Source organism: Macrosteles quadrilineatus, unplaced genomic scaffold (genome assembly GCF_028750875.1).
Source record: "Macrosteles quadrilineatus isolate MER2022 unplaced genomic scaffold, UCM_ALF_1.0 Scaffold_2__2_contigs__length_208266976, whole genome shotgun sequence".
Classification (NCBI taxonomy): domain Eukaryota; kingdom Metazoa; phylum Arthropoda; class Insecta; order Hemiptera; family Cicadellidae; genus Macrosteles; species Macrosteles quadrilineatus.
Window position 1 is genome coordinate 144,443,203 of NW_026542595.1, and position 72,089 is coordinate 144,515,291.

Here is a 72,089-nt window from a genome sequence, read left to right on the forward strand (position 1 = left end):
CCATACTATTCACGTATGGTCAAAAAACACTTTTTACCTTCCCCGTAGCAGCAAACCTAAGCACTTGTTAAACCTAATGTTATTTAAATAGGGAATAAATATGTCTTATTTATGGAAATATTTGAGTAAAAATGTAATCAGACAAGTTGAAATTCGCCTAGTCTGCAGGTTTGCTGCGGCGGGGGTATGTTTTTTTATTACATTGATCGCATTCTAATATAATACATATATAAATGCGGTTGAGAAATTGAAAGACAAAAAAAGAAAGAATAACCAATAACATATGACAAACGTCTGATTTGTGATCCCAACAAATCCTACGATACAAAACGAATTCTCCGTGGGTTTCGGTTGGGTATTCCTTCTAACATTAAAGCTGCACTGATTAAACTGTTTTATACATAAACAAAGTAAGCATGACCTTAATTGCTTTTGGTATCATCGATGAATTCATAATAAAATTAAAAAAAATCAAGACGAATTAGAAACTGTTCTATGTTACTGCTTCATTCTTGACTATAAAATAACCTCTGCAACGTTAACTTTTACAATGATCAATTATGAAGAGTTTAATTTTAGCCGAAATGATTGCTTTTTTATTTATTTGGTTTCCGTAATGCGAATAGTTTTTAAGATATCAAAATTGTTCGCACCTTTCAATAATATATTTACTAAATCGTTTGCACCTTTCAAAAATATATTTACTAAATGCTTAACAACTATTGTTGTAAATAGAAATTTTAAACGGCTTATTCCTTTTAATCGTTTTTGTTGTTGCTAAATAGTTGGATAATATTTTTGTGAATTTTGTACCTTATTTTATTATTATTGAAAAGAGAATTAAACTATATGGGTACAACAACTTAAACTCATGGAGTAGAAGAAATAAATGAGACGCTCAAGAGTATGGAATCACAATTAACGTAATTGTATATTATCTTAAATAATAACATTCACAATAGTCATTTGTTTTTAATATTGCTATGTGTTTCGAAAACAAATCCCTGCTATTGGCTATTGATTTTACTCCGTTATAAAAATTATCAAAAATATCATCGAATTTGGGACACAGTTATTGAAAGAAATGAAATCGTAGTTTATCAAGATAACACACAACATATGAATATAATACTAAAATATTACCGGATGAATCTCTTTGATGGTGGAATATAATACTGCTCTTTGTCACTCACTGCGTCTTTTATACCTTTCAGAGTATTAATTTTTTTTTTATTCATGCAGTTTTATTAATCCTGGCTTATTGTTGTTTGATATACATTATTGAGACTTCATACGTATGATATTTCTGATATCTTGGAAATTTTTCAATGAATACGAAGATATAAACGCATTTGGGTAGGTTTTATTGTATGCCAAACAATATGTATACTGTAAATATATTAGATAAAAAATATTTTTTTCTTACAAGTGTAGATAAGTAAAGTACGTATTTTTCTTTTAGCTAATATTGTACAGTAATTCATATTAGTCTAGCTATTTATTACTACAACTTCATTCTTAAAATATTTAGTAAAATACTTTGGTTAATTTCATTTTACAAAAGTCCCTAAGGCACCAAGTGGTTTAAACTTATAAGATGCAGCTAAGCGTGCAAACAAAATTAATTTAAACAAATAAATCAAAAGACAGATTACTCTCTGTCCTTCTGAGCCACAAGTAACCATTTAGGTTTTCAAAAATGCATTTAAATATAACTTTAGTTAAAAAATTAAACATGTCCTTGTAATGCCATAAAAAACACGACCGCACCAATATGACTTGTATTGTTAGGTCTGTCAGTTGTCAAATTGCAGCTTGACACAATGAGGATGTCAGAGTACAATAGACCACAAATGTTAATGATGTAGATGTCTATCAACGGATTGTTTTAGGAAGCAATGAGGCATCAGCGATCCTGTCAAGTAGCGGAGACTCCAGTAATTTGCTGTTTTTTACCTTCAAAAACAAAAAAGTAATAGCATCACAAAAAATATTGCTTCAAAAATTAATTAATTATTTTTCAATTGCTCAAATCCTCATGGTATGCGTGTGACTAGTGAAATATGAACGATTTTTTGAAATATTACTATTTTTTTGAACTCCTATTTCCTATTTATTTGATACTATTTTTGGTCGGTTTTATGGGAAATGCAAGTCAAATCATATAAAAAAAAAACACTGTAAATTTATATACGATTGGGTACTAATCTAATCACCTTATCATCACCTCAAATACTTTTTCTAGTTGGGAATAATTTAAATATATAAAATAATTATGCAACTATTAACTTACTAAATTAAATCAGTTAGGCATGTGTATATTTTAAAATATTTGTAAACATGTTATATGTAAAAAAAACAATCATCTTACAAAAAACTACAAATTTAATGTCTTTCAAAAAAAAAATTAATTGTTAATATTTAAAGGTGAAAATCACACTTTAAACCTACAATATTATAATGTTTAAAATATGTTATTGTGCTTTTTGTAAGTCTAGTTATCTGCTATCATCATTTCTTTAAATTCTTAATCAAATAAATAAAATTTAATAAAATAAGATGAAAGTGAGGTCTTATGCGCAGTTAGGTTATTTTATTGGTCTTATGATCCCCGATCATAAAGATCTGCGAATGATCATTGAAGCCATCAGGACAGATCTGCCGCCAAATTGCTCCCTTTCTTTCATTACCACCAATCAGAAATTTCCCGAGGTTTTGTTCCAAGATATTGCTTGGTAAGCTCTCTAGGTTGAAAACTAAAATAAACAGAAAATCAAGGTCATAGCTAGGATAGCTAAAGATCTCTTGTAGCGTATCATTAAAAAGACGGAAAAATATGTAAGTTATATGTATTGTGTTGTACTAACTTAACACAAAGTCCGTTTCCTTCTACGTTTTCGGGTTGAACTGAATTGTTTAGCTACTTGAATTGCTTAGCTAAAAAGTAGCAGCTCACATTATTACTTATAAAATTTAATTTGCTTGGGTAAGAAATTATAATCTTCTGGGAAACGTAGCATAAACACTGCATCGGATCAGAATCACACTGTCAAGTGCTTTATTGATATTTTTCATGATTGATCAAGCTTTATGACAGTTTTTCTTTTTCTTATCGTCTTTTAAAGTGGACAAAGCATACTCTAGTGCTAAGTGAAAGTATTAAAAGAATATGAGTGAATTTACTACTAGATTTTATTTATTAAGTTGGAGCCTTTAGCAAATATTTTTTTTTTTCAATTTTGGCATAGAACAAAATGTTACAGTTAAAAGGATAAAAGCTTTTTACTGAAAAAAGTAATGGTTCGGTAAATTGCTTATAAAGACTCATTGGATAGATTCGTCAAAAAAGTTGAAAAAAGTAATTTTTCTAATTCTGTTCCTGGTAGTAAAAGAAGTTTGGTGTTAATTCTTAGAGCCCAAGTTCAATCAATCCCCACAAGCCCTACATGCTAGATTGCTCTATATGCTTAAAACCAGTTTTAATTCATGCTGTTTAACAAAGACAGATAATAAAAAGGTGGGGCCTGGCAAAACCTGTTTTGAAACTATCCTACATTTAAGATAAAATGGACTTTTTCGCTTTAAACAATGGAAGTAGCTTATACAAATAATTAAACAAGGCAAGCCACTTAAAACCTTTTAAACACATATAGTATCCTTAGTACAATAAACCACAGTACAATAAAGGAAAATAAACCAAAATAAAACTATAAGTTGGGTGTTTGATTGATAAAGATAAGCCCTTCCGAAGGCCTCACAATATTACTATGCAACTGTAGAATCGAGGGCAATATATTCAAGCAAACACTGAATAGGCGGTTTTATCTTTCATTCATGTATTTGGTTGGTTCATTAATCTTTCATTGTTTGTGGCTACTTCCAAACGTTGCATCGGAATATTGAATTTTTTAAACTAATTTTGGAATATCGCTTTTCAGAATAGTGGGTGGAGATAATCAATACTATGCACGTATTTTGTATACTTTACCATGATTTATCTTGTATATATGTCAACTTTTGTATCGTGAAAAACCACAGCAAACTACATGATGTGATCTCAACCACAAAATTCTAGTAAACATTATTGTATAATAGCACAACAACCCTATAGAACCCATGGTTATTCTACATTTATTGCGCATTTGCGTATTTATTATTAATCGTATTTAAATGTTATCGGTTTGTCGACTAGTGCATGGTTATAAGGAGGTATATAGGTTTATGAAGTTGAATTACATTTTAAGCTTACCTTAAAGACCTCACATGTTTATTTAACCAATAAATAATACAAATAAGTTTTCATAATGATTAATAAGACTGTCATAGTTGAATTGTATTCAAAAGAACACTCTTGAGACTATCACTATAAACGGAAGAAAAGGAGTGTTTATTTACCTTACACCAAACAATAACTTTTGAATTAAATTCTACAATTGTTATAGTCAGTCAAATTACTTCTTAATAAGGATACAATTCAAGTACAAAATAAACAAGACATAAATCCATTTTGTATTTAGTAACACTTGACCATTATTGTACAATTTGTTCTGTTGTACTGTTTATTACTTTCCTGATTGCATTAGTATTTTATGGTGTTTATACAGATAAACGCCATGGAGAAAATTAAAAGATATAAAGTAACAACATGATGTTGAAGCTGACCTACATTGCTGAGAGGCTGACGGTCCAATATCTTTGGAGACAAACAATATCATGTAAACAGTTTGCTTAAAAACACATTCTGCGATACAAATAGTTCATCAAAGACAACACCCAAGCCGCTCTATGAAAAATAAAATCTTAGGAAAATTTGTAGAAATGGTGGCTGTAAAAGTAAAGGGAAGCTGCATATTCGATGATAAAAAACATTAAACGTAGTCCAACATATTTAGTTTAATATTTAGGACATCGAGTCCTAAACATTATTCGGATAAGGAACTATACAACACCTTTCAGAGTAAAAGTACTAACACAAATTTAATAAATACGTTATAATTTATAGGAGTTAGAGCTAAATGAAATATTAGATTGAATTAGATTCGGGCAACGACATCCCTATCTCACAATATAAATTGGTATGCATTATAAAATACGAAATAAGGAGAAACTTTAGAGTTTCTACTAAAATAACTTTTAAATCACCTCAAAGCATTTTGCAGTATTGAAAGATTTTGACATGATCATTTAATTTTCAACCTAAAAATTAATGTACGTACAACTCAACAGTCATGTGAGAATAATCGTTCTGAGCCAAATTTAGAGAACAAATTGTAATGTGACGTATGTAGTAGGACCATTCGATGAATTTAGCTAGTAAAAAATCAAGTCAGTATAAATGAAGTGTTTTAACAGAGGACCGTCTAGACTAATTAAGTCTATTCCTGCAGTACAGTATGTGGTGTACAGCCTAATGTTACAACACCTATAATGATGCGTTTCATGAGAAACATGAAATTGTGCTGAGTAATACGAAGGTAATACCACAAAAACGTGTTTAATGTAGAATACTTAAAAACATTGATAATACAATCAATGGTAAGGCTAGTTTTAACATTCCTTCTACAATAGTTGTTAAAGTAATGTTATCGAACAATATTACAAAATGCATTTTAATTTAGCTAGTCATTTTTGTAATGATACAAATCCAAATTTTCCAAACCACATGAAATAAATTAAAGTAATGAAAGTAAATATATATTTTACTTATTAGTTTTTAATTACTTTATGTTTCTTCCTCTCCTTACTATAAATCTATATAACTATAGCTTAGGGTCTTAAACATTTAATTGGTTTGGTATCACTATATTACGAATTTAATTTACACTAATTATGACTACTAGAATAATTGTTGGTAGTTTAATGACCACCCATTTTTCTTCACTATGGAATCTGTTCTATGGAACTCCTCTTCCGAAAATATAAATTATGACTAATGAGAGACATAAACTGCACAATTAGGTCTAACCCTCTCCTTACCTACTTAATTATTAAACCTTCTTTCAAAAGGAAGTCCCATAAAATCAGGTAAATCACCATTTGTGTTCTGTTGTTAGAAACTTTGATTTTGTGGAAGTTGAACTATCCTCCAGAAGGTAGACCCTCCTGATAGATGACCTTGCATCAGGCTTTATATGAAATAAACCGTAAAAAACAACACTCAGAAATTTAAAGAAATAGGTTTTAATTATGCTACATCAGATATAAGATGTATATAGTTTTATATACTGTTTTTAACATACAAATTTAAATTAAATATTGATTTGTATTGTAATTCATATTACGGTTTCTGTATCTCAGAGTAACCCTCAATGAACAACAGGTTGATCTGATGTTCGCATGTTGCATTGCATGTAACGGGAATGATGCCAAGTTCTTTAGTAACCTACAATGGTGACTTGCTTCTGTTTGTCTTTGCATACTTACCATATTTAAATTATTGTAATTTTACGCATATTTATACGGAGTACCTCAAATCATAATTCGAATATAAGTTCATAAACATGGTTCAGCAACTAATATATGCATCTGTCTAGTTGTATATAATTGATCCTATATGTTAATTTACTAAATTAACATTTAATGTTAGAGAATAAACTGTTTAGTGGTTTCTTTTGTTTTAGCTAAATAACAAAGAACGATTGCGTTAACCCTATTTCCGCGAGTTGCGTACACTAGTTTACCTACGACAGTGTTTTAATTACTAAAAATCACTACTCATAACTTCTAGAGAGGTTATGTTTTCGTTTATAACCTCTCACTGCCAATGACAGTGATGCAACGAAACATTCACTAATTGCACCACTCAACAATTCAATCGGCCTAAACAGCTCATTAGTTGAAGTTCGATTCATTACAAATTTACTTCTTCTCTCTCAATCCTTGGACCTCATTGGTACATTACCCGTGCTTTATGAGTAAAACTATGCTGTTATGAGAGTAAATGATGATGTTATGTGAAACCTTTCAATTCTAAGAACAGAACTGAAACGGCTACTTAAAAAATGCCGTAGGTAAAATTATTTAAACTACGAAAAAGTTTTGGAAAGTTGCAAGACGTTAATACCAATAACTCTAACACTGCTTATCGAGCAGGAATACAAGTCGTAACAATCAAGTAAACGGTGCCCTGGAGTCCTTCCATTCTGAGCTGTTCCTTGCTTCCTTAGCACAGAATATCAGTGAGTAATGGTATATTATCAAGAGAAAAGCTATAACGATTTTCACTGACAAATATATAACTTTGTACTAATAATATTTTATTATTAAAAGTCACGAGTTCAAAAAGAAAATGAGTAGTCTATTAATGATCATTAAAATATAACTTTTGTTATAATACCAGAATAATTATACTGTAACACTTTCTTCGTGGTGAATTCTAAGCCTTTGGTAAATGGGACATTGTTTCCCATTATCTCGTTGCTCTCCCACTGACCTATTCAAAAGGTCTTTATGAGTTAAAACTCATACGTTGGTCCGCTTGTTTCTCTTATAAAAGTATACAATTGAATTACTGGTACATTAGCGTGTAAGGTAAGGAATTAATTTTGAATTCAATGACAACAGAGCAATTGAACTATGTTATTTGTCTCTAATAGCACCAATGATGTATGGTTGCACCCAATGTCTACGGCAGATATCAGTATGGTTACTAACCATATAATACTCGCCTGCGGCTAGTGCGTAAACATTGCTCTCGTGTGCAGCAAAGTGCCACTTTGCTCACTAGTTACACAAATAACTATTTATTTTAATATATTTTATTGAACTGCATTTTTTTGTGGAATTAAATATTTTATAACCGATAGTTTTTATAATACAGCTCACTTTATGGGAACACTTTATTTTTAAACACAACATTATTCTAAACCTGAATGTATTGTGCCCCATTGGAAGCAATTCGTGAATATGATAAACATGTAGTGCCAATTAATATAACCATTAACAACTCTTTAGTATTTTTATTATTTTTATTTACGCTAAAGTTAAATGAGATATTCGTAGTACTTATAACACTAAGAAGGAAATTGTAATTTATGATATAAGTTCATGATACATGATGAAACAGGGACAAAACCCTTCTTATGAAAATATGATGAAACAAAACATCTAAGCCCATCTTAGTGGTCTTCAGCCAGGTAAAGAGAGAACGCAAGTTGTGAGCTTCTCTGAGATTGCACCTGAGACTTAAGCCTTATCTACCTGCTTGGAAAAGTTTGTTAACGTTTGGAAGCAAAACTTCAGAAAAAGTCTTTTTCAGATTTTATGAGTATTTAATATAAATATATTATATATATTTTCATTTCGAGATGCCCTATACACTTTTCAAGAATATAGACCCTAACTTTACATACCTTGTTATGTTAAGTGGTATATTTTTTTATACACTATTTTAATATCAATTAATCCAATTATCCCTGGTGAATTTCATGTATTCTAAAGAGGAAGGAATGTTTTTATAGTTATAATATCATTTAGTTATAAAAACAACAAAAAATGGGTTTTCGTTTCCCGCCAATCAATTTGTAAATATTATGTTAAGCCCAAATTAAGATTGAAATACATTTTTTTAATTAAGTGCAATGACGTATCGATATAACCATGACATAAGTCTAATCCTGCCTTTATGTTACTCATAATATCTAGAAATTCGGTTTCTCTTTCCATTTTAAATAAATTACTATACAAATATACAAATTACAGATCAAACAATAAATATCAACATTAAAGTGAAATAAACTCTTCTGATTACAAGAAACTCAGTAATCACACACCTATTACACAATATCTACAGCTTCGCGCGCAAGTTCTCAGTAAGTTTGGTAGTTAAACTTGTCAACCTAAATCTGATTTATGTTATCAAATTGTTCGCCGCTAATTCAACTCGGATGGATTTAATTGGAGTTTCTTGCTCATATGGTTGAACAAAGGACATATTTCAGCAAATAAAAAAAAAAAAACTCATGCAGTTTAATATTACTTTTCTCAAACCGATATACTATTTTGAATATCTATGTGTATACATATATGTTATGTATTGATGTTTAGATGTAATGTGTTGTGTATGTAATTGCATCCTCTTGAGAAGGGCTCTTTTGAAATGCAGTGTAGTTATGCAATTCAGTATACAATAGACCTAATAGCAAAGAATAATTCAAACATAAAAAAACACAAACATGAAAATATAAATGATCTGTAAATATATGGCTATTCCCCTTAAGATTAATAGTTCGATTATTTAACTTTTAACTATGTACTTTGAATGACGTTTTTATGTTTTTAGGGTTTTTTCAGATAACATTACTCTTACCTTATCCTTTCTTCTTATCTTTCTATCAAAATAACATTATGAGCATTTGAACTAAGTTTGTTTATCTTATACTGAAAATCGCTTACACATTTGAAAAACTACTGTAGTAAATATATTGCATATTTTTTTCGAAATTTGTCTCATTACAAACGTATAATATTAAATTTAACTTAAAATAACTCATACTAATGAAAAAAGTAGCCTTTTAACTGAATAACATTTACACATTTATTGGGGTAGAGAACAATTTTGAAAAACTATTTTACCTTACATTTGATATTTTATTGCATTATAAGAAGTAATACAAATCAAGCTTTTAATATAAAATAATCAATGATATCAATATTTTTGGAATACTTTTACAATGGTAACAGATTAATATTTTGAATAAGTTGATATTCAGCATATAAATGTGCATTTATATGCTATAAATACACATATAGCATATATATAGTTATATAGCACATATAGCATATAGTTATATGCATTTGTATGTCTTACATTTTCAACAGGTAAAATTTATTGTTTTTCAGTGTAACAGTGTAAGTTTTTTGTCACATTTGTGTATAAAAGAAAACAATACAGAGGAAACATCTAAAAACTTTTAACTGAAAGCACTAAAAATTGCGTTATCTATTACATGAAAATCATAGACAAAAAATACAACTCTTGACAATTCTATTACTAGAAGTGCTGAAACACATTTTAACGAATGCACTACTACAAATAAACAGCCAACTTCCTCTCGAGCACTCACATACAAAGTCAAAGGTTCTCAGAATCTATAATCTCTTAAGCTCTACTCTAAATCCGTTTTGATCGTGTTTCCGATTTATTCGCAGTGGGATTTCACAAAGGAAACTTAAACGACTAATTATTATTTTAACTACTTTTTTAGAAGCCATGCCAGCTTTTGTACAGCAAAATACAGGGTGGCTAACAAGTAGCAAGCAACCCGCCCTCCTTAACGTTTCAACTAAATACTTAATTGAATACCTCTAATAACATAATCGCAGGTGAAAATTACTTTTAATAGCCAACGCCTTGAACATTATTAGCTGCCTTTTTGTTAAAAGTGGTCCGATTTTTATTTTCTGTATGTAAATTGTTTAGTTTCGTCAATACCTATTAAATTATGTCAAAGTCGACTATACTTCCCATTTGAAAATTTTGAGCTACCCCCACCTACCTTTAAGTCGAAAATTTTCAAAATTAACCATCATTATTGTAGCTCCTTATATCTAGAAAGGTTGCCACAAACCAATTTCAAATATCTCAAATGGTTGAATAGGTGAGGGGGGGGGGGTGCAAGTTATCTTTCCGCCATCCTGTATATTTTGTCAATGCATAAAAGGTTAAATATTTTATTAGTTATCCAATTGTCGTTTTGTTTTCTTATCACAGCACACATATTTTGCTATGTCGTTTTTACTGATACTATGCAATATAACCGTTATAAAATAGCGTTGTGACTTGTAAATTATTTAAATTACAGATAAACACAACCTTTTGTGCACATTGGTATGCAAAGTAAAAATTGTGCAGGATTACCCAAATATAACCCTTACTTTTTTGTTAATACTCGTATAAATAATTTAATAATATTTTAAATATACCATGATTTTTTCTTTATAATTTAACAATAATAATAATAATAATAATAAATATAAATGTAGGTCATTTTACATATAGTTGTTCTTTATTAGCACAACTAATTTCTACTGAACATAGCTTAGATTCACGGCAAGTTACTAATATAATAAAACTTATATGATGTTTTTAAAGTGAATTATCATTTCTATTATAGTTGCATGTTTTTAAAGTTTTATGAAAATAATTTTCTTTTTTACAATTTCTTGTATCGTCACCTTTAATTTCATATTTTAGAAAATACACCATAGTCGTATTTGAAGTAAACCTCTTAAATAGTTTAGAAGAGAGGGACGAGCAAGGGAAAACAATATCTCATTTACTAAAACGCTTTTATTATTCATGAGGGAAGTCTTACAGTAAATCTAGTTTTGTATCATCTTATAAATTATTATTAAACTTTCATATACCAAGGACAAATTTCAATCCATTAGTATGGCAGTTACCTGTCAATTATTTACACCACACATGTTATTCATATGCTGTTTGCATGTATTTTATAAACATAATACATTCTTATTTTCTCCAAATTGTATTTTGTTAAATAAAGAACGCGCCAATACTTACTTGCTTTATACTAAAGAAAAAAGAAAGGATTCTGATTGGAATGACTCTAGGGTACACTGTTTAGTTGATTGTTATAAGTTGTTTTCTGCAAAAAAGTGTAAAGTTCTTGGCACTTAAATCTTGCAATATTTCAAAACTACTTCGTAGTCGAACTCATTTTAACATGAAAAGATTCAGAACTAGAATAGTACATTTAAGCTTGATTTAGTTATAGATTTAACCTCTATAAAAAAAGAAAATTTAAAGTTTTACACTTTTAATATTAATATATGTTGTAAGTAAAATTTTAAATGTCTGTTTAATTGTTGTTTAATTTAACTTATAAGCTAAAAATACAACTCACAATACAAATAAAAAAATCTTTGTTATGTTTTTTTTTAATTTAATTTTAAACATAATATAAAAATGTAGAGAAGAATTAAAATAGATGGATAAATCAAAGTTGTTTGTGTATTAGTTAATAAAGTTAAAATAAATATCAATATAAATTGCACAAAATTCAATGATGTCAAACTGTTAAATGCCGAACTAAGGCACATCACCCTTGTTCTAAAAACCTTGGCATAATTTCCGTTACATGCAACATGCGAGCATCAGATCAACCTGTTGTTCACTCTAAGTGTGTCTGTGACCTAAAATTAATAATTATTATTTTAAAAACTATTATTGTAATTGTAAAGTGATTTCCTCTATGGTAGTTTAAAGACCACCTATTGATGCTTGAATTGAAAAGAGAACAACTTAAAAAATATCCGAACCAAATTCTTTGTTTACTAACTGGGAATTAAGAAGATAACCAGTATTTGAGATACAGATGCAAATTATTTTAAATATTTCTTTCTAATCTTTTGCTATGTTTCAAAAGACAAAATTTCCAAAAAAATACTTGTTTATAAATAAAATTATAATTTAGTGAAAGACCTCGTTAGTCTACATTAAAAGAACTAAGCCAAATTCTATAAATTATTTTTGTCGAGTCACATCTTCCAGGAAAGTCTATGGCCAAGGAAAGATTCCCTGAATACATTCCCAATGAAAAGCAAGTTTATATGAGTAGTTCCATAATGGCAAATGCCAGACTTTAAGGACTATCTTCAATAAGGATTGTTATAATTCAGTAGCTGAGGTTATAGGAAATTACCGCAATATTTCATCGTCTTATTATACATTGTGTAGGTCTTTAAGTAGGAGCTATAGGTTTAGCACAGATATGGTTATTAATAACATTTGTGACCCTATTTGGTGTAGTTAAAATTTGTGAAATCGCTGTAGCAACTAACATTAAATTTACGAGTATGTAATAATGACAAATGTAAACTCAAATTAATAAAAATAAAACTTAGTTTAACTTGATATAATTTCGTTTGTAGATGTTTGAAAACTCTCTAGTTGATCACCTACAATTGTTCAGAAAAACGAGGTCATACTTAGATAATAAAATAAATTGCATTATATTTATCCTAATTTTGTCTAAATCTTTGAAGAAACACTAGACAACAAATGCTAAAACTAGATCGAACATGAATTGTCATTAGTCTACAAAAGTTCCCAAATGTTCTACGTTAAACTTTGTAGTGGAATTAAAGGGAAATATTTAAACTCAATTTCATGTTTCTTGTATAACGCATCATTGTAGGCCTTGTGACATGCCATAGGAGCTGTACACCACATATTTTACTTCAAGGGCCATACAAATTGGTGTCTAGACTGTCCTTTGTTACAAATCTTAATTTATAATGACCAAAAACTTCAAAGCAAAACATGAGTATACTTTACACAAAGATTACACCCTACGAATCACATAGGACAATTATTTTCAAAATTCTTACGTTTGTAATTATTTTCAGTTTTGGTAGATAATTTATTAGACGATATTAGGATTTTAAAAAGCATACCGATGTTTTATTGAATATTAGAAAAATATTTGAATTTCAAAAGTTCTCTAAATTTAATCAATTGGCTCTTTCTTAGAAAGGTTTTATGAAACCTTTAGTATAGAATAAATTGGGTCAATCATGAACAAGTTATTTCATTTGGAATAAATTTCTTTTGTGCATGATTTAGTGAATAAAGCTTTGAAATATTTTGATTATAATGAAACATCTTACGTATTTATTACTATATTGACTATAATAATGTTTAACCAAGCAGTTAAAAAAACTATCTCAATATGTCAATGCTCATAGAACTGTTTTTTTTAATTTATTCAGCATTGCCTCCAGGATTGATTTAAGACAATATAAAATAGGTTACGTACCTTTACGTCGTCAATCCTAGGTTAGTCTTTTTAGCAGCGACTAGTTTCGAAACTGACGTTTCATTTTCAAGCCTTGTCAAACATAAAATTACTTGAACATAATGTCGTCGTCAAAGTACACAAATATAACATTTAACACGCACAAATACATTAAGATACAGAAAGACGCGCGGCCGGCCATTAACTTCAAAACTTCAAAAACTTCAAATCTTCAGCCTGCAAAACTTCAAATAAACTAGAAAGCCGCCTAAATCCACGTACTTCGAAATCTACAGTTTCCAATAGCCTAGAGGACACTGGAGTGTACAAATTAACCTGCAGCGACTGTCCAAAAATGTATATCGGACAAACAGGTCGTTCTTTCAAAAAAAGGTTTAATGAACATCTACCCAAGCCTAAACTGCGAACACAACATTCTAAGTTCGCTGAACACCTGATGAATGACAACCACAACGTAAGCAGCTGTAGTGATAACCTGGGTATTTTACATGAATGCACCAAAGGCTCCTTAATGAATGTCCTTGAAAGCTATGAAATCTACAAAGCAACAAAAAGGTTTCCCCACGACATCCTGAATGAAAAGCTAAATTTTGGTCGTAACACAATATTTGATAGGATCGAGGACATTGACAACAAAGGCGCTCATAATCAGCTGTTTCACCCCCTCCAAGGTCAATGTCACCAGACCAATGGCAGTCGGTAGTTGAGTCGCGTCCGTCATGCGTGTAATGGCCGGCCGCGCGTCTTTCTGTATCTTATTGTATTTGTGCGTGTTAAATGTTATATTTGTGTACTTTGACGACGACATTATGTTCAAGTAATTTTATGTTTGACAAGGCTTGAAAATGAAACGTCAGTTTCGAAACTAGTCGCTGCTAAAAAGACTAACCTAGGATTGACGACGTAAAGGTACGTAACTTATTTTATATTGTTTTTTTAATTTAAAAATGTTTACATAATGTTGCTTTTCTCTGAGCATATTGGAACGTCAGCCTCCCCAACAATGTAGGTCAGTTTCAACATCATGTTGTTACTTTATATCTTTTAATTTTCTCCCAGTTTTTATTTGTATGAATACCATAAACTACTAACAGTAACAGTAGCTTGGTAAATTCATAAATATATATCTTATTTGGCTTTTAAACCATTTCCTTACTAAACTGCAAATTTCTTACCACAACTAGATAGGCTCTTTAACTTTAAGTTGATTGTTTAATTTTACAGAGTACATTTAGTGGATTTGATTTTTCTTCTAACCCCTCTGTGATCTTCAAGAAGTGTTTGGAAACATAATTTAACAATTTAACTATGCTAGTCTTAATACATATTGCACAATGTGACATGAAACGACTCGTATTTAATCCAATTTATTTATATTTTTTATTGAAACTATTTAGGTCCGGTACAAAAATATTAAAACTCTGTATTATCTTGTGAATTTCGTTTGGATGTAGATTAATACGTGTTTGCAAATCTACTCAACAATGCATTTCAAGTGATGAACATGCAACACACGTAGCATCACCTGGTCTCTAACTGAATTATTTTAAATAATTAAATAATAAAACTATACTTATATAGCTACCATTTTGGGTCACGGAAAATCGCTATCTTTACATGAAAGGCTTAATCATAGTTAAAAGATATTCAAAATTCGTTTGTATATTTTTTCTTTACAATATGACTGAATGTTGTAATAAATTCACAATCCTGACCCAACGTTTGGAGGTAGCCACAAACAATGAAAGATTAATGAACCGACCAAACACATGAATGAAAGATAAAACCGCCTATTCAGTGTTTGCTTGAATATATTGCCCTCGATTCTGCAGTTCCAATATACAGTGGCATCCAATGGTCTTTGAGAGGCTTCTTGGTTTGATAAAAGATATCCTAAGATAGTAAATATAGATTTTTTTCTTTTATATTAAATCCATGTAATATGCATTTCCAGTTTGCCGATTCCTTGTTCAATTTCAAAAACTTAAGCTTGTGTTAAAATGAGTCGTTTTAGGTTCTAGTGGTGATTTGTACTATTTCATACCAATGTTTAAACATGTTTTTTATTGAAATATTCTAGGCTAAACTGTTTTATAAAACAATTAATTTCTAGAGACTTGTGTGCTTGGATTTTATTTATTTATTAGAAATCAAAAATATGCCACGGATAAATCTACAAGATGCGTCTTGTAAATATAAAGTAATAAAAACTTGAAGAATCTGAGCTGTTGTTAAATACAGACTCAACCACCCTATTGGTATTGTCAAATATAGACTCTACATGTAAAAAAAAACTGTTGTTAAAAAAATATTCATACTATTAAACTTGTAGTTTAGTTCTGTCATCCGAAAATGAACCACGATTTACAAAGCTTTACTCAATAGGTACACATTTATTTCACCGTTGAAAAGTTTACAAAGGACAAGGGTGGGGAAACAGCTACTAAATTTATAAAAACCAGAGTGAGGACGATAATATTTTAACCGAATATCCAAATAAAACCAACATTCACACATGTGGTGCTGTTTCAGTATTGTGTTTATGTTATTTCCGTTTTATCCGTAAAGAAAACCAACATCGAATACAGAATAATAAACCATCCAATGTGATAAACCAGTAAAGTTGATATTTACTAGCCGTGTTGTTTTCCGTTGTTTGAAATAGAGCTACATTGCACGTCTAAGTAAAATCCTGCCAATGTTTTATCAATGTGAGCTGTTATTTTATTTTTAGCTATTTAAACTATACAAAACTTAATCCTGACTATGAGAAAATGTATTAAGTATTTGTCAAGAGAAATATGTAGCACACAAACATTTAAGTCATTCTGAGTATGAAATCTTGTTAAATGCTACCTTAGTAATGCTTTTTAGCAATTACAGTATAATTCTTAATTTTGTATTTTTTAAACTGTGAAACTGAAGATATCCGAGAAATAGACCCTCACAAAACCTCGGAAATCAATTATTGGTGGTGATGAAAGCGAGGGAGCAATTTGGCGGCGTTTCTGCCCTAATGACTTCAATGATCATTCGCAGATCTTCATGATCATTGATCAGGTGGCAAATATGTTTACAAAATTAACTTTTTTAACATATTTGTTTTTGCTTCACAACTAATCAATTGTTCATTTAAGATTTTTATAAAAAAGCTAACTACTAAACATATAACTGACTGAATTTTACAGGATTAATGATGACCGACGTAATGATTATGTAAATTTGGTTTGTTTTAGCATAGAACTAGAATAATAAGATGTAAAAAGAAGATTGAAAAAAGCTCTTACATTTTTTGACTAAATTCCTAAGGCTCTTTTATCTCATTTTATTCTTTTTTTTTACCAATAAACGTATTTTAGTAAAATTATGTGATAGGGTAATTGTTTTGACTAATGGTTTAACTATTTTTACAGTGTTGATTGGCATTTATTTTTCCCATTCTGTAAAGTGAGTTTGTAGTAGTTCAAGATTTAACATAATAATTAATTGTTTTAATACAGAAGGCAACAGGTGCCAACTGGGCGAGGCACGCACAGGTACACAACACTAAAGCCGCATTCCCACTACAGTATGCCGAATGGAACAGATTGGCAATGCCATGCGGCAAGTAAGTAGCCTACACGTGCCGTTTGGCAATGCCGTTTGCCGATTCCGAATCGACTGGTTTTCGGTACGGATGTAATATGTCCAATCAGCAAAATAACTTTTTAATAGTTTTTTTTTTTTTGGAGTTGTGGCTTGGATGTCACCCGTCGCGGCCGGTGAACCTACAATAATGTCGTCCTTCTGTAAATACCGGTATTATTCGTTATATGTGTTCGTGTGCGTGTTTGTGCTGTATGTTGTAAACTGTTATTTGTTTTAACCCAACGACGTCCATTGGACTGAAGACTCAAAACTGGCCCGCCTGATGATGGTACAACTTCGTGCCGAAACCTAGGTCGCAATAGCCGACTAATTTGAACTGGTGACTGAAGGTATTTAAAACCATTATATTAGTTACTATAACCAGTTCAGGGGCAATCCCACATCTTATGATGTCGAAATTATACAATTTATTTTGTTTTTTTGAGGAAAAAAACGAATTTATATCAAACTAATTCGAGATATCTGTATATATTGTACACTTAATGTTAAAGATATAATTTATTCATACTATAATGTCCATAATAGTTATGTTAGAAAAGAACATATGATGTTTCCTTGGCAACAGAGTTTAGTTGTTTGTTATATTTTGATGAAGTAAGATGTATACAGAAATCTATTTTTTCATTCTATTTGTTTTACAATTAAATTAACTTAATTTTTGATCAGAAGACGAGTCGTTATTTCAGACTATATTTCCAACACTTAATAACATATTTATTTTAAAACGCATCCAAACATAATAGGACAAATTTATTGAAAGGAATGATTTTTCAATGTGGAATATTTTAGTTTTTGAACTTTTTACTTGATTACAGAGATAAACAATTAAGAGTATATTTTTGACATTTTAATTGAATATCGCTAAATTATAAACTAGCCTCGTATATTTCAAAGCATTTTTAAAGCAATTCCATATAGTATGCTCATAAAAAAAGAATAAATAAGTAGTTTTTGCACACAACAAATAGCGTTTGTACAGAAGTCAACAAATGACTGTAGTTGACTAATGGAGGGTGATGTGTCTTTTCTAACATACTGTATGTTTAACAAAATACCATATGTTATATTTAATAAGTTAACTTTGTTTTTGTTTACAATCATTGTTATTTAGGATTCAATTCAGAATACACCTATTTTATTTTACACATCTTTTATTTAATATGTAACAGTTTGGCGACGAGGAAAACCAGTTTTTAATTTTTTTTACATTCTATTTATTACAATTTATTTTTTAATATGAGTGACCTAAGTTACACTGAAAGTTTGACTGATTTAAAGAAGATTAGAGTAGTAGTGAAGGGTCAGTTGTCTAAGGCTGAAAGATGGCTAGCAAACCTACAAAACATGTCAAAAGAAGTAATCAAAACCAGGATAACAACAATTGAAGATTATTGGGAAAGATTTAATTCTGTACAACAATTAATAGAAGAGAAAACTGAAGAAGCTGAAATTGAGAAAGAAATAGATTACAGAGTAGAAATGGAGGACAAATATTACAAGGTAATGGATGAGTTACAAAAACGTATGGGACAGCTTGCAGAACTACAAGTGAACACTCAAAATATTGTGCCTAGTACATCAAATTTGTCTACTCCACAACGTCGATCCACTACTTCCTCAATGATTTTCACACCATATCAGGAAAATGAATCATTCAAGAACTTCATTCGTCGATTTGAGATATTTCTATATCTACATAGCCAAGAATTGGAACCAAAGGATCAAGTGTACACAATGCTACATGCCTTAACGCCACATTTACATCAGAAACTGTATGATTTGTGCGCTCCTGAAAGTCCTTTGGATAAAACATATGCTGAATTAGTAAGTCTTTTGGCTGATTATGTTGACCCTAAACCTAGTACTTGGGCCTTACAACACAAATTTATGACAAGAACACAAGAATCTGAAGAAACCGTAAAAATATATTCCGTTGAGCTTCAAAAGTTATCTTCAGACTGTGACTTCAACTGTAATAATTGTGGGAAATCAATTGCAAACACATTACTACGCATGCAGTTTATAAGAGGTATTAGCAATTCAGACATAAGAACAAAATTATTACAAGAAAGATCTGCTTCATCGTTTCAAGATGTAGTGAAACTTGCCTCCATTATGGAATTGGCAAAGAACGAAAGCTATATAGTAGAAGAAAACATTCATTCAAATGAGAAAATCAACAAGATAGCAGGTACAGGAACAAAACCACCCCATTTTTCTCCTACTTGGAACAAAAAGTTAAAGTCTCCATTTGAACGCCTCAAAGGTAAATGCTATCGTTGTGGATCACCTAGACACAGGGCACATCAGTGTAAATTTAGTGAGAAATATGTAAGAAATGCAACAAACAAGGGCATATTGCTAGCGTATGTTTAGGCACAAAACAAACAGAAATTCATTGTACCGAAACTGACAATACTATAGACTATTATAAGGAAGAGAAACAAGAGGTTTTTAAGATACACAACCAGAGTGCCGGTAATGACAAGTTTATGGTCGAGATACTTATTGAAGGTAAACCTGTGCGGATGGAGTTAGATACTGGAGCAGCAATAAGTATTCTACCATACTCTACCTTCAAAAGTCTCAACATAAATAAAAAGATTTTCCACACAAACATAGAACTAAGGACATACTCAAGCGAGATAATCAAACCCCGGGGTGTCGTCTTTGTAGAATGCACTTACAATGATCAGGTGTTTGTTGGGAAACTACATAGTGAACCAAAATTTCGATGCCATTTTCGGAAGAGAATGGATTAGAGAGGTCAAACTGGATTGGGCAGAACTTAAAACAGTTAGTAACAACACTACATCTACTGCACTCGAAGATCTTTTGGATGAATTCAAGGAATTATTTGAACCAGGAGTAGGACTCATACCTCACAAAAAAGCACACTTACAGCTTGTTGAAGGGGCAAGACCTATTTTTGTGAAGGCTCGTCCAGTCCCATATGCACTAACTGAAAAAGTAGAACTCGAGTTGAATCGTCTGGAAGAAGCTGGAATCATTTCCAAAACAGACAAGTCCGATTGGGGTACTCCAATTGTACCTGTAGTAAAGCCTAATGGTAACATACGAATATGCGCTGATTACAAGGTTACAGTAAATAAACAAATCAAAGAAGAACATCATCCAATACCTCGGATCGAAGACATTTTTGCTCAAATGAATGGAGGACAGTTGTTCTGTACTTTGGATTTAAGTAACGCTTATCTCCACTTGGAAATGGATGCTGAGAGTGCAGAAATTCAAACTTTGAGCACTCATAAAGGACAATACATAGTTAACAGACTGATGTTTGGTGTAAAAGTTGCTCCAGGAGTTTGGCAAAAGGTGATGGACGGAATCCTTCAAGACCTTCAAGGTGTTCAGTGCTTCTTCGACGATATAATAATTCAAGGAACGTCATCAAAAGAACTACTAGAAAGACTAAAGCAAGTGTTTGAGCGTTTAAGGAGTCAAAATTTGAAGTTGAACCGTGACAAGTGCAAATTTTTTCAAAAGAAAATTGAATACTTAGGACATGTTATTGACGCCACTGGAATCCACAAAAGTAAGGATAAAATCACAGCAATTACAAATGCACGAAGGCCTCAAAACATACAGGAACTCCGATCTTTCCTAGGGCTTGTTAATTACTACAACCGGTTTGTAAAGAATTTGTCCACTGTTTTAAATCCTTTACATAGACTTCTAAAAAAGGGCAGTCATTCATATGGGACAGTAAGTGTGAAGAAAGTTTCCAAAACATCAAGAAAAGAATAACAAGTGACACAGTTCTTTGTCACTTTAACCCAGACCTGCCATTGATCCTTGCAACTGACGCTTCACCAGTGGGACTTGGAGCAGTGATATCACATCGTTTCCCAGATGGAAGTGAAAAGCCTATAGCTTTTGCTTCAAGATCATTGACCAATGCTGAAAAACATTACAGCCAAATCGATAAAGAAGCCACAGGTATATACTGGGGGTTGAAGAAATTTTTTTCTTATTGCTACGGACGTCATTTCACACTCATCACGGACCATAAACCATTAGTGTCAATCTTCAATCCCAACAAGAGCCTACCGTCAATGTCAGCTACGCGACTATTCAACTACTCCCATTTTTTATCAGGATTTAACTACACAATTGAATTCAAGAGAACTGGTGACCATGGGAATGCAGATTTCCTCTCAAGATTTCCTGTGGAAGATTCAAAATTTACAAGTATTGACCAGTTTGGACATTTTCAAACAAACCAATTGAACACCATAACTATCAATCCCAAAGAACTAGCCGAAGAAACTAAGAAGGACGCATATCTAAAACAAATTCTTGAGGCTCTTGAGGAGGGTCAATCATTAGAGCCATTGGGATTTCACGATAATGAAGTTACATTACATGAAGGATGCCTCTTCAAAGGGTGGAAGGTAATCATCCCAAATTCCCTCAAGAAAAGAATTCTCAATGAACTACACTACGGGCACATTGGTATAGTAAAAACCAAAGCTTTGGCAAGAAGTTACTGCTTTTGGAGAGGAATGGATAAAGACATTGAAAACATGATTGCTGTTTGCAAGCCTTGTCGTGAGAAACAAAATTCTCCAACGAAAGAGATCAACCATCCTTGGGAACCAGCAACTCAGCCATGGGAGAGAATACATATAGATTTCATGGGCCCAACAAATGGACAACAATTTTTCATTGTTGTTGATGCCTTCTCCAAATGGGTAGAGGTAATACCCACAAAAACAGCAACTACCGATTGGACTATTAAGGAGTTGAAGAAACTTTTTAGTACTTTTGGTCTTCCAAGCCTCCTAATTTCAGACAATGGACGAAGTTTCACTTCTCTTACTTTTCAAGAGTTTCTTAAGTCATGTGGAACTCAACACAAAACTACTGCTCCGTTCCACCCATCATCTAATGGACAAGCTGAACGCTTTGTACAAACAGTGAAGAAGATGTTGAAGTCGATATTAGATGAACCAGGAACACTTGACAGTAAAATTCACAAGGCGTTAATTCAACTCCGTCAAGTACCAAACTCAACATGAAACTCGGCATACTATCTCATGTTCAACAGACAAGTAAGAACATACCTCAGTGTTATGATACCTTCTAGAATCGAGGACTCAAAAGACAAACCTAAAGGTATAACACGCATATTTAAGGTGGGAGACCGTGTTCAAGTGAGAAACTACTACAAGGGTCACACAAAATGGAGTTTCGGAAAAGTTACATCAAGAGATGGAAATCTACATTACAACGTTGAACTGGAGAACGGAGTAACATGCAGACGACATGTAGATCAAATGCTGCGATCAAGACTTTAAAGGGGGAAAATTGATGTGTCTTTTCTAACATACTGTATGTTTAATAAAATACCATATGTTATATTTAATAAGTTAACTTTGTTTTTGTTTACAATCATTGTTATTTAGGATTCAATTCAGAATACACCTATTTTATTTTACACATCTTTTATTTAATATGTAACAGAGGGTTAAGCTGCAACTGACAAGTTGACAATATTGTTACGTTAAACTGAGTAATTGCCCACCGAGAACAGATATTATGTGGGAAAGTAAATTCTTTGAATGCTTCTGTTGAATATAAATCTTTGTTTTTCGTTCATAGTTACAACTTGACCAAGTAATAAAAAAAATACAAAAGTTTGTTCGATTTATACCGTGTGAAATAGTCGTGCAAGTAAATAAAACACTTAGTTTGTTGAATGATTTCTACTTATATAGCTCACTACATTAATAGGGCCTAAAACGTCAGTTGATCAATTAAAACTTTTGTTCGCTGTAGCCTAAACTCTATCTTCTCTTTTATGATTTATTTTTGTGGTTTTGGCTGGATAAATATTAAATAAATATGCCTGTATGGATGTCAAGGTCCACTCTAGAAAAGATTTAGAATATTCTAACAATGATGCCTCAATAGGAAAATAATGTCGAATAGTAATATCTGTAACCTCGATTAATTAATTGATATTGTCTATCACAACTCTGACGTTACAAGATAGAAAACAGATTTTAACTTGGACAGTCATCCAACAAAAATTAAAAATACCACAAACACAAACAAACAAATAATATTCCGCACATTTAATCAGTGTCTAAAGTCAGTGGTGTTTGAAGCTTCACAACGAACATTCAATAAAGCAGATTTTGTAGTAATATAATTAATAAATATTAGTTATTGAAAATCGAGGAAAGTATTTAAAGTAATTAATCGGAAAAGGTACAAATTTGATATTTTATTTAGCCTGGTACGTAACGATTCCAATAATTTCATAGTTTAATTAGATTTGTGGAAACAACGTTTTAAAAACGATTGATAAATTGATCAAACAAACGGATATGTCAATTGCATGGATTAAACATTTTATAAAATCATCACTTTCCTTCAAGGACATCCAACGCAACGCGTTAAGTATATAATTAACGAGAGTTCAAGTGAAATACTAGATAAAACGTGGTAGGTTAATTTTATGTGTATGTCGTGCGTGTGTTCATGCAGATATGAATAAATTACCAAAATTCATACACCGAAAGACGTATAATTTATCTATTTGTAAAAGGTTTTTATGTGAGAAAATGTTTCATTATCATGCGTTCACGGTGTCAACCCGCTATTCAACTCATCATATTACATGGTGGATGTTGGCCATCTTGGATTAATTTCAAACAGCTGCTGAAGAGTAATTTACCAAAATACTTTTTCAAATACCAAAGTGATTGTAATGTTTAGGGCGCTATGAGATTTTCTTTGTGGTTTGAAATTGTTTTCCAACTGAGTCCTTGGAAGCTGACGGCCATTTTAGATTTGCTCGCCATAAGAGCAGTGTTAATTTCAAACAGTCACTAAGGGTTATTTACCTTCTCAAAATATTTGTTCGGATACCAAAAGGGATTAAAATTGAAATATCTAGGGCACTATGAGATCAAAAATTTGTTATGTAGTTTAGTAATTGTTTTATAAGTTGGCATGGCTAGGCTCCAAGGACTTTTAATGGTAGGTCTTCATAATTTTTATCATTGTTGCCAGGTAAAAACTACACTAAGGTAAGGTTTAGTGAATTAATCCCATGAAAAAGACTAACACATAAAACTGTTGACATTAAAGCCTTTTGTTACATTTTAGTTTATCAGACGCTAAAAGGCATATTTTTATAAATCATAAATTATTAGTTTAACATTTTCATTTATATTGACTTTAAATAACTGACAGTTCAATTATCGTCAGATTTGAAGAGTCGATTTTGTTATCTTAGGAGATTCAGGAATCCCCTTTCTCCAGGTGACAGGTGTTAAAATGGTTCTATGTTAAGAAATGTCTTTCTGACGTCAGCGAAGCCCTAAAAAATGACTTAGTTAATTTTTTTTCTTTGCTTCGTTTCCTATGTAGCTTGGGCAATGGTATAAGTTAAATATCCTTGGAAATCTAAAACGCCTATGGCAAACAGATATACGTAAAACTAGATACAATTATTATCTAAAAAAAAAATATTATTTAAATTATTTTAAATGTAAAATATATTGAATATATTGAAATGTATATATTAGAATGAATCGTTTACCTTTGTTATCATAAAGCTATGTTTTTAAAACTATTGTAGCCTACTATAAAATATGGTGAAACATGCAAGGTAAACGTGAGCTACACTAACCTTAGATGATTACTTGTTAGAAGTTGGTTAGATTTTACTCATAGATTAGCAACCATTACCATGTTACAGCCTTGCCTTCGATATGCGCCGTTAATCGAAAGCCGATAATCCAAAACAGCAGTAGTAATAAACAGCCTGACTAACAACATGGGGAATGTTGTATTTATATATTAATGGTAGGCTAGTAACAGGTTTGATTGAATCTCTTCTGTATAATATTGTTTTATACATGTATATTCAGCCTTTTTGCTATACTATTTTTTCTTACTTTTGTATATCTATTGTTTTAAGACCATATCTTAGCCGTCCTTAGTATAGGTAAGTTTTAATAATTCGCCAATCTTGAATTTGCTAGGGTACAGTGTTTAGATGACGAAATCATTTAGTAAATTGTTTTGAAAGGATTGTTGTAAAAATTATAAAATTAATTAATAGCTATGGGGTATCAGTATCCATATCAGTCATATGTATTAAGTAAAAATTGTACTATAGTTCGGCCGCTTAGGCCAGGCGCACACAGGCGATTTTGAGTCGCGCAACAGTTGCCCGACTAAAATGTTCAACATTGTTTTAAATTGGAGTGCGCACACGAAGGAAACAGTCTGGGGACAGTCGCGCAACTGTTGCAACCGATGTTCCCGGACCCTAAGGCCAGGCGCACACAGGCGATTTTGAGACAGGCGATTTTGAGTCGCGCAACAGTTGCCCGACTAAAATGTTCAACATTGTTTTAAATTGGAGCGCGCACACGAAGGAAACAGTCTGGGGACAGTCGCGCAACTGTTGCAACCGATGTTCCCGGACCCAATTTGCCAGCGACTGCTCTGCGACTGAATTGTTGCGGGACTGTCGCTCCAGGTTTGGTATCCATTGAAACAAGTGTAGATGCGCACACATGCAACTAAATAGTTGCTGTGTCGCTCAGTCTCACCCCAGGAATTCAACTACTCGTGGCCAGAACTGTCACTAGTGTTTGCTCTCTTGTTGTGTGAAGATTTTAGAAAATTGCAAGTATGAGTGTGCGTGGTGAGGATGTCGAACAATTAATTGATGAAGTTGAGAAGAGGCCGACTATATTTAAAGTCATTGACTCTGTCCTTTCACAAGTCGCTCACTATATATATGGGATGAACCCAGTATCTTCTCTTTTTCTTTCGCGCGCGAAACTTCAGCAACAAAGCACATACTACGGCTGTATCATTGAAATCCATTCGGAACGCTGTAACGAATGTATTTCCAACACGTCTCAAGACTAGATCCGCGACTAAAAAGTTGCCTGTGTGCGCACTCCAGCTCAACTGTCGCTAGACTTCAGAGTCTCCGAGAGAGTTGCGCAACAGTCCCCCGATTAGTCGGGCAACTGTTGCGCAACTCAAAATCGCCTGTGTGCGCCTGTTGATTGTTGATTGATGATTGTTAGAAAACGACCTGCGCGCTAATGCTAAACCAATGCTGGAGGAGGTCGCTTTCTACGCGGCCGAACTATATTGGTAGTAAGGAAATCACAATTGTGTTTTGGAAAGTGGAAAGAGTATTAAGTATTATGTTTACTGTGGAAAATAATTGTTACTGTGAACATCTTTTCTACACCCAACACACATCAGATATTTCTTAACAAGACATGATATTTATTCGTTTGCAAGTTTGTAGATTTTAATATCTTCTCCTTAAAAACATCAACAATCCATTTCTAGCTTATATGAATAGAATTGAAATTGGTGTCATTTAATACAGGATTCTTAGTATTGCAATGATGGATGGAAGATTACTTTACACGCCATTCAACGTTTTCCAAGAATATATACTTCTAACAATAATTAAAAAAACATAAATGTTCACACTTATTGGAAAGTCTTTTGCGTAACTATAGTTGGTAATAATAAAGTCCCTCGAACCTTATATTAATTTGAAACTAGATGACGTTTTAACTTCAATACAAGTTTAATTATGGGGAAAAATCTACTCTTAAATAAAACAGAACTCTTAAGGTAACGCCAAGGCTCTTAATTGTTACCGGCTATGAAAGACAAGATGATGTGCAAATTTTACCCCAGAATGAAAAGTCTAATTGTCGTATCTAAACCTAAAGATTAAAATGACTTGAGTTAAATTCATACATACATAAATGATAGCAAAAAGGACTTGTTTGGATTCCAATGGAGTAGTGCAAAAAATCAACCACTAATTTTACGATTTTGAAGTTGAGAGTTTTGACAAATCTATCTTTTCTTCAATTTGAGACACAAAGACGTTTTGTTCTTCTTACAACCAATCGCTGGCTTAAACGTTGATGGAGATGGAATTCAATCTCAATTCCAATATTTGATGCTTAGCCTTCGCTCTTGTTGCTTCATTGGTCATTAAGGTCTCAGATTCATACTATATAAAGTTAATAAAGTATATAAGTTGCTATAAAGAAAATATTGTAGAAGTTACACAATAAACATTATAGTGGTTGTTACAGTGAGTATTGTTGTCACATAGTATAGCTAAAACAATCTAAATTGTGTCATAATGAGTCTAATGAAATATATAAATTCCAAAGTTTTATGTTAATAAACATAAATTATATAATTTTTATCATTTAATCACATTTCTTAATTTCATAATGCATTACAGATTTCTAAAGAGAAGTTATGATTATAATCATACAATCATAGTTGCTTGTGGTCTATGCATTAAATGTGATTATGCATGGTCAGGTCTGATGCAACATTTCAATGTTATGCATATTTATGTTTTTTTTTTTTATTATTTAGAACTAAGCCCACAGTTAAATGCTTTACACTTGATTTTGTTAATGCGAGGAAAGCATTTAGCCTCAACAAATCTTCACCAACTGTCCATTTTAAACCAGAGATTAATTGAAATCAACGGACTAATAGATTAATCAAGTTGGACGAGGAGGTTGAAATTGGTTATCCCTGTTTTGATGCTTTTTAGGAATGAGTTTTACCGCCAAAGGGTTTTTAGTTAAAGTTATCTTTGATGACTAAAATTAGCCTTCCTCGATTAAAACTAACGATGAGTTTTCAATCTCGAAATAGACTAAAGTATTTCAATCATTGAGGCAAAAAGTTGTACAAAGTATGAACCATAATTTTCATAATCAAACCATAATACAAAGAATGAACCATAATTATTAAACGCATTAACGAGACTGAAACGAAGGGGTTAATTTTTTGCTGAAGCATTATATTATCTTTTTAAATGCGCATACAAAAATATGTTGGTAAATGATAATAGATGAATTAATCAGAAGACTATTGTGGTATGCCTTTGCTTGTACTTAGTCAAATGGAAGAAATACTTAACCGAAAGCCGCAGAGAATTCATTTTCTGTTCTGGAACGGACTAAATCAGACATTTGCTCGATCTCATTGGTTAAAGTCGCCTTGTACTTTGTCTCCTTCTATTCTAGAAGGCTTCAATACCATTTTTAGTTACATAAGCTATATAAATATAACAATAAAAATATAATTAATCGTGTTACTTTGTATTAAAAAGAAATTAGAAAAATTTTATAGTCGGTTAGCCAAAACATATGCAGCTAATTTCTTATCGATGTGCCTTCAAGGGTTTAAATAAAGAATTATAAAACGCAAAAACCTTTTAATCCATTAATTTAATTATTCAGTAGAAACTATATTGATGAAACCAGTTGAAGTAGTTTAAAGGGAATTCTTTAAAGAATCCAGATGGTAAAATTGCAGCTATTATGTAAATGTGTGAGCGAAATTTAAGTTTATGATTAAACGGTAAGAAACACTATGGGATTAAACTATAAAAATTACTAACACCATGGTAATAAATGGGATACAATTGTAGTTGGACATTTATCACCTAACCATAAAATAAATAATATCTAACCTTGTATACTATAAAACACAGTGTGCTTAACCGTGCAGAACTTTTATCGTTAATCTCATTAGATTTGTTGACTACGTGTGGTAATGTCCAATTATTTGTAACAGTGTTTACCATGCATCTGGGCATCTGTGAAGTATAGTAAGGGAGAATGTTTGATCTATGCTAAAGCATCACTAACCGATAACACCATTTTCGTATGGATTTAAACAAAATTGTATCATGGCCAACTGTTTTGGTGTAAACAAATGTAAACTTGTTAAAGTTCAGATGATTAACAATATAATTCAGCACAAACTCAGAAATTAATTATAAAAGCCTATAGGAAGAAAGGCTTTCATGGGATATCATCCAAATACGCAAAAAGCACATAAAGGATAAGAGCTTTAAATTGATACCCAATATGCATATAAAAACAAATGTTTGTGGTCAGTTTGCTGAATTAAAATATCCAACAAATGATTTATATATTAAATGCCAACTACTATTACCTAGCCTCAAATCCATTCAAAAGGACTTTTTGTAAACTTTATACAATTACAAATCTTGAAAACGATCGAAGTAATACAGTTTTCGATATACTTATTCAAGACCTTTTCATTTTTTGCAAAGTAAATAACAATGTTTAATAAAAAAACTTGTAAAGATAGTGGATGAAAAACTAGAATTGTTACTATAACACACGTTGATAATAAACATCTTCCATTTGTAATCATGAAAATAATAGTTTTTTTTTTACTGTTGGTTATATTATATCCTCTCTTCAAAATGTATATGCATCTTTTTATTTTTGTGTTGAATATAAACATAGTTTAAAAATATAATTCATCATACGTCGTTATGTATCTCTAAATTCATTTGGGGTTTTTATAGCACCATCTTATAAGTTTAATCTACAAATTATTTTAACGGATGTCTATGAGATCGCTTTGAAAGTATTTGTTTCTATACTTATCATGGTGATAGTAAAGTTAAATAAATTGACGGATTCATTTCAAGTTAATATTATTTATCACTCAAAAATGTTCTATTAGAACAGTCTTTAAAAACTTTCGTCAATGATACGGAAGAAGCATTACTGTTACGTCAAGAGACAACATAGTATTTTGCTTCTTAAATGACACCAATCCTTTTCTTAATGATCTTTTTAATTACATAGCTTTTTATAACATAATTTTGCTTAAAAAAGCTCGTAGCGTATTCTTTTTGTATTAGGACTAATATCAAATTTTATACTATAATAAAGTTTTGAGATAAACCATAATCTTATTTTAAATGAGTTAAATTAAATACATTGGTGAGGATTTTGACGGAAAAGCTTAAGATGAAAATATTATGGAAAGGAATCCCGCAGTTTGTTAGTTGTTGCGATGAGGATCCAACCACTTTTCAGTTTGTGAAATATTGCAAAAGTTGACTCTCGGAATATGAATTACATTCATTTATCGCTTTAGCTCAGGAATTTGTTAAGTAATCCAAATATTTAGCCTATATTTTAAATTTATGAGATAACTATGAAACAGAATAGAATACATTTTGTACCCCGGCAGCGTAGTTCTACGATTTATAATCTACAGTTTAATCTGAAAAAAAAATCTTACATAAAAGCTGAATCTTGTGAAATCAGGTTTAAAGTAAATCAAGTTAATATTTCTAATGTTGACAACTTTAAAACAAGTAACATTTTATACTCAGTGTTGTCATAGAAATCTGCATTTCGCTCAATAAGACCTGTTTGAAAGACGTGGTGATTTCTCAACATGTCTCTAGCTTACTTTTCTGGCAATAATTAATTGTTTTTCTTTAATCGTATATTTAGAGTGAGAAACAGTAGTGAGCATAGTTGAAATTGTACTGTATTCACTACTTTTTCTCACTCCGGATGGCAACCAAACAAAACTAAATCTAGGTTTAGTTTATTTAAATTTAATAATATAAAACAGGAATTAAGCTGCATGCAGATTAAATTAGTTCTTATATTCAAAAAGATTATTAACAGTATGAAAATGGAGAGGATTTTTTGTTGGCCTAATTTTGAAGTTGGCAATTATCCCTTCACCACAATAATGGAACTGAGCTACAAAATCAACTTCAATGTTGTAAGCACATGTGTTAAATACTTAAATAATTATTTTTAGTTTTCAAATACAACAACTACAGGCAATATAATGTACAGACTGTGTTCAAAGCGACTTTTTATCTTGATAAAATTATTCAACCTTGTTCTCTTGTTTTAAAAGTGCCACTTTGCCCACTAGTTGCTCACATAACTGTTTTCTTTGAATTTGTGATTGACTGTAATACTGTAGTAAATGTTTGCCTTCATATTCAGATTTCATGTCCTAGAGTAAATAGCCAAGTACCCACAAGACTTTTTTTAAGAAACGAAAAGACTAATATTATACAGTTGATTAGGTTGGGCATTAAACCTATGAATAAATATTTAAGACATGTTCAGAGACCCGAACCTGACACAGGACTAATGTTTATATAAATAAAGAACTTTTGTTTGTATGTTTTACGATGTGTGTTTTTTTATGCTAATGTTGCAATAATTTTTGTGGGCTTAAGGTAGTATATCGAGTTATTAAATAACTGGGAATTCGTCTCATCACTTAACAAATTGTTTTCTAAAAATTGCCAATCAAACGTTGTTCCGTGTCGTTAATTCATTAATTTGCATCTCTTATAACTGACTCCTTGAAAAAAAAACGAGAAAGTTTGATGTAAAACAGTAGAGTGTAGTAAAATATTTGTACTTAATACTGTAAATCAGATTTTGACGTACCAGTATTAAAGTTGTGAATGTTTTCTGTACCAAGTACGTTCTTATAAGAATGTAATTTAGCATATTGAGCGATAAACACACAATTGCAAACACCTGAGCCCATTGAATTATTTTAATCTCAATGTATAAACAATTTATTCAACTACACGCTAAAATGTTGGTTTCAAGACGTTTTCCAACTGAGAAGTCTGAGAAGTTTATCTTAAGTATAGTAAATTAAGTCATAATGGTTAAAAATAACACTTTTTGAAAAGTACTTCGCTGAACTAAGAACACCACTAAATTAGTTCAACAGCATGGGTTCTATAAATATTTTTTACCATTTTAGTTTCCCCTCCAGTTTTGTTATGTAATAATTCTTTGAAAAAGAATTTTTGCATTTTACGCTTGAAGTAGGGAAAATAAATTAATAATTTGGGTCCTACTTTGTATACAATTTAGGCTACACGCATAATTTTAGTTTTCCACTATATAGACTAACTTCAAACTGTTTGCCATATATTGTACACCTCTAGGTCCTAATAGCCATTATAACATAACGGCCCTCACGGGCACAATAATCTTTAATGCTCTTCTAGCAGAACACGGAACACTAATTAGGATTTGTAGTTTAATATACTTACGTTTAATCAATAACACCTGGAAATGCCACACACAGGTTTTAAATTATTTTTTTTACTTGCTCCTGTTATGTATCCTAAAAAACCAGAACATTAGGATCTTTATTATCCACAAAATGTTTGTAGGACAAATCAAATTATTCATGAACACAAAACTAGTCCATAAATAACGAAATAACATTATAAGTTTGATCATGAGACTCAAATACGCATTTGAGGGGTTTAATACACTAACGCTTGATTCTATTGCAGTAAATAATAAAACTACAGACGACAAACTATAGACGAAATATAATTATTGTATAACTAAATGCATAACGCTGTAATTTAGGGATTATAATCTGTTATATCTTATTTCAAACTCACGGCTTCAAACATAACATAAAACTTTGATCTTTCCAAGTTTATTTAAGTGTAACAAAGGAAATATTAGCAACTGGAATATTTCTCGCTCAAAAACATGTTCAGTGCATTCCTAACTATTTTATTTTTGCATAATATTTGCAGTTAGTTTTAGCCAGAAAGATGATAATTTTATTCCTATTTACTAACTTTTGGTTGTTTCTAATTTAGTAGTACAATATGCGACAAAATCGCTGTGATAGCATATTGATTTAAATTTAAAATATAATAACATTTTGATACTGGTTTAAAGAGTACACTAGACTAACAAAATAATACAATGCAGGTATTTTTTGTGTGTGGATTACAAATAATGTAAATATGGTAAAATGGTCAATATTTTAACACTTTCATTTCCCTCAACTTACATCTTGTTAATTAATCAGAGCATATGAAACGATCAACACATTACGGTCAACATATCACTTAGTTGTGAATAATGGGTGGTCTTCAGGGTGACATGTTGACAATATTGTTGTGGCTGAATGAGTAATGGATCATAACGACTAAATATTGTGTGACGAGAGTCAAGAGGTGTAGAATTTACAACGGTGTATTGCTACTTTTACTAAATGACGTCATGTATTCTGGTTATAAACTTTTTTTAGCATGACTTTTTACTTGTCATTTACCAATCTAACAATAAAGAAGTTTTTAATCGAGGCAAACGTGAGACTAGGAGATATGTGCTTTAGACTTGAAGAAATAATGCAAATATTAAATAAATGCTATGCTTTTAAAACTATTTGGAATGGCTGATCACATACTTAGGGTCGAGGAGACACAGGAATGACGTCATCATCGGCCACGTTGACCCGCAACTATACATCATGTCCATCCAATCACGTCGTGTCCCACCTAATGTCAGTATTATTTCCCGGTTATTGTCACTTAAATGTTCGTGTTTTCATGGCTTGTAACATACGTATTTGATTTATTAGTAATGAAGACGATCCCCAAATAAAGAAGCAAGGACATCCAGTATGGGCCTAGTGATGACTTCGATCCGATGTGAGGTTAACCTATAAGATGCAGAAGGGCATTTATAGTTGCCCTACAGCAACGTCTAAGATCGCATGAATGCAGGGGTTTACACAAATTTTATACGATCTATTTGGTGATATTCAACAAATCGCAATAAATGACCACCATTTAGGGATCTGGCGGCGTTACCATTAATCCCATCCCCAAGAGATGCAGCAGGTTTGCAGCAGGTTTGCGATGTGGTCATATTGACATTCATTGAATATTACCAAAAACCTTTTGAGGTTTTTACATATAAATGAAGGTTTTTTGAGGTACATATGTAAATTAAGTATTTAAATTACACATGTAGTTAAAATTTTCGAAATAAAAAAATATTTTAATATTGGTCAGTTATTTTTGGACTACCTGTATAATTATCAGAAACTGAAATGTTTAAGAAAAAATAATACAATAAATGATCATGAAATCGTTGGAGCTTTTAGTAGTATATTTATTTTGTACATCCTATTTCTCTACTTTGCTAACAAAAGCTATCTACAGAAAATACAAAATGCAACTAATTGTGCCCTAAAACCTGTTTATAACATGAAATCTTGTTTGGATCTGTTGTGATTCAATAATTAATGCTAACTGTGCCGGGATTTGTAATCTTTGGTGCCTTGATGCGACAGTTTTGATTACGATAACTACGTTAAACTAGAGGTATTAATGGATTCACTTTGATCCATGTCCTGGGAAATTGGTCATGGTAATCGCCAACCTGGATTATTGACGAGTTCCTCAGTTTACGTGGAAGCGGTGAAACGTAATATCAGTAAATTATTTGGCGCATAGTAACATGTACTCTAAGGGGCACTAGGGGGAGGGATATGTGTCCCCGTATTCGTCTTCTTTCACGAGAGGTCAGGAAACTGTTCAAAAGAAAGGTAAATGCACTAGAGTTTACACAGTTTTAAAAATCTACATTTTAGTTTCCCTTTTTACATAAACAGATCTAAAATAAATGTAAACATTAAAAAAAATTTTTCTTTAATGTTATGTATGCTGTCATGTAAGTATGAATGCGTAAACTAAACAACTAGAATAACATTTTAAACTGTACTTCAAACCTAGTCGGGACTGATATGTCCTTGTGAAATATTGAAATGGGTAAAACTAAGATACCATTCAGTTTAGTATTAAGCCACATTATTTTTAAATGATGATTTGTTCCATAGTATTTGATATGTTATTTAACTACCATAAAAAACCAAAATTATTTAGTAAGAGTTCAAACAGTTTTAACTGTTTTGCCATTTTAGGGATTAAAACTACCAAGCGACCATAACTACAACAGATTGTCAATGCAATGCCTCTTGTTACTCATCTGTTAATTATTAAATCTTTATAATATTTGTAACTACTTAATGTAAAATGGTGTTTGCCGTTGGTGTTTAATAAATAAATAAATAAATGCATTTGATAAACAAAAAATACCATTAATCGAATCTTTCCCCATAGATAGGATACAAAATTTTTATTTTTGGTTCAAGATTGTTGAAAACAATCTTTAAATATAGGTTGAGATTATATATATTTAGAATAAAAATTAAAGCCTTGTTTATAATCAGATTTTTTGTCAGCGTTTTTAAATAATTCAATCCAAATTCATGCAATCTATTTTATAAGAGAGACCTGAAAAATATCACGATGCATATTCAATTATATACACACGTTTTGTTTAGTCATGATGGGTTGTAAACAACTACGATGCAACTAGTTCGTTCTTTTGAATAGTATTATTGAAACAGCACAGTGCACATTCAACGTTTACATGTCACCAAACAAGGAAATTGTCGAAGTTGGCAGAAACACATTTAAATTATTCCTGTTTGACGTTCCATATATAGACAAGATTTTCTACTCCATGTAGCTTGAAGATTAGTTGAGCAATGTTAAGCACAAGTTTGACCTTCTTGCAGCCATGTTTCTCCTTTATTCTAGTTGTTCTTAACTCTTCCTGAATAACATTACATTGCTTACGGTAACTAATGTTATGATATCACTAAAGTTAAGTGTAACTGAAAGCCAATGAAAATATAGTTCTCATTATGAGTATTTTAGCTAGTTTTTTTTTTAAATAGCACGTAATTCTTTAATGAAAAATGTAATGAGCTGAATGATCAAATTCCAATAAAAAACACGAAGGTAAAAGTTAAAGTCAATAGGGGTTTGTGCTTACACTTACCTGTGCAAAAATTATCAATTGTAATACAAAATTACAAGTTTTATTCATAAAATTTGTAATTTTAAACACATTTACGTTTCCTATAATTTGTTTTAAATGTTGTAGGTATTTAATTTCTTCAAATACATCACGGTATGTTGATTTAAAAGAATATCAAGAATGTGTGTATCCGATTAGAGGTATTCACTTTAGCGTTGACCGCTGTTGTAAAATACAAAATGAAATTTTATATACAATTCGACAGAATATAGTTGTTGGATGTTCATGTTGATCCTGGTTATTCAATACATACGTTTCCATCATCCACAAGATTTAGTATTCTTGTAGTATAATTTTTTTTATATTTTACCACCACATCTAAACAAATTTGAATTAACCTGATATTATTTAACTAATATAACAGCATTACAAACTTTTTACATAGAATAAAAACATACAAAGTATCACGAAGCAAATGTACGAGTATGTGTACAGTGTATGTAGGTCATGGTTACTAATCAAATAAATCTGCTACAATTGGTGATGCCAAAACTTAGATGTTACATAACACTTTATTTCGATAGTGTAAGAATAATTTGGATATACGTCATACATTGATAATTATTCAAACCGATTCCGCATCATATCTTAATTGTTGTGAGAACGAGTTTAAATATTATACAGTACTCTTACATCCAAATGTTTGTGTTACAAACATTGTCTAAAGTGCTAGTTTAAAAAGCATGGTTGTACGACTGCGAGTGAAGTAGGTGCGGGTAAGTGTGGGTAAAGTGACAGATAAGTCGGTGTGTGTCAATGTCACTGATAAGTGTTTACCGGCTGTTATCAGTGATAGTCACGTGATACCACGCCTTAAAACGCCTCTTGAAAGTCAGTTGCTAAGCTAGTGTGTAACTTTACAGTGTGTAAAATGTTCGGAATAAAGACAGTGAGTAAGTTACCGTTAGGTCAAGAGCTGGGTAGGGTTTTGACCCTTACTGTCCCAGCGACTCAAAACACTCGCTACCGCCACACGATTCCTGAGAAGCTAAAAGATGTCCCGACCGCAGCAAATCCTCAATTCTTCGACATGGTGGAGTATTTCTTCCACCGTGCGTGTTCCATCGCTGAGGATAAGCTGGTGGAGGACATGAAGGGACGGGAGCCTCCGGATGAGAAGAGGAAGAAGGTGAAGGGAATCCTGTTGGGGATGCAGACTTGTGATCATATCCTGGAGATCAGTTTTCCCATCAGGAGGGACAGTGGGGACTACGAGATTATAACAGGGTATAGATCTCAGCACAGCACGCATAGAACTCCTACCAAGGGAGGTAAGTAATTCTTTTTGTTTTTGTACTGGAAGTAAATATAACTTTTCCATAATAGACAGTTACACTCTTCCACTCCTTTGTTCTTGGTCTAGATACAATTTCTTTAATTAGGCTGGTCTCTAGATCCCCGTGTTTGTGTAAAATAGTCAAGGTAAGATTTGAATTTGAGACACTGAAACACAAATTCAGGGTTTTAACTGTTAAAACTGAAAAAATGACATTGGTCTAAGTTATTCATTTCATTTGGTCATTGGTAAGTTATTCAGAGTGCTCTCATTACATAAGTAGGATTCACATTACTTTAGTTTCTATATATAATTGAAAATGCGTAAAATAAATTCTATGTCAAGGAACAGAATCAAACCCATGTAAACTTTCTGCACTGAATACTTTTTAAAATAAAAACTCTAAGAAATTACCAAAAATTTCCGTATATTATTGTAATATCCAAGTGAAAATAGAACAAATTACTTATGTATTATAAAATAATAAACTAATCATTAACCATTAATAATGTAAGTATTAAAGAAACCAATAGCCTGAAAAAGAAAATATGTATCATGGGTTATTGAAAAACAATTTTTGCTTGTTTAGTGTTAAGAATAATCCAACCTAGTTTATAATCCAGTTAAGTTTTAAGTCCCATTCCTTTTTTTCCAGATCATATACACTGGCCTAAACAATTTTTATTGGTCCAATCATGTCATCAAGTTTATACCCTCTCCATTGATACAAAACATAACGGAATTGCACACCTGAATGCCGATTACAGTATACAATGATAATAAATATTCCAATAATCTTAGCATTATACTTTACGTACCTTAGGCCTGAGATGCCAAAAAATATTATCAATGCTTTGTGACTTATTTAGAATTCAAATACGCTTCTTTTAGCAAAGCAGTTATTGTTATACACCATAGAACACTTTTGGATCAACAGTGAACATCTACAGAGAACATTCTAATAGCCTAATATCCTTTAGATATATTACATAGTCAAACTACGTTGAAGTGCTCTCAAAATCGTAGCTTAACGTTATTTATTACTTTACAAAACGATTCGTGAGGGATTGTGATTAATTAATCGCAACATTCTAATTACTGTAATCGCATCCTTAATTAATCTTCTTGCATAATCTGTCTTAATGGCGAATCTGTGATTATGTCGACCCTTCTCTCTGTCCTTATGCCTTTCGGTCTGATTAGCTTTTCAACTATCTTACGACATGTCGAACAAATTAAATACCCCCGTCGCAGCAAACTAAGTGAATGTTTATTTGCCTGATTGGATCTTTACTTAAATATTTCCTTGCTCAGATGTATTATCTATTTACATAACAGAGAAAAGAAATATTTAAATTAGGATAGTATTTACGCGAGCTATTGTGATAAAGGTAATATGTAATACATTGTCTACAGAATAGACAAAAATAAATTTATTCATATATTTATACATCTATTTTAATATGAACGGATGGTGTTTTTAACAACTGGGGGCCACAAGATGAATGAGTAAATCGGCCCCGGGGCTAGGTCATACCATGAGATCAGAAATCTTTTAAAAGAGCGAAACTGACGAAAAAAGGTTTGTTAGTCCTTCAATTTCCTTCCTTTGTCGTTTAGGCGCAGTCAAGAAAAGGACTAAATGGAGTGTTATAAATATTTTTCAGGAATCCGATACTCGGAAGACGTGAACCTGGATGAAGTGAAGGCTTTATCAGCGCTGATGACATTCAAGTGCGCCTGTGTGGACGTTCCCTTCGGTGGTGCCAAGGCCGGGGTCAAGATCAACCCTAAGAACTACAGTGAGCTGGAGCTTGAAACAATCACTCGCCGTTTCGCACTGGAACTTGCTAAGAAAGGCTTCATTGGTCAGTAGTAAACCTCTTTAGCTTGACATTGTTGTATTGTTAAAATGCTTAAGATAATTCTCCAGTAAAACCTTGAATTGGTGTAATAAGTAGTTACTGATTACAGCTCAGTTTACAGTGTTTAATTTTAATTAATGTTTAATTTTACAGTTTACTATTAGTTAATTAATTAATTAATAGTAGTGATCAGAATTTACAATGCAATGAACTTATTTTAGTGTTTACTTTCTTTGAAAAGTAACAAGTGTTCATAAATTATATGAAGATTCAACGTTTTTTTTTCAATTCTTGGATTTAAGATTTGAATTCATCAAAATAATTTTGCGTTTCAAATTTTAATTTATATTTTAATAGAACATTTGTTGTTTGTATATTGAATGCTACAAACACTAATAAAATTTAATAAAGGTGGTTCTTTTGAGGGCAAATCCTAGAACCCTGTGAACCTATTTGCCCTCATAATATTTTTACTTTCTTGACCATTCAACGAGACGATATTAAATTTCAATGATATCTCATAGGAAAAAGTAACTTTGTTTTGAGTTTTTCATGCTACTGCTAAAAAAAATGACAGTTACACTATCATATCTTCTAGAGATAAATAGTAGTGATTAAAAACCATGCTCATCGTTTGTATATTGTTTGTGAACTTCATTTACAATATCTTAAAAACAATAGATTAACTGCAGTCCCTACTTGACGGAGGAATAATAACCTCTGGCTGTGCATATGGTTATACTTTAAAGCCATTAACAATCACCCAAAAGGCGATAGTAAAAGCAGCCTTAGGCAGGTGTCGGTGCTACCCTTGGGATGCCCTCTTTAATGAAATCAACGTCCTCGACATTAGAAAATGTTTTTTATTCGAACCATAACTATTTACAGATTCAAAAACTCGAATGACATTTTTGAAAGCTCTGTTATACACTTTGTATTCAGAAAACATTTTGGGACGCAGTGTTAGATGAATAAAAACTAACTAGTTGGAGATATGCATCATCGCCTAAAACTAATAAAAGCTATACAAAACACAAAAACTGGATCTGTGTGGTGTCTGTGTTGTTTTTCTTCTGTTACACCAATTTGATTTTTTGAGTGCACTCTCTGCAAAGAGAAGAGAAGATAGTTCTTAAGATTAACTGAGCAAAATTACTTGCTTTATTGGCAATATTCAACAAAAACTGAGTATTCGGCTGAAAAATTATTCAAACCTCAGAGTTATTTATTTTCTTTGCTTTATCAGATGACATTTAAAGATAAATCATTTCTGTGTGTTATCATCAGAGATGAACAATGAGTGAATCACTCAACCTAGCGGTGTCCTAGTTTAGATCTGAGATGTGGGACAGAACCACAGAACGCAGATATTGGTAACATAAATCCTGTGATACTTTCCAGAAATAAAGTCGAACAAAGAATTGTGATGAAACTGTATTTCATCGTAACTAGAAATGCTGGAATACATTTGCAGTTTATTTCTCAACCACTGTATATGTATGTTAAAAAGATTAAAAAATCGTAAAAACAATTTTAAGAAAGACAATCATGTTCTACAATCATGTTCTACAATCATGTAGAAAGACTTAATTTAAAAACAATTTGCATTGAATTAAAGGTTTCCAATTCACACTAGATTCAAAAAGTTTATTGTTTTGTGATGAAACAAGATGATACTAAACTAGTTATATAGTGTTAAATCACTGTTAATTCTTTTACAAAATGCATCCAATTTAACAAGTGGGATATAGTTTTTCGTTTTAATTTATCATGCTACTTTGGACTTTGTTTTTTTTTTCAGAAATTATTTACTTGATACATAATACATAATATATAATACTTGTATATAAAATCCAAATTATACCATGTTTAAAATTGCGTAATGGGTTGGGATAGAGACCTCTAGTTTTGACCGATTTGTTTTAAACTAATGACCTTTAAAATTAGGTGCTTTTCATGGGGATTTGCATTCAAAATTTGTGAGTAACCACCAAAATAACCTATTTTGGGTTTTGGATGAAATTAGGTTTAAAAAAATGCACTTTTACGTCATATAGAGAAGTCTAGAGTTTGGTTTTCCTGACACAACCCATTAAGTAGTTAATAGAGGTTCCATACTTGCCCAACCCTGTATAACTACTAAAAATATACAAAATTATGAGGTTGGCATAAAGAAAATCAGTTTATCATTGCAAGAAAGAAAATCTCATACCTAAAACTGGGCAGCAATACCATAACACCTTTCCCAGCTGTCCACCGTACCGTGATATATAATGTATGATGCAAGGCGTTGGTCGCACATGAGATATGACTGGTGGCGGCTCCACCCTGTTCCCTTGGGCAGAAATACATCATTGCAGATGAATATTACTCAGAATCAGTCTTGACCTAGTTTAAGATTGGTGTGGTTTGGGAAAACGCTTTGGGACATCCCCAGTGATTAAATTAAAGGGTAAAATATTGAAAGAAAATCAAGTTTATCCCCTTTGAGAGGTGAGAGTTTAATAACCTTTGGTAAAAAAATAATTAAATCATATTTCGGAATAATTATTTGGAATTCAATAATCCTTCAAAAAACATATTCTTAATAATACAGCTAAAAATTGCTAGATAGTTTTTTAATAGTAAATACATTTTGACTATGGATTTACTAGAATTTTCAATTCCGCGGAATAAGAAATTTCGTTGCCAGTTTTATGAGGTAAATAAAGTAGTTAATATTAATTAACGATGGAGTGTGCTTGTATAAATTACTGATGTCGAATACACTAAATGTCTTTAAGCAATAAAAACAGAATGGACATCTTATTTTAGAATCTTATATCTTTTACAACAATTTTTGATTTACTAAATCAAAGAGGTTTGTTTAATAAAACAAATACAACAATTTATCTGAATTGATAGACTGCCAAAGTCAATATCCATGTTAGGGAGCTGGTATAGTGGTAGAGCGTGGGAATTCGGTCCTAGGGGTCATGAGTTCAAGTTCTGCCAATCCTCAATGAAATGGCCTGATTAAAAATACAACTATCCAAAATTGAATGATATATTATAATTGTACAAATTGCTGTTTTATACAATCGTTGAATTGATGTTTGAAATTTGTAAATAAGAATAACAGATTTTTCCTCATCTTAAAAGATTAATGAAATGTATCATACTTGAGTACTACACATTGGATCACACTAAATCTTATCGAATTTGCCAGATTAGTGACGAGTAATAAACCTATTCAAAATGTCATGTGCCTGTAAACAAAAGACACTTCAAAGCTCTCCAAGTGTGCTTCATAGCACAAGAACAGGTTGATAAGCAACTACTATACTGGACAATGTTCAATAGGCCAGATCACTGATGAGCTACGTAAAGATATCGCTTAGTATTTGTTATCTTAACTATCGATAACATAAAATATTTACTAAACTGATTTTGGCTTGGATAACAACAAGGAAGGAAAGTACAAAATGGGTTTTTGCAGCAACCCAAAGATTGTTTGATGTCAATATTGCTAATTTTGGTACTGTAGTACCTAAAGACACATTTCTATTAGATACATAACATGAATTTATTTATAGTATATAGACGTAAGGTAACCTGTATTTATTTATTGATTATATTTCAGGACCGGGAGTTGACGTCCCTGCTCCAGACATGGGAACAGGAGAGCGGGAAATGTCCTGGATTGCTGACACTTACGCTAAGACCATCGGTAAGTAACAAAACCTCCCCAATCAGCTGTTACCGTGGACATTGATTATGGCAGCTTATGTTGTATTCTTTAAGATTCTTTAAGCTCTTAGTACCTATTATCACAGAGCAGTAATGTTCAGAGGGAAATAAACTTGCTTATAAGAAACCTTGCACATCCAGCTCTAGCAGGCTATGTAGTGTAGGAAAATACTGTTGGTGAGCAGTTAAGAACCCGAGTGATAACTATGCGGAAATTCCTATTGCACAGGGCGCAGTGTCTTTCTCCACCATGAGCGTTGCAGTAAATGACGGTGATGGGGTGGTTTTGGACTTTGCCCTAAACACCACCGACTAAAGCTGTACCGTTAAATGCTTCCTCTGTACCTTAATGCTCTGTTATCTTGTGGAGAAAAAACCCTAATTCGTCAACCAATTAATGCTTGGTCCCTTTATGTACTGTTTAATTAATACGGTACATCATTTAACCTAGTATTTAACTGGTATTGAGTATCACAGTGAGAATATCCAGTCCTAGACAATGAGAAATATGATACGTTGACAATATCGTGATCATGGTGACTAAATACTGTAAGAACTCCAAACATTTCCCAGGCTATCAAGACATCAACTCCCACGGTTGTGTAACGGGCAAGCCCATCAACCAGGGAGGTATCCATGGACGAGTATCCGCCACAGGACGTGGAGTGTTCCATGGTATCCAGAACTTCATAAATGATGCCTCATACATGAAGACCATCGGACTTAGCCCCGGCTGGGCGGGGAAAACCTTCATTGTGCAGGTAATACTTGTGAGCTTTGAGGAAACAATGATGTTGTTCCAACAATTGTTGTTTAATCAATTAAATGTTTTCTAGGTTAACCGGACTATTTAAGAACCCGAATGAAAAAAACCCTAATAAATAAACTTATACATTTCTTATTATAGTAGGATTGTAGAATGTGCCAAACATTTAGCCAGTAAATCTGCAAGCTTAATTTATTGTAAATAAAAGCACCTGATTTAACACTTAATTAACATTACCTATTTCAGTCCCAAAAGTGAAGGGTAAAATTTAATCAAATATAGGCAATAACACACCTGTTAGTGGATTGATTATCAATGGCTTAATCCACTGGTTAATCAACTACGAGATGTCTATTTCAGTTTCCAAAAACGGTGTTAGAATTGAATAGTTTCTTATCATTTGCTTAAAATATACAGGAAGCTGTCTAGAAAAAAAAAATTAAAAAATATTTTTGCGCCACCGGCAAATTTTAACCAGAAGAAAAATACAAAGAGTATATTATCTCATGAAATATCCCAGCGTTGGTCTTAAAAAAGCTGGGTATGGAATATTACTTGTATATATCTCCTAAAAAACTAACTGTTGTTTAATAATATTCTTCTAAGGATTCATCTTACCATCTTGATTTCTGTACAGGGATTCGGTAACGTGGGTCTTCACACTATGAGATACCTCCACCGAGCTGGTGCCAGGTGTATTGGAGTCATGGAGTACAATGGCTCAATATTCAACCCTGAAGGAATCGACCCTAAGGTAAGAAACAGATTTTAAGTTTTGGAATTATCAAACCACAGAATTGATGTACAATACATATAAAGGGATGGGTGCTATAGGAAAAAAAATTCAAATTCCTTTGAAGCACTCCATCATCATATTTGACACTCAAGATAAACTATTGACAAAAATTAAAATACAAATTAAAAGTACTTGTGGAAAGCATGGTTTAACTGTGTTTTACCAGACTCTTACAGTGGGTATAAAAAATCTCCCCCCCCCCAAAAAAAAAAAAAATTAAAAAAGCAGTTTGAATAGTAAAATAAAAACAAGTTTATTCTAAATAGCTAGTTTTTTGGTAAGGTCCGCTAAAGTAGGGTCCCCTTGTAGTATAATTTTATATGATAACTATATATTCTAGGCTCTGGAAGACTACAGGATCAACTACGGCACAATCAAAGGGTTTCCCTCAGCAAAACCGTACGGAGGTGAGAGTCTGATGTACGAGGAGTGCGACATCTTTATTCCAGCGGCTCTGGAGAAGGTCATCACTAAAGATAACGCGCACAAGATCAAGGCCAAGGTCAGACATGCTTTAGTTATTGTTATCCTCGCTTGGGTTACACAGGGAATACTCTTAATGAGACAGACGCTGAGCGTGAAGTAGATAAATGAAAAGAGATCATTTGTATGCAACTGTAGTGTTACTCCCTAATGATCACCTCACCCTGTTGAATACCAGTAATAAAATTACACTGTAATTGTTATTGTCACATTGATAATTCAAACTCGGACTATGATTTCATCTTCTAGTTTTATGAAAACCAACATTAACAATATTTTTAAATCTACGTGCATCTCCCATTTGCTTCAAAATTTTGTTTGATACAGGTTTCATATACGATGAGTAAGTTTTAAGAACAAAAATAACCAACGAAGAAAAAAACTAAGAAACAAACCTTAAGTTTTTTGTAATACTAAGTTATTTTAGGGACTTCATGTATGTTGATGAACAAATGAGAAAATTATTGGCCAAAAGGTCAAATATACATACTCCTAAGCATTGCTAGTAAGACACCTACTATACCATCTACATTATGATATGCTTTTACCTACATTTCAAAACCGTTAATACCTGCTAAAGGAACAAATACACTTTTATGTTTACTTACATTTATTTATGTTTACCAACATTGAGAACATTGAGACCCCAATATTCCCATATGTCTTATGACAAACTTAGGATATTTAAAAAATTACATCACTAGATGAAGAAATATTGAGAAGTTTTCTATGGAAATCGACACATATTAATGTATGTTATTATGTATGTTTAGGTGATAGGCGAAGCCGCTAACGGCCCCACGACGCCAGCAGCAGACGCTATCCTTCAGGAGAACAACAAACTCGTCATCCCCGACCTCTATCTCAACGCTGGTGGAGTCACCGTCTCCTTCTTTGAGTGGCTCAAGAACCTCAACCATGTGTCCTACGGTAGACTTACCTTCAAGTACGAGCGGGAGTCCAACTACCACCTGCTAGGTATACCATTTTAATTTGTTTACATAATTTAAAAGATTTTTTGCACACTCGGAGGTTTGTGTAGAAACAATTTAAATGCACAGCTTTATTTTGTATGAAACTTTAGACAATGTGTTACGTTTCAGAATCCGTCCAGGAGTCTTTAGAGCGAAAGTTTGGAGCTCAGGGAGGAAAGATCCCCGTGACTCCTTCAGATGCTTTCCAACAGAGAATTGCGGGAGCTTCCGAGAAAGACATTGTCCACTCCGGGCTGGACTACACAATGGAGCGATCTGCCAAGGTAAGATAATCATGGTTCGCTTAACCTGTATATTAAACCATTGGATGTTAATTCTAATTTGATGCACTGCCCAAAATAAAATCTTAGGTAAAAGACATCCACTTTCACATAAATAAAATAGTAAATGTATATGGTAGCCCCACACAAATTTGTAATCGAACAAACTTGCTTAGTAATATTTCTAATTACCTTTTTCTTATGTAATTCAGTTGAACTAAATACGAAATAATTTGGAAGGATTCTAAGGCACAACCAACGGAAAATATTGTTTTACATGGGGATTAAAATACCTCGTATAGTTAATAGTTTTTTATGGATACAAATACTTCCAGGAAATTTCCAAAAATGTGAGGTAAAATCAATTTGCTACAGATTGTGAAGAAAGTGTACATAATATGGTTCCCAAAATTAGGTTTCTATCAAATGGGTTTGGATGTTGCCAATCATTGATTACATTGAATATAAAATAGAACAAAAATCTCAAGGTTCAACTAAGAGAGAGTTCAGTTGAATATAATTTTTACAAGAATAATTTTGGTAGATTTCAATGGTTTAAATCGACGGTACAGCAATTATTTGCCAAAATTTTCTTTTCAGGCAATCAAAAGAACAGCGCAGCAGTACAATCTGGGTCTTGACCTGAGAACCGCAGCCTACGTCAACTCCATCGTCAAGATATACGAGACTCATCGTGAAGCTGGAATGGCATTTTAAAGCACCTTTTGCTTCTAATTCATCCATTAAACGCATCTCGTGTCATTGTTTTAAGCCCGAGTACTTAAAAATAATTGTATTTTTTCAGAATACTTTAAGATAACATTTATGTAAATAAAGTAAATGTAAATAAATAATGAACCTACGCATGGGTAACGGTTAAGTTATTAATAATTTTCCCTTTTTCTAAACTCTTCGACATTTTCAGTAGGCCTACTTTTGGGAAAGCAACACTACCCAATTTATTAGCATCTCAATCATCAGGGACAGCTGTGCCTAATTGTGGGCCATTAAAAAGATAATGACTTTTCTCAGGAAAAAATATCATTATAAACTTACTCAACATAAAACAAACAAGATAGGCATGGTTTCGTTAGATATCTTATACATTGATACGTACAAATAAAAATAATCGTAAATTTACCATACACGATCTACGAAAACTGATAAAATTATATATCACGTTATCTTTAACAAAGTTTCAAAAATACTTTACACTAAAATACAACTGGCATAAAATATTTGATAAGAAAACGCTTGTTAAACACATCCTATAGAAAAATTAAACACATTTCAACATCCTCTAACTATCAATGACACACAATGTCAAATTGTACCATTAATCACTCATGTCAACGACACTGTTTGGTATCATGTAAATTAACTGACCTTCTAGAGAATCGATCATCAAACGTTCATGCCATTGACACACAACTAAAATTAAATGTATGCCCGTTTAAACGTCATATAATCACAGCATGTGCCGCTTAATGTGTCCTTATTTTGGAACCATTGTCCATTTTTGTGTTACTTAAGTTCAAGTTTATTTAGACTTTGGGTGATAAAATAGTATTCATCAGTAAGGCCTAAAGTGACACTTTTTGACCCGAGGTCAAGTTTTACGATCGAGGTGAAGCCGAGGTCGGAAAATGAGTGAGGGTTAAAAAAACACCTTTTGCCCGTGTGGTGAACAATATTATTTGTCATATTGTATAATTAATTAACAAACAAAGCTAGAAAAAGAAATAATGTTTATGCAAAGATAACCTCTCAAAACGACTTTCAGCTTGTGTTCAAATATGATCATGTAAATAAGCAGCTGTTTAGTAAGTGATTCTATCATTTCGTCTATTACGATTGTGTTACATTACATTATACCATAGATACGTAGAATGATCGACAGCAATAGGCTAAAAACTTACCTAATAAAACAATGGATGATTAATTTCAAACGATAGATTACCACAATCGAAATTTACAACTGTTAACAACAGCAGATTTTTACTTCCTTGAAACTAGAAAGGATAGGGAGTAAAAATGCTATTTTAGACCCGCTATGCATACATTAAAAACGCCTGTCTTTACTGCAGTATGGCTAAGTATATTTTAGTCAAAAGTACATTTTAATATATGCAGGATTTATGTATATGCAGGATTTTGTACGGATTAGCTAAAAATATTTTTGATTCAAAGAGCAATGCTATCATTAACTCTTGGTTAACAACAATGCCAATTTATTGGTGTGCATATATAAGTATTTGTGTAACATTATGTTGACATCCAATTACCATTAAAAGTTTTAATTTGGTATTTTGCTATTTCGGACGAATGATTGTAGATCTTGCGCCCTTTCCGAAAAGTGACATTTTACAAATATAACTCCCTCCCCAACGAAATATAGAATCCCCCCCCCAATGTTATTCCTACAGGTCCATCGGTCTAAATCAATTTTACCCACTTCTAAAATAGCTAAAGATCTTAAATTTGGCTCAATTGCAGGTCTTGCGCCATGGCCCATTTCTATTTACCCCCTACCAAAAAAGGGGGCCTGGGGGCGGAGCCCCCAGCAAGCCAAAGGCGAGTGTTGTGTATATACACTTTAAAATTTACTCACAAAAATCTATAAATATCAACAAAATAGGGCTTGTATTGTCAGCACACAATTATTTATAACAAGTTGACAATTGAAAGCTCAATTCAACGTCTATTGCTGCCACAGATTTGCTTATATTATTTATTTGTTGAATAATGCATTAGTGATGGAGTTAATCTTATTTTAACCCCGGATTTTACAGCTATGCATTAAATACGACATTAAATAGGTATTGGGTGTATAAGATTTGCAGGACTATTATGGTTAAGGAGAAAATGTATTTTAAAATCCATACTAAGTATATTAACTAATACAATAAAAACGTAGCTTTCACTTTTAAAATCAAGTTTTTAACCATGAAACACATTTTTTATAACTCTTTAATTTTTCAAAGTGTTTCATTGGATGAAGTGATCTCCCTTCGCTATACTGTAATTTATTGCATACCCCTTTACTATGGCCTTCTCGTATTTCTAGCCTGACATTTTGGTGCCAAATTGCTGAACCTTCCGACGTGAAAAACAAGTATCTGTCCTGATAAGTTAATTTTGACACTTATCCAATCCCTTTGTTCTCTCTGTTAGATTTAAGTATTGGGTGAATTTCACATTTTGACTAATAATGTTAAAAACTATATTTATTATAAGGGTTTTAATTATTTTTACTTCTTATTCCGATGACTTAATCGTTTAAAGAATTCATCAATGGGTATGGTAGCTTCTTAGAATAAAAATATATATTCTAAAACGTTAATAAATTACGTTTAAATTGAATTATATAATCCTACAACGGGCTGTAATGAACAATTTCATTTTGCGAAAAGCCTGAAAAGCCTTGAAAAGAGGCTTAAGTATAGCATTCATAGCATCTAGAAAACTCATCAAATACACAAATTCTGCAAAAAGAAAAATGTTTTATTTACTGAATAAAAAGTCAATCACATTAAGTTACGGGTAGGAATCAGTGCTAAAAAGATTTGATATTATTTACCTATTCATAACCCAACAGATGTAATTATATAAAACGCAATATACAGTAATTTAATTTTAATAGGAATTTGACTTCAATCAACCTTTTAAATAGTTGAATTTTACTTTGACACAAGCAGGTTATATTTGTGAATTGAAATCCTACAAATATAAATTCAGTGTAAGAAGCACCAAAAGATATCTTGGAATAAGGTTTATAAGATTGACTTCTGTATTATTAGTGCTCTCGTACCCGTTATATTAAATATGCCATGTAATTCTTCCAAAGTGGCTTGGTAAACTTTAAGTATTATGTTTTATAAGTACTCAAACTCTTTTTGACTCCAAGCATCGCAAAACACTGCTTCATTGCATTGTGTAAGTATTTTGTTACATTGTTTTGAACGACACAATACTTTTATGCTCGGCGTTAAGATGGTAGGTAAACTAAATAAATAAAATAATCCACAAACCAAGTTTGGTTATAACTATTTTATACAATTATTAAGAGTATATAATGGGAAGTTTGAATTATTGAATCACATACACGTCACAAGACAACCAACCTAAATACTATATAAATATTTTTTTTTATTCTTAATAAAACGCAAAAATAACTAAATGTAATAGGCCTACTTATATTTATCTTGCTTGGTAAAATTGCAGACTGGGTTTGTGTCATCATAACATACTGATAACTATGAAATATATTTCAGTATCCTGTATATTAAACCAAACATTAGTGTTATAGTGCTGTTTGTGATGAGGAATAATGTGGCATAGGGTAGGCCTAGGCTTGACTTTAAATGAGTTTTTCCGAAACTGTGTTTTTTAATGTTTAGGTACCATTTTCCAGACTACTATAAGTACCACTGACTTCAATTTTTTTTCTGTTACTTAGGACATCATGGCCCACAAAGTGTACTAAAAGTTTGCTTCTATGTTTAAAAAAACATTTACAATAAAATTAATTAATATTTTTAAAATAGTGAAAAAATTATATATTTTAAAAATCTTGATAAAATATGATTTTTTTGGTAGAACATATTTAAATTAGTACAGTTTGTCTTAAATGTCAATACAAATAAGTAGTTAAAATTTGATATGCATAGCTAAAAGGGTTCTTTCTTAAATGGTACCTAAGCAACACGATGTTTAATCATATAAAATGCATTAAATCTAAAAAGTGGGCATCTCCCCATAATTAAACAATGATCTACAATTATCCTTATGGCGAACGGAACTTTTTAATTTTTGTATATTGACCCAATGAAATGTTATGTAACCACAAGGTTTGGTAACCTACAATTGTGTGGTTCCCCAAAAAATCTTTATTATTATTATTATTATTAGTAGTAGTAGCTTCTTTTGACCAGATGATATCTAAAATCTATCAACTAAAAATTCATTTTTGTGAAACAATACCATGTTTTTATTTAAACAATCCATTGCAGATAACTGCTGAGGTAATTAATTAACTAATATGTACATGTTTTATTAGGTAAAAGTGTCTGTAAATATTATTTTACCCAAAAGAAAAATTTTTGCAAATGCCACTTTTATTACCATTTAGTGATTTGTTGTATTTAAAAACAATACCCCAATTGGAAGCTTTGTAATGTATGGTTCTTCTGTTAAGAAATTGATATCCAGCCGTCATTAAAATCCATTTAATCCCTTGTAAGACAATACTAAAAATTCAAGTGTTCCTAGAAGCTTTAATTACTATACAAATCCTGCAAATAAAATACCACCTTTTAGAATTTGGGTTTGATGTCATTATAATCACAAACAGTAGTTGTTTAAAGACAAATCCTTAGCCATAAAATTACATAGACAAAAAGACAGTTGAAATTAAACTATTTTATTTCCCTATAAGAATGTATAAATCTGTAATGCATACTGTTTGGTACTGTTCCATTGTTTAAATAGGTAGTCATGTCTCTATTGAGCGTGTTATGAATGATTTCAAACGTTAACGAGCTATAAAATAGACCGTGATAAACCTTGTTGTGCTGCAAATAGTTTTCCTAATAAACCATAATTTTATTATGAAATACGTTGATCCATATAATTAAAATCCCTTTATCGAAAATAAAAAAAACCAGCCTGGGTTTAATGGCCTTAAAGTCCAGGGTTTAGTGAGTCGGTGGCTCAGTCGGTAGCGTCGCGGACTTCGGGCCCAAGGCAGCGATGTCGTGGGTTCGGATCCTGGTCACTGCCGATAACATTTGATCAGTACTGTTCACCTCTGTACTGTACTGGCTCACTCCTTGCTTTGCTGTAAACGATCCTCGCACGGGCGCTTAGTCTATGTGGACGGGCAAATGCAAGGTTAAAAGAGGCCGCCAACCTCTTTTTTTAATAAAAAAAAAAAAAAAACTATTACAAACTAATAGTAACCGAGTAAGAAATTAGCTAAATTTGAAAAAAAAGATTGAAATATCCAATAGAGGTGGTTTTTAACAACTACTCATACAAATTTCTAATAAAAAAAAACAAAATAAATGGAACTAATTTTAGCCATGGTTTAGCGTTAATACCATATACAAAACTATGTAAGTAATCGTTATGAGTAATATATAGTAGTGTATATAGTATACACTATAGTGTATATAGTAGTGTTTTAACCTAATAGACAGGTTTTTGATATAAGTATAAGATAAAGCTCAGTTTGTATATAAAGACCAATGTTAAGACACGAAGCCTTACTCTAAAAGTAATTCCCACCCTGAGTCCATAACTCAGTTGGACCAAGCATTATTGTCCAGACGTCAGGTGCAGATATCCTCCATCTGAATAACCAACAAATTGGATTTGGAATAAAGTACAATCATTCGCTACTGATATGGTTTTGGAATATTTTTGATAGACTATATTTAATACCTTTAGTGGAATTCTGTAACCTAAAAATTAAGCTACGTATGCTCATTAAACTTTTGCTTGGTAAAATGTTTTAATTTTAATTTGACAATTTATAAGTAGGATCCCATACAACACCTTAATGTTTGTGTGGTATTTTTATTGTAAATTATATAAGAATTTTAAAATGACGTTTAAATTAGCAATAATAAAATGTTTATGCAATCTTGAAGTACCATGAATGTTAAAAAATAGATACTAGGCCTACTCCTCCATCAGAGAAATTAAAGAGAGTTCTAGATAAGGCATTTTATAAAGATTTCTCGACAACAGTTTTTAATGTTTCAGCCGTGTTTAAAACAAATTTTAAATCCGTTATCAGCATACAATTAAATATTACTTTAACTCAAAACAATTATGGGATGAATCGTATGTGTTAAGACTAATTTTGTTGCTACGCTAGTTAAGTTCCATATTGTACGGATATTGGTAATGAAGATACATGTAAGGATATTGCCAATAACTCTTGTATAACCTTCACATGCTAACACAGTATATTATCTTTACAAGCAATCCTGTGATAATATATTTAGTAAATTACATGTGTTATATTTAAATAAGAACCGTTAAAATGTTGTTTACAATTTTCTTGTTAATATGTTCTCGTTAATTGTACTGTTTCAATTCTAAAACTTTGCACATTTAATTTCTTCATACACTTCCTTACGAATACAGCATGCTTTATACAAGTTATGTATTGATCCAATGATTACAAATTTATAATCATTCCAATGTACTTAAAACAAAAACAACACTAGATCGTTTAGCTTGTAGATTTTCACTACGATTTAGGCTATTATGAATATATGCTTAAAAACTATGAAATTCCTATGTACTTATACAAAAAACTCTTGATTATATACTTCTAACAACCATTTTCATGTGTTGAGCCAATTTGTGAAACATATTTATTTTGAACCAGAGGAGTATAATCAAATTTTCCTTAACGATTGTCACAAAAAAAGAGAAAAAATGCACTTTTAATGATTCTTATGTGTGTACGTTGTTTTCAGTTTTAATGCAGTTAAACTATGAAATTAAAGTAATAAAAACGTCACATGTTATAACACCCACTACAGCGCTAACTGTCACATTGCCAAATTGAGTTTTCGAAAGTTGTCACCACAACATTACTGGTCCTTAGTTCTGGTAACTAGAGGCAACATGAACTGTAAGTTTAGCATTGGGACAAACTTTGGTCTATAACAGTACTGAATAACAATTTGTAGTTTGGAATGTGATAAAATGCAGCCATGAACGAAATAAAAATCAATCGGAATGGATATTTTGTTGTATAAATCTTTCGTTGTTATAAAATATAACCGGAACCAGATAAAAATTTATATTAGTGCTGAAACTAATAAGTGTAACTTATTGCTTTTGCTATTGCGGTTATTAAAAAAAAACGTAGAATATCAAATTTGTAACGTATAAGATGCGTTGGAATGTCGGTATCTAAATATATAAAAGGCAAAGCCCTCACTGACTGACTGACTCACTCACTCATCACTAATTCTCCCACTTCCCATTTACCTAGGAGGCTGAAATTCGGTACACCGATTCTTTGGGCATTAAATAGAAAAACTAAGTAGTTTTTATTCTGATCGGGCTTTCGGGCTCCGCCCCAGTGGCTCTGGAGTTTCCCATGTTAACCTTATGATTTTTCATATTTAAAAGGAATTTCTTAACAGCTGTTTCAATTGAACAAGTTGGTTCTGTTCTATGATGTTCAATAGCATTAAAGTTACAAGGATTACCAACAGGGTGCAGCACTATTATTTTTTTAAATTTATGACTACAGCCAATTTGCAACCAAAAGGTGAGTGAGCGTAGCGAACGAACTTCAACCTGGAACCGAGTTAGCGTAGCGAACGAGCTAACCTGAAGGCAAGTGAGTGGAGCGAACGAGCTCCAACTTAAAGGTGAGTGAGCGTAGCGAACGAACTTCAACCGGGACGTGATTGAGCCATGCGAACGAGCTCACTTGTGAAGTTAAACGGGGCAAAGCCCGCGGGTACAGCTAGTTTTATAGATATTTGAAATAGTACTTCTCCAACTATAGATTTAAATAATTTTTTCTATTGACAGAACATATTTTTAATAGAAGGCTTTGATAAAATAATAATTACATTCATTTAAATAATAAATCGAGAACCCTTACAATTGTAGAATTGGAGAAAAATAAATTAATCTTCAAACAAAATAAATACATATTAATAGCTTCGATAATACCCCAAAAACTGCAAATAAACTTTACAATAGTTTAATGTAAAATAGAAATATAAATTGTTTTAATATAAAGAAGTAGGTTGCAATAATAACATTTAAAATATAGCCTTGGACAATGGACACCCATTATTACTGGATCGTTTAGATATCTGTCAAATCAAGAAGAAGTATTTCTGAACGTTTGGTTATAAATGTGTCAAAACCGAATGGCTTCAAGTAATTGAACTGTCCGTCCTAAAATTTTACGTAACATCTTTCGTGATTATTATTCAATTTATTTTAAGGACTAACTGTTTACTATGGCAGCTCATCTTACTCTAAATTGTTTTTTATTGATTTATTACTTGTTTATTAAGATGTCATATCCATTATGAGCACATAAAGGATAACGAACAGACGTTTTTGTAAAAACACTGTGCTATATTTCAAATGTATTAATAATAAAATGGATCTTTTGTGCAGCAATCAGGTCTGTCAACATATGCAATGTCCATGGTAGATTTTAATATCGTTGGAATAATTTAATTTATTCACAAAATTTTATTGGAACCATTTAAAACCTTCTCATTCAGGTCTAAGTATCATAAATAACATATATGCTAATGCTAAAATGCATATTTGTTGGCTACAGTAAGAGTAAACAATATTTAATAAATCTTAAAAAAAAATATAAATTCAAAAAGCCAATCATGCAAGATACCATCGAATGGATATTAATATTCAACTTCCCAGTGCTTCTTACACTGCGTTTATTTGTATGATTTCACTTAATAAATCAATTTGTTCATGTCAATGAAATGTAAAATCAGAAGGACTTAATAAAATCGCTCCCATTCAATAGTGTATTCCACCAAAATTTAATTTATTTAATTATTTATTTATTTAATTTAATTTATTTAGTTTATTGTAATTTATTGTAAATTGTGGCCTTTTTTTCGATTATGGCTCTTAAGCTATTACGATTTATGGTTTTATTCAGTAAAGTTTAATTTGATGTTTTCAAAGGAGTGAATGAGTTTTGTAGGTTCAACGTTTATTTTTTTCTGAGAAAAGCGCTGTAAGTATATTTCCAATGCAGTTAGTTTGATAATGTGGTCTTTAAATAGTATATTCATATTTAGAAATTTATATTTAATGATTGTTGCATTAATGTATATGAAATATTTTCATTATTCAATTAATATTTTAATTGATGTATAAGATTTACGAGTGCATTTCTCACACGACCATATTGTTTTGTAACAAAAACGTGTAAAGGTTTTTTCATACCAAATAAGGAATTTAACATTTCTTTGTTAAATTTAAATTGTTGAACTGTCCAACGTTGAATTCTCCATTACTTTTCCATAGAACACACACTTTTCCAAGTAACTGACGGACAACGAATGGTATTGTATAATCGGCTGTCATCGACCAACTTGTTATAAATAATGGTTTGGGTTTGCTCCACAATACACAATCTTTTAGGAACTCCAGAGTAAAATGTTTTCTTATATTATTTTCTTACACCAATCGTTTTTTATACATGAGCCATTATGGTTGTGAAAATTATGCACCAAATGCTATATTGATTATTTAGTGGAATCTTTATTTGGCATACAAACGTATCCTATGGTATAAATGATTGTATTACAGTACTATTGGAATCAATTAATTCAATTTCTTATTTGGTCATGTATTCCTTTTCAGAATTAATTATTTAATAGTTTCGATATTATCCTGTGCTTGGAAAAAACCAGGGTTGCTCTTACACTAGGCTTAAAATATATTGTATGACTTATTTTTTGTGTGAATCAAATATAAAAATCAAAAATATAGATTAATTTTACCCTCATAACCTGAAGTTTTAAAATAGCCCTCATCAATATCATCAGGGGAATATTAATGCAAACTTTAGATGTCGGATATAATTTTCTAAAGATTTTAAAAAATTCATAATTAACTCAGGTTTTACTGTGAATCAAATTTAGATAAAAGTAACAATGGAAGTGTGGCCAAGCTGTCTAAGGAAAAACGAGTTGGGTTTTAACTGTAGGAAGTTAATCAGTTTGGCACCGATACGTAAGGGTAGAAATACGACGAAGCCGTCGTAGAAGGCTGAGTCATATGTTGTAAAGTAAAATGAGAGAACACCCATATTTGGAATTATTCATTTGAAGTAACGATGAAACAATTAACGACACTACAAATAATTTTTAAAACTTATATTTCTAAGGACTCGTGTAACCTTTATAATTATGTTTTTCTTGATTAAAAGTATTTGGTCTGAGAGAGGTGTTCAGAAATGCATAGAAAACAAACCTGTTAGAATATGATTTTTGGGGCCTAAATGAAACTACTTGTATAGCCTATGTTAATAAGCTTCGTAGCCAGAAAGAACAGCCTTAGGGATATATTTTTGATAAGTTTGGATAAATTTTAATTTTCAACACAAAGATTCTGAAAGAGTTAAGAATACTTCATATCTATTAATAATAATAATAATAATAATACTTTTACAATACAAGTAGTTTATAATAAAAAAAATAAATACGTATCATCCCCATTTATAAACCATGTATTTTAAACATACCTTGTGGTTCCATGATGATGACAAATATAAGACGAGATTAAATCAGAGCACCTCATCAACTCAAGTCAACAAGTTTGTTTGAATTTTATTGAAACCAGAACTGCAACTTTTGTCAAAACTCTCCCAACCTGAACTAGATTTACATGTCATTTAAAAATATATAGTATTAACATTATTTACTGCATGAGTTTGATAAATTAAATTATTAAATTATATTACAACAAGTATTATGTTTTGTTTTTATTTACAAAAACTACCAACTTATTCTCATACGCGTCTTATACTTTAATGAATAAGATTGATCAAAATCTGAGCTATGAGGTTAATAAATAATATATAGTTCTGGAGTGTAAATAAAATCTTTTCAATATACATTGGTTGGTTTTAAAATCACGTAGTGAAATATCTTTCTAACGCAACAAGAAGAGCCAAGTATTTGCCTAATGAGAATTGTAACGCCTAATACGCATTCGTGTTTCGCTATTCTTACACCCTAATATCACACGCAGTGTTCAGCAGATGACCAACCAAATTAGTTTTCACCGCTCTTTGCACATTGCTCATATATTATCAGATAACTTTAACTCATATCGGGTGTCGACGGAAGTCAAACAGCATAGCTTTGTTCCGGTATGAGCGTTTGTCAACACAAAACAAGATTTGGATTAGCGCTTAAAAAACCCATGTTTACTGCTTACTCCTCAAGTCATCAAGATTAGAAGAGGCGTAATTGTTTTTTATTTTGTCTTTTTTATGGCTTATGAGTTGTTATATTATCTCCTATTCAATGATTCATCCGAGATGTAGAAGGGGCGTCCTAGGAGATAATCTTTAAGTTGAGTGGAGAATCGTCTGTTATTTAGAATATTTTTAAGCTGGTTTGGAAATAGTTCTATATTTTGGAATTCTCGTTCGTGGTTTGATTTAGATTATATTGGGTTAGAAGTCATTTTATATCTAGTGTTGTAGTTATGGGTTTCAATTTATTTGACAGGATCCAGTCTTATTGTTTGGGTTATTACTTCATTTAGATATTAGTATGGTAATGTAAAATATATTTTTTAAATATTGGTTTGCAATGTTCTTAATATTGAAGTTCAAAGGTTCGTATTGCTTCACTCTTTTGTACGAGAATTGAGTGGAAGAGGGCTGCACTCGCTGCACTCAAGGCAACAATTCCAATACTGAAGTGTAATTCGATAAATGAGTGAATTATGTGATCCTGTATGCATTGTAATAAATCAAGTTTCAGTTAATTTATTTCGCTTATTTTCTAAACAACTACAAATAAAAGGCCTAGATTACGTAGTAACAGTACATGTTACTACTAAATGTTAGCAAACAAATAAACCCTGTCTGATACACATTCAATAAAGGTAGTTAAACATATGTCTTTATACAGTTTGATTAAAATATGACCTTTGGAATATTGGATTTGTATTTAAGCTAAATTATGCAATAACAAACAGTTGGTGGTCTTTAAACAGCTTGACCACATAATAATGTAGAAACTTGATCAAAATAATATTTGTTATACTAAAACTTGTGCTAGTTAATATTTAATCAGTGGTCAATATTTGATCATTGGCTTAGAAGTGTTCGTTTCCGATTACTTATACTTAATATACTTATACGAACTTATATATTTAAAAAAATTGGTTTTTCTTTTCCGGTATTTTATTTTATCTATGCTTAAGTTTTAGATATAAAACTTAATACGTGTATTTCGCTTGTCTCTATTGAAGTACAATAGAAGAATCAACATAATAATGTAAGCTTCACAATGTATTTTTTTAATAACAGTGTCTGTTTATTGGATATACGTGCCATTATGTTGTTTCATGTCAGGGCCTAAACAGTCATTATGTTGGTTCCAGAAATAGTTAAAATTACTCGTCAAAACACTGGTACACCTAGAAAATGACATTAAACTTGGTATTTTACAAAAATATGTATTTTACTTTTCTTTGCAAATATATTTTTATAATCAGCATAATAGCCAGAAACGACGATAAATATTATAAAAGCTAACCGTCTACATCCCAAATGCGGAATTGTACTCAAAGATAATAAAAATTAGTAAAATTAAATACAATATTGAAAACTTTATAGTTATAATTCGGTATAAAATGCAACCAGGAGCTTTGATTAGTTTAAAGAGTTAAATTTTGGGTTGATTTTTGTGCCATTATAATAATAGCTAATTTTGTTAAAAATACTTGATGATACTTAGTACACAGCTATAGTATTTCTGTGACTGGCTTAAAAAGTACCTCAGACAACTGTACATCTTTGTACTCAGGTTGTCAGGTAAAATTTTGTATTGCCATTGGGACCGGAAAAGATGATAAAGCCAACTTTTAGTTATTAAAAGTTATAAAGAGAAAGCGGTGTCCGGAAAATCCGTAACGGAAACTTGCTAATTATCTTTCCGAAAACATTGTAATACGCCGACTTTTAGTTCGGTACCACTAATTATTTTAATAAACTTTATAGTTGTCTAAAAATAAAAAAAAAAATTGTTGCCCTTAATGTCATGTGTTTTATCATTGCTAACTTTCGACGAACAATGACGAAATATATTTCCATGGTGAAAAAATCTTACTTTTGTAAAAAAAATTCTTTTTCAATTAATCTTAAAAGAGTCAAGAACTAGAAACTAGCGATACACCCGATAATCTTTACAGTGAAAATTGTTAACGGTTAAATTATACTGTAACGAATCAGGTGTAAACAAGTATTTACAAATCCTCAGAAACAATACATTTGTTTATAAAAATAATGTTTACCGTTTAACCATATCACGTTGTGTATATAACACACAGTGAAACATTTTCCAGCAAAATTGATTCATGTTCAGCCGAGAACAAGTTCGTTGGTTTACAACTTGAAAACACTTTACGACCTCAAGCTCCCGATAAACTCTGACCCTTGCCAAATCATAAATGTGTGTAACGCTTTGGTCCTGATAAAGTTAGAAAAATGTAGGAAAACGGTCAGTTTGATATAGTTAGTAAGGGGAGAAAATCCGTAGACCCAGCTAAACAAACTTCGCCTATATAAGCCAGTCTTATGAGTAAAACTACCTTCTTGAAGTAGTGAAGTCATACTTAAAATACGGTGCAAATTTGTAAACGCTAAAATCAGTAATAGCCTCAACCAACGAATCAAACAATGTTTCATATAATACAAGCTTGTTCAAATATGTGTACACGTATTTGACAAGTTATTGTAAATAGGTCATAGAAAAGGACGATATATGCAAAAATTGAGAAAAAACTAAACATTTACAAGTTTTTAACACTTTTTCATAAATATTTTATAACTTTTATGTAGAAACGCTTATATACGTTACCTATAAAACTTTTATATAAAAACATTTTAACCAAAGTTTTAATCTATAGCCACCATTAAACTACAGTAATAGCAATATACTGCAGAACTTGGCGTTTTGACAATTAATTATAATCTGTTTTAAATAGACAAACAAATGAAGAGGTAAAGCATGCGGTTCGGGACGCTGAGCTTAACTTAGCATAAGGTTAAAAGTCGTTATAACATTCAACGTTTCTATCTAATATAACATAAAAAAAATATATACAAATAACATAGTTTGAATCAAAACTAACATAAATTGCCAGCTAATACCAGGATATTACGAAACCTGCCTTAAATTCAAAATGTATATTGTTATGTTGACGAAAAAGCTTATGAATTGTGTCAAAGTGTGTTCCAGAGTTTTATGCATCTGAATGAAAGCTCCCTGATGCCGAATCGGTCTTTTATTATGTAAATTACTCAGTAATGGGTAAGGCTTGACGGATACATTTAGGAGAATAGTGGATTTGTTGTTGGAAAACAAGGTGTAATCCGGAATACCATCAAAATGTTCATAAACTATTTCACTGTCGATAACTTTAAATTACAACACTTGAAGCCACTTTCATTAATACAACTGCGTTCCAAGCTTACAAAATGTTACACGAGTTGGATTACCGATTATGTTTGGTCATTTTGTAAAAACAATTTATAATCAAATAAATATTATAATTGCACTTAATTGTAACAAAATAATCTTTGTTGCATATGAAGACTTGTGGAATATCGTTGTTAAAGCAAATATAAGGACCACATGCTTGTATAGTAATATCGTGAACCAAATAAAACATAATTATTTACTAATGGAAATTAAAGTTATGTATTACTTTTCAAGGGCTCACAACTGAAATATCCAAGAATTCTATAAGCCTTCTTGATTTCTAACATTTTTCTAGTAGATTAGCAGGTAATTATACAATTTTAATATTACAATATTACAGAACATGATCTCTAAATAAGGTTCTTGATTTTGTTCTCATTTACGAGGTCTTCGATGATTATATGTAGAAACCTACTTTGATAATGTAAAAAAAAAAAAATAAAAAACCTTCCGTGTGATTTCCGTATACAAAAAAACATGAAATAGTTTTATACTAAATTATGTAAAACAAAAGTCCCAGCTAAAAGTGTAAATACTAATTTCTGCGTTTTATTCAGATTTTTCATATTTTATTTTTATACACATAATTAATTTGTGTGGTTTCCTAACCTTATACATTCCGAATTCAGGTATCTTGTATATAAATAGTACCTAAGTTAAGTGTGTTATCAACAACCTGTTTAATAAATGTTCAGTTACATAGCTAATATCTGCAATGCAAGTTTCGATCTTATTTCCTGAAAGAAAAAAAACAAGTTTAGATTACAAATGTAGGCTTTTGCGGAGAAAAATTGACTTATACCCGCCTCTGAGTCCGTAACTCAGTTGGTCCAACCATTATTGTCCCGATGTCAGGTGCAGATATCCTTCATCTGAATAACCAACAACTTGGATATGAAGTAAAAAACAATCGTTTGCTACTGATATACCTGACTTGAAACACACAGCATCTTTAATGTAGAAAAAATTATATTTTGCAGATAATTTCAAAATTACAGTAGTGTGTTGATTAATATCACCTATAAAACCTATTTTCCTCCCTAAATAGTTAAATGGGGAATTGCATTTCTACTTACCGTTTTATTTGCCTAGATTGAGTCAACCAAGGAGCTTGACACTTCTAATCAGGGCCTTGCTTTTACACTTGAGTAGTTAACGTTTCTATATAAATCGAATTTAGATATTTTACAGTTCCGTAAATAATAATGACTTTGAACATTCGTTAAATGTTTTTAGTTGGTATAAGAACGAATTAGATATAGCAAACTCAGTTACTCTTTACGTTAAAGATTTGTAACATTTAATTCAATGGTAAAACTACAACTTAACATTTAGAATATTCCTTGGAGTCTGTATTTATCTCATCATAATCTGCTAATCTAGCAGGAAGTTTGGAGTGGTGCAATTTACACACGAACTTTGAAAGTTGTTACCTTGGCTAATCTTATTTGTAGAAAACTATTATTCCTCAATTAAATAGTGGGGGCTTATGGGAATTTTTATGGATTATTTTACCACGGTTTTATATCGGTCCCAATTACCGTTTGTAGTCATAAGGACATTATTTTGTGCACAGTTTCGTTTTTAGTTGGGGTTGGTAAAACCACCCAACCAACATGAAAAGAACTACTCTGTGTAAAATGTGAACCAACATTTTTAATATAATAAAACTATTTGTTTGCGAAAATAATGCACCACATTAACCATACTTAATACCAATTTGTGTAGCGTTGTGAAAAGAGAGAAGTATAAACCTTTATCCAACACACCACATTTTTAAAGACTTTCGCCTGATTTTTCATCGGAGCGAAGGGGGCAAATACATTGCGTTTTGACTGTATTTTACGACCTGGAAAACCGCCTCGGTTTTATAACTTATGCCTTAATAATATTCTGTTTCGACTCTTACCCTACCCTTATTTTGCTTACGGTCTTGGTTCCAAATTATTCTAGCATAAATAAACTTAAGCACTTTTAGCGATCATTCTCGCTTTAGGCAAAAATATTATTTAAAAAAAAGATCTGTTATATAATACAGTGCTTCATAAGCTTGTTTGGTAGAGTTGTTCGTTTGCTGAGTGGATAATGGAAATGAACCTACGTACGATGATACTTCCAATAAAACTTCTTTCCTTTTCTCATTTTAACAGAGGATTTCATTGTTACAAAGTTGCCGTTGTTTCAATAATAAGAGAATGGTACACGTTTTAAGGTGATTTAACAATTACAATCCTAAAAAGGTTATATACAGGAGCTACTAATCTAAAAATGTTAATTAGCAAAGGTATAAACTACGCAATTATCATATATACTTTAATGATTTTTTAATCAGTTAGGCAGCCCATTTTAACTTGTATTTGCCACGTCACATAGGCCTCGTGACTTGCTTAATATCCAGCAGAGCAAGAGGAACAGTATAAGATGTGCTGATAAAATTTAGCTGCAGGCAATAGGACCTGAACGCAATAATTTCTTCCATGGATCTGAAGTCCGTCAAACCTGCACAATCATGTGCATTAAGCATTAAGCTATCAACTCGTCCATCTTTTTTATTTTATTTATTTTTAAGTTCACATCTTAGGATGTCAAGGTTAAAGCACAGAACACACGACTTGAGGCTAGTCCTAGAGGGTTGCGGCATTTTCACATAGATATCTATTGGTCATTGGCGGGATTTGAACCGAAGCCACGCACTCTACCACTAGACCAGCTCGCTTCCCAACTCGTCCAACTTACGAACCTTAAAACTTTTGAAAAGCATTTTGATAATAATAAGTCACAATTCAGTTCTGATAAAATGTTGGATTTTTTAATATTTTTTAATATTTACATAATTTGTATTAGGCTATTTTTTTTATCGTTTGCATGGTAAATTAATGATTAAACATATAATTAAATTTTTTAATATTGTTATTTTTTTATTTTAAACAGTTGATTCTATTTGGTTTGGTGCAAAAAACAAGTATTAATTTTAATACAAAACACATAAGGGTACTTATGTATTTGTAATATTTTTATGAAGATTTAAAAAGTGTATATATTACCATTTTGATAAAACGTTGTAAAATGTTTCAGATAACACTAAAAGATTGACATTTTTGACTACACATATTTTAAGGTCCATGTATAAATATATATGAATGTGTTAACAAATGCGAAACCTTACAATATCCAGACATATATTATTTTATTCGCCCAGTAATAAGCTAAATAATCCACTAAATAAAACTAGGGTTTCCATTGTTGCCACATCATTATGGAGTTGTCCCAAGTTCTGGATACTGGAGGCAACTTGTGCTTCAAGTTTAGCATAAGAAACGAGGCACGTATCCATGTCTGATTCGGCCAAACTTAGAAATAGAGTTTCAGTCTGTGTCTGTTACATTATTGTTTGAAACAGCAATGTACTTCCTACTGAAGAAACTAATTGAAATGAGTAGACTATGATTGGATGATAGTTTGACCAGGCAAACATGTATCACGTAGAAATAAAGGTTGTGTAGTCTACCATACGTTATGAAAGGTTAATTTATAAATGAATACGCAGTATTATATCAGATATAGTATTTTTATTTTTTACCCTTGGTATTTACAGAATGGATGGTTAAGTGTTAAACAAACTAGTTTTTACGTGTTATAAACATTTGTATAGCTTAATTTAGCAAAAAAAAATTTTTTACAAACAAATTTATTGCATGCAATCTTGAAAATTGATTTGATACGGTCACAGATTATCCAAAGCATTTTATTATGTTAAAAACAATCCACTTTATGAAATAATATATTTTCTAATACAATGCTTCAGGTAGATACACATATTTGTGTTACCATGCCGTAGCCAAATATAACCTTAACATGTTCGCTACAGGATGAGTTCCTAACGATGTAATGTGAGTCATTTTGATAATGGGCTGCCATTACATGTGACACAGTGCTTGCTTGCCTTTTTCACTTACATACCCTTGTACAAAAATACCTCCTGTCAAATGCACACGAAATGCCTATTCTCGTTACTTTACAATATTAGTTCACAAATTAGAAATACTTTCCTTGTATTGTTGAGAATTATTTTTTAAATGTATATTTAGCTCTTGCTATTATTAGTATTAATGATGACGAGAAACACATTTTTAATGCATTGTTTATCTTCAACAATTTATTGTGACACACATATTTCTTTAATTGAAAAAAAATATTATTTCCAATAACCAAGCATTTTTATTGCTACAAATACGGCAATGATTTATATACAATATTTATATTATTTGTTGTTATATATTTATATTTATTTGAAATACGTATATACAATTATAAACCCTGTAATTTTACAGCATTGAACTGTGTAAATGTTTGCAATATTTTAAATATTTTAAAGAGCTGGCTGACTTTTTAGGATTTCAAAGGTAGAAGGACCAAATGAAAAAGTTAAATAGAACCAAGATGTGTTTTAATACAAAGTGTTTTGAGTCTAGAGATAGATTTCAAATTTTAAGGACAAATCAAAACACATTAATTAAACAAATGTTTTTATATACTTAGCCAGTACATGTGCTTTAACAAATACAAGTCTCTTATTTTAAAAGCAATGATCTAAAATGCTCATATAGAAAATAATATTTAATACGTCTAATATAATATACATAATCTTTAATATTAAAATGCCATTCCAAAAACTACACATTGAACTACGTTAAGAGACCTTTAACTCTTTTTCTGGATGATATAAGCACAACTAAAATAGTAAATGTCCTTTAACGAATTCCCTTTATATTAATGTTAAGAGAAAAGTCTTCAACAGTATGACATTCAGTTGTTTTTATTTGAAAAAAAAAATAAAAAAAATACAGATGAGCAAGCTTATCTATTTATGCAACCTTAATAAATGCTATGAGGGGTTTTATATTTAATCAATCTTATAGTTTTGTGTTTAAACACTATGAATAGTCTGGCAATTTTTATAAAAACGATGTAGCTAAAAAATTATGTTCAATCCTGAACGTCTAAATAACTAAATACACTATTATCCCACCCTAAATATTTGATGAATTTGTTAATATTTCATAAGTGGTCATCCTGGCTTTGATATATTTGTTTCCGATCAGGATATTCCTTCCATTAAATATTAGCACATGTTTATTATCATTTAGGGTACATTAATATACATGGAAACATGATACATGATGTGAGATATAATACACATAATACCTTTTTATATCTCATCACGTCATAGTGGTGTTTAATTCACAAAATAATTTAAAATTTTAACGGCGCATTTAGTTGAATACATATTAAAAATCCAAATATTATTTTTTTTGAGAAATTTAATGTGACTTTCGTTCTAGAATAACAATAAACCCAACTTAAAAATCATAAAAATTACAAAGAGAATGCGGTTCCCGGAAACAACCTAGCGGAAGTTTGCTAATTAAGCTTTTCCTCTGCCATTAAGCTCTGTAAGATACTCTTTTTACAGTCTATTGATTTTTACAAATTACTTAATGGCAATTTAAAAGCACGTGGCTATCTCTTTTATTTCTATAATTTTGGCCATCCTACGTTTTTCGCCTGACTTATTTCTTAGAAATAATGTTGATATTAATTTTGGTTTGCACATTATTGTCGAAGGCCAAAAATAATAAGAAATTCGAAGACATAATATTTTGAATATACCTATATCTCAAGAAGTAGGTAAAGTATGTCATTTAAGTGTCGTAACCAAAACATTGTTTACATCTGAACTATTTTACTAAAAACTTCGATTTACAGATTGCGAATGGTAAAAATACTTATGATTTGTATTATAAAGTTAAACCAACCACAGGAACAGTCAAGCAAAAGGTCGAGGACATTGAGATCATCAACATTACTCAACGTGGTGCCGGCGTTTGTTTTTTGTAGGCTTAGGATGACAGGTTTGTGCATCTTACACAATTCCCGATATACTATGGCTGTTCTTAAAAATATATGTTTGGCAGATCAAATTTTTAAAACACAAAGAAAGCTTAATGTATCACGTATATTAAACTATAAATAAATAAAAACTTAGATATGGCCAATTGTACTCCTAAGTAGATAGTAAAATTAATCATATTTAGCTCAGTTTTCTTTGTTCTTGTTTTATTCCAAAGAGTACATAGAATGTGATATTTAATTCAATGCGTGTTTAATTATCTGAATGTTGAAAATAGTTATAATGATTAACTAGCTTTATCAGCACTCCAAATTAAAGATAAATATCTTTTGGTAATCGGTACCAAAAATTAGTAAATAACCACATAAATAAAACTATAATATGTCATGTTGAAGAAAATTAAATTCTCATATTCACGTATACGTTCCCAGGAATAATTAGAAAGAGTTATATCAAGAATAATATGAATAGTTGTTTTTAGAGCGTAACAATGTTTAATAATTGTTATGGATATTTGTTCTCTTGTTGAAAATATGTCAGTAGAATAAATAAATGTACCAAGCCCTTTAATAATCTTCTATGAAAACATTCTAGTTTATTCTTTATTTGAAAATAAATTCAAAACAATTTAATTTTTTAAATAATTAATTGTGGATTTAAAAGACAATAGTAAAAGGCCCGTGTAATGTTTTAAACTAGGCTACCAAAACCCATCTCCGTTTAGTTTAGGCCTAAATGTAGGAAAATTATACGGTTAAATTGACCAATCACACAGCTGTCAAAATGTGTAATAGATTTCAGTGATAGCATATTTACAAATAAGTTTTAATACCTTTGAAGAAAATACGTGTACAGTATTGGATTTGAAAAATGACATTTTCCCTTCCAAAGATATTACAGCAAGTAAGAATGAGGTATTTTTAATATTGTGTAACCAAAAACATTCGTTAACATCTCAAAAACCACATTGAAAAATAAATTTTTACTGATGAATACTAGCCAAAAATGTTAAATAGAATTTTAATGTTAACTGTTCCACATATTTGTTAAAATAGTGCAAAATCAATTAGATATGACTACATTTATTACACTATTAGTATGCTACATTAGAAACTAAATATCGAGCAAATGATTAAAACCAGGCTGCAGCTGCTTCACGATTTCTAAGGATTAGTTGTTTTATTAAAATCTAATAATCTGGCATCAAGTTTCTGCCTATGATTTACACATGAATAACTTAACATCTACAACATCGAGACTCGACTGTTTCAAAATTAAAGTGAAAATGCATTTAACTAATTTACATCACACAACTTGTATTATTTTTTTAACGGAGAAAGTTTAAACCTTGATCAAAAACCCCTCATTATTCATCAGTGAGAAAAAATATATTGGTTTCGACTGTACTTTATGGTCTATTATTATAAATAATCCTGTCAAATACTCACGAAATGATCATTCTAACTACTTAATCTGTTAAAATTTAAAAGATACTTAATTATTTACATATTTTTTTTTTAATTTTTGATTATATGGTTAGCTCTTTATTTTTCTTTGGACCTTCCTAGCGTCCTCGCTAGGATCGTTTTTCCTATTGCTTTGGGCTAGACCTAGGGGTTACTTGAATATCACTTGGATAAAATATACAGGGTGACAAAAAAGTCTGGAAACGGCTTGATATCTTTTTAACTAAATTTGTTAGAAAATTAAAACTTTTCACATCATCTTATATGTATGAAAACTACTTTTTGCAAGCATTACCATTTTTTCACCTTAACCAGGGGACGGCCCATGAAGAGTAGGTACATAATCTTTAATGTAAGCATAGATTGATATGCACGTCATTTTAAAGATCTGGTCAAGTGGAGTTCATTGCCGGAAACCGCGTCAATAAAGGTTCATCCGTTACAAAATGGCGGCAGTCCAAAGTTCTTGCGGAATATACCTGCAGAGGCCTTAGAATTGGTAAATACTCATATTCAACATTAGCCGGGAAATCTGAAACCCGTTTAAATTTGTTTTGAAGATTGAATAATATTAGTCTATGAGCTAGTTGACTTTAAAATACAGTTTCAGCTCTCATGCTAATGTTTAATACGAGTATTTACCAATATTAAGGCCTGTGCAGGTATATTAAACAAGAACTTTGGATAGCCGCCATTTTGTAACGGATCAACCTTTTTTGACGCGGTTTCTGGCAATGAACTCCACTTGACCAGACCTTTAAAATGATGTGCATATCAACCTATGCTTACATTAAAGATTATGTACCTACTCCTCATGGGTCGTCCCCTGGTAGAGGTAAAAAAATGATAATTCTTGGAAAAAGTAGTTTTTATACATTTGAGTTGATGTGGAAGGTTTTAATTTTCTAACGAATTTAGTTAAAAAGATATTAAACCGTTTCCAGACTTTTTTGTCACCCTGTATTTGTTATTTGGCAATGTTTGAACCCGGGACCTCGAGGAATGAAGTCTCGTGCTCTAGCAATAGATCAGCTCGCTACCCAACTTGCGGTTAACCTTACCACCATTAGAGTTATTTTCCATAAGCTAAATTTTTATTGAAAACTAATAAATCGTTCATCTATTGCTATTTTCACGCATATTGTTCACATATTTTGCTGCAACAATTAGACTTTTTGACGTCATAAAACGACAATAGTAAGATTGCAATTGAGTAAAAAAAAAAAAAAAATTATAATAAATAAAAAAATTGGAAAAAGTAGTATTTTTTTTAATAAAATATTTTTATTTTAAGGCCTATAGAGAAATACTAAAATATAAGGGGAAATGAATACGCATGGCAAAAACATCATTTTAGATCAATACTAAGCCAGAACATTAGATTAACCACATAAAAAAATCGTATTTTTAAATATACAACATTATTTTAACTTAAATATTTTAAATACCATTCTGAACACTTCATAACAAATATGTGAACATAACTTTAATATATTTTATGAAATTTATTTTCCTATTAATATTAAACTTCAGAAAATAGTAAAGTATTACTTAACAGAATACTAAAAAATAAAATCCATATTGCAGTAAATTCTACATGCAGTAATAACCAGCCAACTACCATTTTATTTATTTTTAAGTATTTTTGACAGTAATAGAATAATAGGAAATCTATTTATGCAACCATACATAAATGCTACGAGGTGCATATTCCTAACTCTTATAGTATTGTGTTCAAACACAATCAAAATTCAGAACATTTGTCCAAAAACGACGTAGGAATTCTGATCGGCCAAATAACTTAATTCCTGATACTGTCAACTATAAATCTTTGACGTTTTAGTTAATATTTCATTAGTGGTCAACCGGCTTTGAAATATGCGTTTCCGATCAAGGTATTCCTTCCATTAAATATTGTCACGTGTTGATTATCATTTAGATTACATTAATATAGTTGCAAACAAAGCGGATGCTATAGTTATACTTCTCATTACTCCTAAAGGCTCTTTAAAATAAATTTACACAATTTGATAAAATATTTTCGTTCATACGGTCAAAATTTTTAATACAATTAAACAAAGTCCACAATTTTTTGTGACTTTCGTTCCGGAAAAGTAATAAAGCCAACTTTAGAATTATAAAAGTTATGAAGAGAAGGCGGTGTCTGAAAAGTTCCTAGCGGAAATTTACTAATTAGTATTTTTCCGCAATGAAACACTGTAAGACATTTTTTACCGTGTATTATTATTACAAACGAAAATGGCCATTTAAAAGTGTGCAGCTATCTCTTAATATCGATTTTTTGCCATTCTTTAATATAAATGAACGTAACATGTATTTGCCTCACTTATTTCCTCAAAATAGTAGTAACGTTATTTCTTGTTTACACATTATTTAATTAAATCATCGCACTCTCAATAATGAATGATAAAGTTGCACTTTATATAATGACAATGCTATTGTATATTTTTTTATTACATAGTAGTATATACACCTGACGGATAAATCTTTTTGTCAAAGGGTAAATTGAAATGAGTTTGTCATGGATAATATAAATCGATTTAATATCTCATTAAGTACATAGTTCTCAAGTTAAATTAATAGATATTACAGCTAAATTGATACAGTTCAAATAGAGACATTTTAAAAATATTTTAGGCTTTGTTTGTTTTCCAGCTTGGAATCAGTTTACGAACAAACCAACAAATAAACTTTACCCCTTGCTGAATAATAAATGTGCGTTACAGTTTGTAACGCTAAATGTTGCTAAATACAGAAAATTAGGGCAGAGAATAATTAAATCCTTTGAATCAAATAATAGTTTGGAAAGTTATAGTATATTTCATATCTAGTGTCAAAATTGGACCTCTTCGGGCCAGGACATTTGTTTACGGGTGCGGAGAAGCCGAGCGCAAAAACATTAAAACCTGAAATTGATATTTCATTGCTTTTTAATCACAATGGAGGTGGAGCGAGCTGGTCTAGTGGTTAGAGTGACTTCGATCACTGAGGTCTCGAGTTTTAACCTCGCCAAATAACCAATGGATTTTATCCAAGTGATAATGCCGTAACCCATAGGTCTAGCCTGATACGAAGGGAAAAACAATCCCAGGCTCGTGCCTAGGTCCCTAGGACAAAAGATTACAATTCAAGTCGATCAAAAATAACATTTTTACACCGAAATATTATTCCATAGTCTAGTAACCAATTCTGTTTAAAGTTGTAGGAGAATATTTTTGTAAACTTATTTTCGGCAC

At 31.3% G+C, this 72,089-nt stretch overlaps 2 protein-coding genes across 2 annotated transcripts; both read left to right on the plus strand.

Moving 5' to 3' along the window:
* The first annotated feature begins 20,117 nt into the window (after window positions 1–20,117).
* On the plus strand, window positions 20,118–22,750 carry LOC128984993 (uncharacterized protein K02A2.6-like). Its single transcript, XM_054404368.1, has 2 exons — window positions 20,118–20,866; window positions 22,501–22,750. The coding sequence occupies exons 1-2, from the start codon at window positions 20,118–20,120 to the stop codon at window positions 22,748–22,750; spliced, it is 999 nt and encodes a 332-aa protein (XP_054260343.1).
* A 14,098-nt stretch (window positions 22,751–36,848) lies between these two features.
* LOC128985700 (glutamate dehydrogenase, mitochondrial-like) lies at window positions 36,849–47,068 on the plus strand. The gene is made up of 9 exons (XM_054405492.1): window positions 36,849–37,296; window positions 38,969–39,169; window positions 42,789–42,875; window positions 43,469–43,656; window positions 44,299–44,415; window positions 44,798–44,959; window positions 45,714–45,918; window positions 46,044–46,198; window positions 46,796–47,068. The coding sequence occupies exons 1-9, from the start codon at window positions 36,897–36,899 to the stop codon at window positions 46,910–46,912; spliced, it is 1,632 nt and encodes a 543-aa protein (XP_054261467.1). The 5' UTR covers window positions 36,849–36,896; the 3' UTR covers window positions 46,913–47,068.
* Window positions 47,069–72,089: the final 25,021 nt, after the last annotated feature.

Excerpts from the sequence above, each read along its gene's own strand:
- LOC128984993 (XM_054404368.1), top strand. The coding sequence starts at position 20,118 with ATGATCAGGTGTTTGTTGGGAAACTACATAGTGAACCAAAATTTCGAT. Across the intron at positions 20,867-22,500 it reads GAACTACTAGAAAGACTAAA|ACAAGTAAGAACATACCTCA; the intron begins GCAAGTGTTTGA and ends CATGTTCAACAG.
- LOC128985700 (XM_054405492.1), top strand. The coding sequence starts at position 36,897 with ATGTTCGGAATAAAGACAGTGAGTAAGTTACCGTTAGGTCAAGAGCTG. Across the intron at positions 42,876-43,468 it reads CACTTACGCTAAGACCATCG|GCTATCAAGACATCAACTCC; the intron begins GTAAGTAACAAA and ends AACATTTCCCAG. Across the intron at positions 45,919-46,043 it reads GTCCAACTACCACCTGCTAG|AATCCGTCCAGGAGTCTTTA; the intron begins GTATACCATTTT and ends GTTACGTTTCAG.